Below are 72089 nucleotides of genomic sequence, written 5' to 3' on the forward strand. Positions count from 1 at the left end.
CTTCCCAACACCACTCTTCCATGTTACACTTGTCTTTCGATTTTCCTTCTCCTCTGGTGTTCCTTCTTGTCCCCTTCTTAGTTTCTTCTTTCTTAAACATCATTATTCCTTTGGGGTCTGTCCAGGACTATCTTCTCTGCTCACTGTACACACTCCACTCACATGGCTTCAAAAGTAGATCATATGTTAATGCATAAATGTAAAGCTTGGGTGCAAATCTTCCTCCTGGGTACAAGTCTTATACATCAACTACCAAATCGACCTCTCCACACAGAAGCACACGTTGTGCCTCACATGCTGTACATTCATCACAGAAATCAGCATCTGTTCCTCAAACCTGCTTTGATCTTGTCTTCACCACCTCAATGAATAGCAACGTCTTCTACTCTGTTATTCAAGAAAGAAATCTGGGAATAGTACATGATTCTTCTGCCCTTTTTTTACCAATCCTTCTCCCCACCTCAAGTCAGTCACCTTTTTCCTACCTGTTTCATGAATCTGGCTACTGTCTTGTTTTCCCACTAGTACGTCCTTAGTCCAGCCCACCATGATCCCTTGTCTGACTACAGCCATGGTCTTTTATTTAGCTCCCCAATTCCACTCTTTGACTCTACCATCTACTCTATTGGCCACAGCCAAAGCAAACTTCCTAAAACACAAGACTGATCATATCACATCTTTCAGAAGTTTCCCATTGTCTTTAAGATAAATTCCAAATCCCATAATATACCTAAGGAGGGCTGGACTCTTCTCAACCTTCTCCATCTCATGCCACTCCTCCAACCTAGAGTCATCATCACCCTGACCACACACACAGAGCATTCAATCATGCTAGACACATTTCAGGTCTACAAATAAATCAGGCCCTCTCTTATCCCTCAGCTTTTGCACATGCAATCATTTAGACTCAGGACACTCCTCCCCAACTCTTTACCCAACTTCCTGCTCATCGTTCAGACGTCTGTTGGTTGGCTATTTGCAATCCCTCATCAGCTCCTGTTCCTGAGGGTAAATCTCAGCTTCTTCCTTTTAAAGCTGCCTCACCACCTGGCAGAAGCCCTCTTGCATAGGATCCCTTTGGAAATGACCCCAGACAAATAGCTCTCCCTTGGATTCCACATTTAGCGGCTAGAACCCTACAACTCTGACCCAGACCAAACAGATCCCACTTCTTCCCAAATGCAGCCTTCTAGTCTGCTGCCACAGGTGTTCCATCCATCTCCCACCCCAAGGTTATTTTTGCTTTTTGTTTTCATGAGTCAGATACCAGTCCTTTGCATCCCCCAAACTCCAGGTGACTTATGTCAAGGTTTACCTAGTGGGTCCCTCATAGCCCCTCTCACTAAGCTTAAGATGGTTAGATTCCCAACACAATAATAACATTTTCTAAAGAAATTCTCTATCTTCTCAAAAAAATTCCTGTCAGTCTTCTCAACCATCTTTTTAGGCTGGAGGTGGGTGGTCAGCTAAGGGTACTTAAACCAGTTCTTGGCCAGCTCCTTTCAGATGCTGCAGAGGAGAAGGAGGAAAACTTTGGCAAGTTGAAAAAACAGAGAGAGGACCTCTCACTGAAAGGTAATGACAACAGAGGGGAGTGATATGAAATGTAATCAGTGGGATAGAAAGGATGCAAGACCATGGTATATATATATAGATAGATAGATAGATAGATAGATAGATAGATAGATAGATAGATAGATAGATATTTTTTCAAAGGGAAACCACTGAAGCGTTTTGAGCAGAGGAGAGACATGACCTGCTCATATGTCATAAAAGCCACTCTCTTTCCTTTGTGTAGAATGTAATTAATGTAAAGGAACAAGAGGGAAACTAGGAGACCAGTTAGAAGGCATCTCAGTGCTCAGTGGCTCAGTGGAGAGATGGGAATGGCTCAGGTGAGACTGTTGACATCAGGTAAGAAGACCACTCAATCAGATTAAAGCTACTTTTTGTCGGAGAACTAACAGGTATTGCTGGTGGATTGGATATGAGAAATGAAGTAAAAGGAGAAAAGAAGGATGGTTCTAAGGATTTTGCCTCCAGCAAATGGGATAATTTACTGAGGTGGAAATGACTGGAAGGGGAGCAGGATTCTGGTCATAAAAGAATATGTATTCAAAAGTCTACCTTGGTTATGTTAAGTTTGAGATGATGATTAGATATCCAAGTGGAGAGATCAGGAGGGCAGCTGGAGTCTAGAGTCCAGATGTTCTACCATTCCAGTAATCTATTGCTATGTAACCACCCTCAAACCTTCGTGGCATAACTATCATTTTTCTTTACGCGCATGGAATCTGTGAGTCATGGACCAAGATGGCTTGTCTCTATTCCTTGATATCTGAGACCTCAGCTGGGGAGACTCAGACAGCTGGACATGGCTTGAATGACTGGGGATTAGGATCATCTGGACGCTTCTTCACTCACATATCTGGCACCGAGCCTGGGATGACTTGAGGGCTGGGCTCAGCTGGTACTGTCAATGGACATGCCTACACAGGGCCTTTCTGTGTGACTTGGGCCTCCAAAAGCAAGTATCCTGGTAAAAAACAAACAAGCAAAAAACCAAAAACAAACAAACAAACAAACATCCACAAGGCCTTTTGAGAGCGAGGTTCAGAAATCTCAGAGAAAGAGTTCTATAGTGTTGTTCTATTGGTGATGAATGCAGTCACAAGTCCACCCAGATTCAAGAAGAGAGGACATAACATAGATCACACTTTTCAATGGAGGAGTGTCAAAGAATCCGTGGCCATCCCCAGGATACTCTCAGAGTCCCTGTTCGATGGTGGAGACCTTGAAGAACAGGGAAGAACAGATAATTGTAGAGTGAATCTGAGAAACCAGTTTCACGAGAGGGAGACGGAGAGAAAAGTCAGACCACAAGGGCTTCCCTGGTGGCGCAGTGGTTAAGAATCCGCCTGCCAATGCAAGGGACACGGGTTCAAGCCCTGGTCTGGGAAGATCCCACATGCCTCGGAGCAACCAAGCCCATGTGCCACAACTACTGATCCTGCACTCTAGAGCCCGCAAACCACAACTACTGAGCCCGTGTGCCACAACTACTGAAGCCCACGCGCCTAGAGTCCGTGCTCCGCAACAAGAGAAGCCACCACAATGAGAAGCCCTCACACCGCGAGAAAGAGTAGCCACCGCTCACCACAACTAGAGAAAGCCCGCGCGCAGCAAAGACCCAACACAGCCAAAAATAAATAAATTAAAAAAAAAAAAAGTCAGACCACAAGACTATAATTAGGGAAGAGAGAAAAAAATCTGCACATTTAACTAGCAAATGCCTCTGTGCAACAGTATATACTGGACCTTGAAATAGAAACTGAACCCTTCAGTTATATATTGTACATACCTACTGTATTAAATGGGCCAAATCCCATAATGGTTTGGTTTTTCTTCCATTGCTTCTGATATTCTCTGATGTCTCTTCCCTACCCTCTGGTGGTAGCTCAGGCAAATCTCAAAACTTTACCATTGTTTGTGACTAAAAGAATAGTTTTATTTTCAGGTGTTCAAAAACCCAGAACAGAATCTGTTCAAAATATGTACTGTATTTTGAAAATCGCATAGCTGCACACAAAAATCCAGCAGTCTGGCTTCTTTTGAAAACCTGAAGATCTGGTAACACCGGACCTGCACTGCAACAAATGGTAGAAGCTGAGTAGCACCTGTCCCTTTTTGGACAAGGTGAGTGCCTCTGGCCCACAGCCCTGCTCGTCCTGTTTGTGAATTGCATTAACCTCACCTGCTTGGCCTCATGGCTCTGGGACCCGCCCCAGGGACTGGTCATGTGGTCTGCTCTTTCACTCCCTGGCTCTGCTTCCTCCTCATTGGCCCCTAATTTAATTTTCTCTTTACTGTTGATCCCTTTCGAGGCAGACAACCAGATGTCAGCCTTCCCTTGGGAGGCATCTCTGTGGTCTCCTCAGAGATCTTCCACAGCGACATGCCTGAGGCACATTCCAACTGACATCTGACTCCACCCAGACACTTGCCTTCGCCATACAAACAAAGACTTTGTCCCTTGTTATGAAGGCAGGTCCTTACATGGCTTTAGCCTACCTACCCACTGTGACACATACTCGGCACCAAGGTGGGCTCCTCTGCTTGTGGTGGCCACAAGCAGCGGGGCAGGCTGTTCTGCTATCTCTCCCCAACCCATTCTCACAGGCAACTCAGCCAGCCTCCCCATGATTAGACCTCTCCACTGAGGGGCAGTTACCTCTGCGTTCACACAGAACCCCTCAAATTCTTAAGAACACAAACCAGGTTCACCCAAGAACCCTTTCCTACTTGCCTCTGAGAGCAGCCAAGGGGGGGTCACACAAGTTTCTGCAGTTCAGACACATCTAGCCGGGAGTGGATGTCAGACTCCCCTTCCACCAGACACCATATCTCTGTGTGAGGTTCTCCCGGCAGCCCTTCACTTGACTTGTAGGATCAGAAGCTCCCCTTCTACACTCCACAGCACTCTCTGATGAATTCACTGGAAAGAATCTAGTCTCTTAATGAACGCTGAGGCTTCTCTTATCCAGGCTGGAGACCAGAGATTGTCTGGCCAAAAGCCTCATTTGGCTTCCACTAGTAAGCCCTGCACAAATGTATCTATGTTAATATCTCTCTTTCATATGTGGGAGCACTTGTCTCCCACTGCCCTCAGCTATGAGGCTTGAGCTGAAATTCTAAGACAGCAGAGTCCCATGACACTCCTGTTATATATAAAACTGTATTTTCTTTGATTTATCAACGTTAGATAGTCTATTTAGCACTATGCCATAGAGCTTTCTACAATGATAGAAATGTTCCACGTCTGTACTGTGCAAAATGTCAGCCACCAGCCACATGTGGCTATTGAGAATTTGAAATGTGACTAGTGAGACTGAGAAATTGAATTTTTAATACTACTTAATTTGAATTAATGTAAGTTAAAATAGCCTCTTGTGGCTAGCAGGTACCGTATTGGAGGGCACCAGTCTATATAATAAGAAGACTAAAACTTATTACATGCTAGCTATGTACTAACTGGTCTTCTGAAAGGAATTATTCCATACATTGTTTCATTGGATTTTTACTATAGCCATACCAGATTGGTATTTTCTCTAATTTTTCTTTATAACTTAAGCCAAAAATAATCTTCAATGTATAACCAACTAAAACTCACTTAATACCCTTCAGTTCTTTTTTCAAATGTCATCTTCTCGGGTAGCTTTCCGTTGTCAGCCTGTGCAAATCTGCCACCCTGCTCTTCCTTCTGTGCTTATTTTTCTCATGGCCCTTTTCATCATCTAATACACTCTGTGCTTTATAATTCTGTTTATTGTCCATCTATCTGGACTAGAATGTAAACTCAGTGAGGACAGAGGTTTTCATCTCTTTCTCTAATGAATCCCTGGAGCCCAGAACAGTGTTTAGTCGTTCCTCCCGGAGCTTACTAGGTTTTTGTTGGGTGAATGAATGAGCTGCCTTCTAGACGAGACACATCCCGCTCCACGAAATGCCCTCTGTTCTGCTGAGCCCTTGTGTGGCTTTGTACGTGGAGATGGTCCAAAGCCATCCTCAGAGGCTGAGACTGGAGAGAGCTGAATGGGGGCTCCCCAGGGCAATCAGGAGGAGAAGGAAAGAGAGGGGAGCCAGGCGTGGCATGAGGCTGAGACCCAACATGAGGCTGGGCAGGCTGTGAAAATCCCCCAGTGGTGGGGAAGACCTCAAGACAGAGCTATCTCACAGCGTTCACACTGAAGCTGTCTGTATTGCTGTGAAATAAATGTATTTCCCTAATTTTCAATAAAGCCTACTCTACCCATACAAGTCTAGTGCTAGAGGTAATTTTTTTATTGAAGTATAGTTGGTGTGCAATACTATATGCTACAGGTGTACAACAGAGTGATTCACAATTTTTAAAGGTTATACTGCATTTACAGTTATTATAAAATATTGGCTATAGTCCCTGTATTGTACAATATATCCTTGTCGCTTATTTGATACATAATAGTTTGTACCTCTTAATCGCCTAGCCAAGAGGTATTTTCTTTGTTTGTTTGCTTACTTTACTTACCTGCTTCCTTATTCATTTGGGTGAAATTAAAGGAAGTTATTGAGTTTAACGGTTCCATCAACAACGTGTAAAATGCAGCACAAGAAAAGATAAGCTGAACTATTTGGATGGAAGCAGGTGCCTAAGACAGGGTGACCATGAGACTCTAAGCCAATTCAACCACAAATACCCATGCTCACTCTCCAGAAATCCACCCCTCCTTCCCAATTTAAGGAGAGCATTTAATAAATATGTGTTGAATAGCTGATTAGGACTTCCATAGGGTGTGAATGAGTTGGAGTCAATCTGACTTTGATCTCAAGGGCCAGAAGACGCACAGATAAGGAAACTATGGGGGAAATTAAGCGCAATTTCCTATGGCTGTTCAGTGATGAAGTGTCAAAACCAGGCTTCAAAACTATGTGTCTTAACTCCAGGTCCATAATCTTTCTATTTGTCCCCATTGTCATCTTTCTGAAAAGGCCTGGATCTGTGCCTGAGTCATTGCCTAAACTTGTGCAATTCCTTTAGTCCTTAAGTGCATACTTCATTTTTTAGCCTATTTAAAGTATGTTTGCAGCTGTCGGCTTTCCCAGACCCTAGTGAACACAAGGCCAGTCTATGAAGTGCTTGGAGTAGCCAAATTCTCTTGCTTATCTTAGCAGCTTGATCTCCTTAACTTATATGTGCTCCACTACTCATTCTTGTAAGTTTCAAACCCCATCCTTGATTCCACATCAAGCTTCCCTCCCAGAGGCTACTCATTTATCTGGTTGGCTGAAACAGGGATGTCTGAGCAGATACCCAGATTTCTAGGAATGGTATGGAAGACTTCTTGGCCGGTTAAATTTTTCACAATTTCCCACAACAGACACCTCAAATATCAGGTGTTGAGCACAGTAGGTGAGGTCTTCTAAAAACACAGATAAAAATTTCTGACAAGCCCAAAACATGGTGTTTAAAAAGTTATTTTTTTTAGAAAAATTTATTTTAAAGGCACTAGTAGTCGCCCTGTTCATTTAAGGTTATCATTTAAATCAAAGCAAGCAAAACAGAGTATACTTATTTCACAGAGGAAAATTCTTTGAAATTAATAGTCCAAAGCAAAAAGACTCTAAGTTTCTGAGATGGATCAAAGAGGTCATTACTTTAGGAAGATTAAATTATAGTGGATAGTTCCATATTTAATAGTGCTCTGGGTATTATTCACAGGATTTCCTTGCAAGAGATTAATACCACACCAGAAACCTGCTTAACAAGACAGTATCTAGAAAATTATTTAGGTCTAGTCCCCTGAAAGAAGGAAATTAACTGTTTAGAAAACAGCTGGCTTTCTGGACAGTGAGTAAATGTAAACTAAGCGGGGAGAAGGAAAACAGTGTCTGCTGGAAAGACAGTTATTTTTAAATGAAAAAGAAATAAGCGATCATCAATTTTTAAAATGTTTTCCATTCTCTTTTCTTTTAAACTTCTAGAATTGTGCAAATAACAGAGGTGAAGGAGAGGAAAAAGAAGTGTTTGGGCTTAAGGACAAGGTAATACTTTGTTTTTATTTTTTAATTTTTTAACATCTTTATTGGAGTATAATTGCTTTACAATGTTGTGTTAGTTTCTGCTGTATAACAAAGTGAATCAGCTATACATATACATATATCCCCATATAATACTTTGTTTTTAAACCTGAACCTATGTTCCCACTAGGGGTGGAGTGGGAGGCTGGGAGGCTGGGAGGGTGAGTTCATGACCTTCATCACAGCCTGCTTCTCTTTTGGATACCTTGCTGTTTCTCTCCTTGTAAGCTTTCCAAAGCCCAGACTCACTGCCTCCATGTAATTCCTCTCCACATTTTCCCCTTAACCTCCTACGCTCTGGCTTCTGGGATATCCTCCCTTAACCTCTTTACTCACTCTGTCCCTGGAGAGGTGGGAGCTGATTGATGAATTTGGGAAAAAATAACTGGCTGTTCTCCACTCGGCATGGCCCTTCACCCTCTTGGGGTACACCTGTAGCACCACTTGTACTCATCCCTGCCACCATGCTGATAAGAGTAGAGGCAGTATAGGTGATGTGGTGCTGCTTAGAGGAAAATCTCTCTTCATGGAAACCAGGAGTAGGGAAACGCTAATTCCCTCCAACAGGAAACAAACTGATAACATAAACGTGCCTCACTCTGGAGTTCACATCAGGCTCTCTAAGCTACTCCTTCGACTACTCTTTACTGAGGTTTTATATTAGTTTTCCACCCACCATTCCTTCATTTTATTGCTCATAACCCAGGAAGGGAATATGAAATGTTCCTCTGGAAACCCAGAGGAGCAGGGCAGGGGGTTGGAGGGGGGGAAGTGTTTAGAGATACTGAGAAATCAAAACCATAAGAACAGAATTTGGTAATGAAGCATACATGTGATCTGGAACTTCGTGGCCCCATGGTACACACTGGAAGCCAGGGAATTTTAACTTTGGTGTTGCCTGGAGGCTTGGACTAGGACCAGTGGGTTTTCACAGTAGCACAGGTGGCCTAGGTGAGAGGTATTAAACCAGCCCGTGAGCCTTTTGAACCTGGAGGGTCATTGTGGCTTACGGTATTTTACTCATAAAACGTGACTTTCTGTGGGGTCCCAACTGCCCTTCTCGGGCTTTTGAAAAGGCTGAGTGGGCATCTTTAAGCCACAGGCGCTAAGGCCTCAGCAGAGGTGTGGGTTGCCCCTCACAGGGTCAACGTCATTCCTTCAGGGACTCAGAAGTAATGGCTCCATGCCAAGAGCCTAAAGTGACTCAGTTAATAAGGACACACACATTATCACAGTACTTGTGCCACCTGGTTTGAAAACAAGCCAACATCCAACCATCAGAGCAGTTATCCCAGGAAAAGTCACATGCCCAGAACACAGAACCCAGTGTACCCAAAGGCCGTGGAAGATGCTCAGTGGCCCGCAGAGATTCCTTGCGTCAGTTTTCCCGATTCCAGTCAATGCCCACTTGCCAGAATCCCCTGCCTATGACCTTAAAGTCAGTTGGCAGAAACACCCTGGCACACACACTCCGGTGGACTGCAAGAGGCCTTGGAAAATGGGCGCAATGTGGCATAAATTAACTTGCAGGCAGCAGGCCTGTGGGTTCCTCTCCAAACAGCTGCAGCACTGCAGCCTTACAAGCAAAAGCCCAGCAGCAGCCAGCCTTCAGCCCAGGCAGGTAGCCTCAAGGCACCACTGCTGAGTTTCCAGGGAAAAGGACTCCACAGCGCTGTTAGGCATAACTGGGAAGAATATGTGTTGCTTTCCTGCTTTTTTCAAGGCATCTGGGTCCCAATGCCCTAGAGAGTACTGGTAAGGTTCTAGCTTTTAACTGGTAGTGCCAGGCCAGTGTCACCCACACTGCACTTACTGCCCCAAATTCCATTCTACATGCAGGCCCAAGGAGGGAATGCAGAGGGACCAGCTTTGGATCCACGTGGCTTGTCTTTAGTTGCCTCTGGATTGCTTAAGTCCACGTAAAGGAAAAAATATCCCTGGGAGGCAGCTTTCTTAGGTCTAAACATTGCTTTGCAAGGGGCAGCCTGCACATCACTGAGGCTCAGGCCTGAAAATGCTTGTTCACACAGGAGTACGGCCCCAGAGCCCCTAGAGGGAGCCCTCACTCAATCCGTCCTGGGTGCCAGAAGTACCACTGGAAGGGGAAATGTAAATGAAGGCATTATGCAATGGTGAAGTCTCTCCCCCAGAAACGATCAATGCATAAGGCCAAAATTAAGCCTCCACACAGGATGCAATATCACCCCCAGATGAGACTCACAATTATGGGATCAGAAGACCCTGATCTGGATGCAGATAGCTCTGGGCAGTTGCTCGAAGCTTGATTACAAGGGCCTGGATAGAAGTTGAATGTAACATGGTAGAACTGACTCCACAGATAAATTTTTTAAAACTGAGGACTGAAAAAGATACTACCCCTTACAAAAACCCTACAGCTCTAGCCAAAGACTAAAATTAAATCAGAAGCAAGGCTAAAATCTGTGCTTCCCTGAACACCCAACTGCTGAGAACTTTCTTTTCAGGCATGATTATCAACTAATGAAAGACTCTCTCATACAAATGCCAGAGTCATACTGTTTATTGATCAAAAGACCAAAATTAGTAAACTCATATGAGAGATGAAAAACTGGAAATGGAATGTACAACTCTAGTCAATCAGAAGCAATTTCAGAGAATTTTATTGAACTGTCATTTTATTACCAACATCTAACATTTCTAACTTTGCTACATTTGGATAAGCACATTAGGAAGAAAATGTAAATTAAATACTATGAAAGTTCACTTTTAATGAAACATGATCTTAACAGATATGGATATATTAACTTAGTGGTTTCATTGCATTGTTAGAAAATTATATTATGAAAGATACAAAAAAAATCAATAGCCGTTATTATTTCTGTTTATTTTACAATCAGTATGCCATCTTTGCCATTACGGCTTTAAAATTTCATTCTGCCCAACAAGTTTCAAAGAATAGTTTATTACATGCCTTAATAAAACAGTTAAAATATTTACAAATTCAAAATAGATGTTCCATAACTGAAAAAAGTTCACCTGAGAATTCATTATAACATTGCCATTTTTAAATTTTTTTTCCAAGTTATTAATGTGGCTGAGTGTCCACATGCAACCTGTATCGTCTACTGCACCAAATATATTTGATTCCTTATTTTAAATTAGTTAAGCATTAAGCTATAGTAAATTATGTTATAAAATGTACAGATGGAGAACTTAGATTTATATCCATATTTGTCTTGAATATAACAATTTAACGACAGATTATTTGCTATAGCTGCAGGATTCAAATAATGAAAAAAACTTTAAGGTATGGTTATTTTATCAAGTTAGACCTAACAGCTTTTGAAAAATCATCAAGCAGTGAGAAGGCTAACTCATAAAATAAGGAACAATGATCATGTAAATATACAAACTGAAAAACACTTCGCCAAAATTCTGCATGAAGGAAAAGATATACACTGTATACACATAATCCTGTCATTTGTCTTCGGCAGCCTCAAAAAAAAATGAACTTAAAACAAATTTTCTTAGAAAAAACTTCTTTAGAAGTTAATGTTAAAATAGGCATAAATGCGTAATGCTATGCAATATATAAAAACTTCCCCACTTTATGGCCAAAAGACAAAGATAAAAAATTTTTTTATCTATCTGTCCCTCTGGATTACAACTTGAAAATGATATAGGTATGAGGTAGTGTAGTTACTTGTATTACATGCTGGCTATTAAAAGTAATGCTATATTTTACAAAACATTACACTTGGCCAATAATCAGAATATCATTAAAATAAACCCTTAATGCTAAACTTTATATGTAGAGAGAAATTTAAACCAAGTGCCTTAAAGATCGTATTTAAACTCTGGAGACAACTAGGTTTATAAAATAGAAAGTAATCTTTCAAAGCAGTTATTTACAGTAGCAATTAAAGCAAAAGATTGACATTTGCACATACACAAACTGATGTGACAAACAGTTGAGTGTACACTGAGGTAGGAAATCAAGGAGTCCATTGGCTTGTATAAGATTTTGCATTTTGTAAACCAGAAAAGGTTTTATATTATATTTTGAAGTTAAAATTTAAAATTACAAGTATCAAAGAAATAGCTACATGGGGGTATATATATATATAGATACACACACAAACACGTACACATATCATTCTTTTGTAGTACGGGATGCATTACCATTGAATTATCATTCTCCCTGACAAATTCTTGAGTGTACTTATAAAAGCCTCTAGAAAATAAACAAGTCCAACCAGTTTTCTCTTACAACAACTAAGCTGATAACAGAGATAACATACAAACCACTGAAGATACTAGCAGTATCTTCCCAACGCCACCCGCCCCCATGAAAAAGGGTAACATTTGACAAATTGCTCTGAAATATGAAGTCTGGTCCCCACATCCCCTCACAGCAGAGGCCTACTGGTTTGAGACCCATTCCTACACAGCAGATGACGGTCTCCCACATCAGCTACACAAGCCCTTCACTAGACTCAGGATGCAATCTACAAAAGTCTCCTCTCAGGTGTCTCATCTTGGTGAAATGAAGTACTTTCTAATCCAAACACTAAAAATCACTCTCTGTACCCTTTCAGACTGGATTCTGCAAATGTTTCTGTGCATGTGAATATGAAATTTTGTTTTCGTCATTGAGAGGTCCATAGCTTTCGTTTGACTCCCAACCAAGCCTATAACAGCAGCAGAATGGCTAAGAACCACGGTAAAATGTTATGGGGTAGGGGCTCAGATTATCAAAACACTATTGTAAAACAGGATTGAATAAACACAAAGACTGATTTTAAAATGCCCAAGTCCAAAATGATTTGTGCGCCCTTATATACTAGATTTGGGGAAGAGAACAAGATTAAATCTGGCTTCCAAATTCAAACCCACAATGGAACAAGATCAAGTTTCATCCTATTTCACAAACCTGCATGGTTGCTGTAGATACATTTTTATCTATCATAATGCTTTTACAAAGAAACCACAGGACTTCAAAAAATAGGATGGAAAATGAACTGCCACTCCAGATCAATGTAGGCAATCTTCTTACCCCACGATATCTGGTTTCCTTGCATGGGTGACTTATGGTGGCAAGGCCGACAGCCTTGTATCTGAGGAGCTAGCTCTCCAAGATTCTAGGGAGGCTAAGACAATGCTCCCAACACATGAGCTCATGCCACTGTATCCTGAGTCTTATTTCTTCTTCCAAAGTGACAAGAATGTCAGGAAACAGAAAGATCATGATGGACTCAGATGTGAAAGAGACTGAAGAGAAAAGAGGGAAATGACACTTATCTACCGCTGACGCAGCCAGAACTCCTTGAGAGCCGACACTGAGGAGGAGCAGAAGCCTCTGCCTTAGCCCACCGTTTGCCCGTTTCCTAACCATTCCCAGCGTAGCTCAGGACTCACAGTGCAGGCCAACCAATCTCTGGTTTTAACAGGAGCTGAAGAGCAAAGTGCTGGGATTCAGGCAAGAAGATTACGTCATGTTTTCACACTGCAGTTCTACACCAATATTCCCAAGGAGCTGACACCCTACTTCTCAGTAGAACTGAACCCTATCAGCGTTACTTGGGGAGACATTTTCTTTTAAACCAGTATGTTGTAAGAAGGTCAGATTATTAAACTTTTGCAGGCTACTTCTTGATAGTAAGAACTATCTGCTGACGTTTCAAGGTGTTTAAATGTTGTCTGATACGCTACAGTTTTCATTTTCTTATTTATTTTTAATACTGGGAAGAGTCATTACTAATAGTTATTATTCTTTAAAACATGTGAGTTTTCAAAGCCTTACTACATTTCCACATATGGTTTTTCGGTATCCAGGAGGCAAGTCATTTCTGCATCTCCTGCGGAAATCAAGGAAAAGTCAAGGGTTGACTTCAGAGGAATTCCCTTAACGGCAAACCACAAGGGGAGAAAAACGATATTGTTAAGAGACAGATGGCTATGGCTATGTCAGGCTTTCAAGACAATGTCAAAATTTCAGTAGAAAATGAGACGGTCTGAAGGAAGTGGAAGCAAGTTTACTCATCAGTAGTACATTTGTCGGTCATCTGCTGACAGAAATCGGAGATGCCACCACTCTGGCGACACTGCTCCCCGGGCCCGGCCTGCTCCGAGGGGGCGCTGGCAGCTGCCCGGGACTCCGGGCCCCAGGCACCACCCGCCTCACCACCCTTGGCACTGGGATAGCGAGGGCTCTGCTCCCCAGCAGGCGGCCCAGCTGCAGGCCCTTCAGGCAAACTCAAAATCGACGGTAACGTGAGCTCACCATCAGGAGTACTCTTTCCTTTCTCAGAAATTAAAAAGGAAAGTGGGCAATCGGAGGCCGAATACTTGGCGAGTATCTGTATTTGTTCTTGACTTAGAGCTGCTTCTTTACAGACTTGCTGGCAAAGTCCAGTTAGGTTCTGCTTTGTCTCGCCCAGAGTGGACAAAATATGATCCCTTTCCTTCAACAAGCTCTCCTTTTCGTTTTGCTGTGAGGGTGAGAAAGAGAATACAGTGAATTGTGTTTATGAGCTCAATCAACATTCCTAAGGTGAGCAAACATTGATATCCACAGTGTCTTCTCATTATATAAGGTCATGTGGAATTTTTCCTGTCAATTCAATTCAAAAATATATTTAATACCTCAGGTCCATAAGCCCCCATCCAAAACTCTTAGGCCTACATGTATCTTGGGATTCAGAATTTTTCAGATTTTAGAAAGAAAATAGATGCACACATAATTCCTCTAGCAGGGTCTGAGGTAGCACCCCACTATCAAATGTCTTCACATTTCTAAATAAAACACATGAAAGTATCCATGCACAAAGTAGGTTAAATAAAGACTCTACATACCCTGTCAGCTTGTGTCAGTTCTTTGGCCAAAATAGTTTGTGACAAACTTACATGATTTTCAGAGCTTTCTGGATTTGTGGATTGCAAGTAAATGAGTGTGAACTTTTTGGATGGAATGCAACCAAAAGAAGTACAAACACAGTGATCATAACTCCTGCAAGATTCTAGTAATGACTGACATTAGTTGGGCATTTACTTTGTGCCAGATATTGTGCTGAATGTTTTGAAATACGTAACCTCAGCTACGTAATCCTCACAATGACTCTGTTGATTTCAGTAATACCAAACCTATTTTATAGATGGGATTCAGAGTTTAATATGCCCAGAGTCAGAAAGCTAGTGGGTGAGTTACTAAAGTGTGAAGAAGGGAGAAGGGGAGGGGACTTGTGTTTGTTAATTATTATTACTACTGGTGCTGTTACTATTTTCATTTAAATGTTTATCCCTACAGGAAAGTCAACCATGGAATTTTGTTCAAGTTTTCCTGGTTCCGGTCTTTCTGTCTGCCATCACTGGTTGCTGCTGATGGTGTGTCTTTTTTCTATCATTGCCCCACCTCATCCTTCCTACTCTACCACTGCATTGCTCCTAATCTAGTATGAGCTAGAAAACCAAATAATCAAGCTGTTTATAAGGTAAGAGTAAATAAATATTGATAGAGAGTCAAAGATTTCTCTTGTGAAATTTATGACAACTCTCTTGGCCTTCTGCTCATTGGCAGCTTCAAGAGAGCTGAGCTGTTAAATGTTGCCAGCTAACATTTAGACAGGTTATTTCATAGTAATCATCTACAGTGGTCAACCTTTAAATAGATGCTTTTATGGGACAAAAATAGCTAAAAGGTTAGAAAGAAATCTGCTTTGCACAAACGTACTGTTGCGGTTTTAGGTAAAAGTTTTTCTACAAAACTGTGACTCCAACTATTGGTAGTTAGTTTTTAAATATTTCAAGGCCATCTAATATTTTGAGAAAATCTGCAATGAATACAAAACACTAAATTTTTATACTGCAAGCTATTCTCCAATTTGTTGTGGTTTGAAAAAATAGGTATACGCCAAGAAAAGATATATATATATAAAATAAATAAAAGCAAGATCAATGTTCAGGAAGTACATTTTTTTCTTACAGAAGGTTTGTCAGTTGTAGCCTTGTGATAAAATGAGTCTGCTGGTACCTACAGGGAGAGAACAGTGCCTACCACCTGACCAGAGAAAGAACACATTTAAAGCAATCAGCACCCACTTCTCTTTATGGCCCTTCAGAAGCCAATCCAAATGAGTATGGAAACAAAGCTTCCAGAAGAAAATGAGAAACCTTTTTCTTAGTCATAATAATATCAGCCACCGACTCCTCTATCAAAGTTAAGATAAATCTCCGTTCTAAATAGCAGCAGACAAAATTTCAACTGTTGGCTGGTCTTTAAAATTAAATATGGTTAAGGAAAATAATGAATATTTGACCTTCCTCCCAGAAATCAGAACTACTACTTGACCTACAGATACTATGAAAATGACAAATATTTTATAACTTCCATATCTTTTGATAAATATCAATACAACCTTAAATATTCTCACTATTACCTCACTAAATAAAGGATGACAGGACTATAAGTATGTCCCATACAAGATGGCTTGCTTCTTTACAACAATTAAAACCAATAGGTACAACCCTGAAACTCTACCATGATTATTTCTAGAAATTAAATGTTCCCTTTCTGTTCCTCCATACTTTAAGCTAACTCCTACATGGGTAAGTTTCCAGGAAATTAGCTGATTTTTCCATTTCACTCTCATTTTAAAACACAAATTTACTTCAATAGCACTCAGTTTAACTAAAGCAATTCAACTTAAGAACTTCATGATATCATTATTAAAGATACCTCCTAAACATACTACCAGTATCCTGCTACCTATTTCTACAATATACTTTAATTTTCTTATAATGCAACTCTATAAATCCTAAGTGTGAAGTGCTATGGCTTTAATCACAGATCTAGTTTTAAAAAATGAATCCTGGTATTATTCTGAATTTTATGGGAAGAAAACAAATTTACATCCAAATCCACATTTTCAACAGCTAGTGTTCAATGTAAGAAGTTTAAAAAAAATCAAAATATAACTCACCCAGTAAAGATGAGGAGTGGAAGAATTTGGCACCAAAAGAGCCAGGTGACAGTGACAATTAACTTTATTTTATTTATTTATTTATTTATTTTGCGGTACACGGGCCTCTCACTGTTGTGGTCTCTCCCGTTGTGGAGCACAGGCTCCGGACACGCAGGCTCAGGGGCCATGGCTCACAGGCCCAGCTGCTCCACGGCATGTGGGATCTTCCCGGACCGGGGCATGAACCCGTGTCCCCTGCATCGGCAGGCGGACTCTCAACCACTGCACCACCAGGGAAGCCCGACAATTTACTTTAGATTAAAGGGTCCTCACTGCTAGAAAATGGTGACTAATGGTCCCTTATGATGCAAAACCTCTGAATAGACAGTTCCTAGAAATATAAAAATGAGCCTTAAAAATATGAATACAAGTGCTCAGTTTCACTCATAAGAGACAGAGAAATAAAAGCTACCGTGAGATATCAATTCTCACAATTAGATTGGGAAAAAAACAAAAGCTGACAACAAACTCTCTGCGGAGGTGGGAAAGCAAAATGCCATAAACCGCTACTGAAGGGAATTCAATAATATCTAACAAAATTACATATGTATTTACTCTTGATCCAACAATCCTACTTCTAAGAATCTATCCTGAAGACACATCTTCTCAAACATTAGAGAAAACAATGTTCAAAGTTCTTAACTATGGCATCCCAAATGTCCACTAATAAGAAACTGGTTTGGATTAACTGTGTATGCTACAGACAGCCACAACTGAGTACTATGGAGCTTTAAAGCAAAATGACAACCACTGTGAACTAAGGAAAATATTTCCTGGAAATCACTTCTTGAGCAAAAACAGTAGAATACAGAATGGTATATACAGAATACTGCTCTGTAGCAGAAAGGGTAATAAAAACACATACAAAACATGAACCTGTTTTTAGAAAAGAAACACAAGGGAAAAAATCTAGAGATTAATGGTAATAGTTACCCACAGGAAATAGCTATGAATAGGGTATAGGGAGAAAATGGGATCAAGACTTTGGAGTAGCTTTTTTAAAACATAGTTTTAACTTTCAAACCATACAGATGTTTTTACATATTCAAAAATTAAACTTAAAAAATTTGAAGAGTAAATCCCAGAAACAGAAATAAAAACAAATTAAATTAATTGTATATAAAATTGCTAACATAAAGAACTACTCTGAATAATTTTTAAATTTTAAACTTCAGTACTATGGTATATATTTAAGGGCAAAAAAAAGCAAAGAAATTTTAAATTTTACTTAATCTCTTTTATTATTGATAGTAATATTGACATTATAATTTTATGACATATATTTCATATGTATGTATTTATCAAATAGTAAATATAATTGGAAGCCACGATTTTCCCTATAATGAAAAAAGATAAAATATAAATACAGCGACTGCCCTGGTGGTGCGGTGGTTAAGAATCCACCTGCCAATGCAGGGGACACGGGTTCGAGCCCTGGTCCATGAGGGTCCCACATGGTGCGGAGCAATTAAGCCCGTGTGCCACAACTACTGAGCCTGCGCTCTAGAGCCCGCAAGCCACAACTACTGAGCTTGCGTGCCACAACTACTGAAGCCCGCATGCCTAGAGCCCGTGCTCCACAACAAGAGAAGCCACTGAAATAAGAAGCCCGTGCACTGCAGCTAGAGAAAGGCCGCGTGCGGCAATGAAGACCCAACGCAGCCAAAAATAAATAAATAAATAGGGCTTCCCTGGTGGCGCAGTGGTTGAGAATCTGCCTGCTAATGCAGGGGACACGGATTCGAGCCGTGGTCTGGGAGGATCCCACATGCCGCGGGAGCAACTAGGCCCGTGAGCCACAACTACTGAGCCTGCGCGTCTGGAGCCTGTGCTCCACAACAAGAGAGGCCACGATAGTGAGAGGCCCGCGCACCGTGATGAAGAGTGGCCCCCGCTTGCCACAACTAGAGAAAGCCCTCGCACAGAAACGAAGACCCAACACAGTAAAAATAAATTTAAAAAATAATAATAAATAAATTTATTTCTTTTAAAATATATATATATATAATCGAAGCAAAAAGACAAAAGTTCTGAACTACTAAATTTTGACTAGAAATATCTGCATGAACTCATGATTTCTAACATACCTTTATTTATTGAAGGATAATATACATCCTGAATGCACTCATGATTTTACACACACACACACACACATTTCCCAGAAGAAGCAACACTCCAGCAGCAAGCATGCTTTCTACAATCTAATACCTGCTATAAGAAACCAGGGATTTTTAGAGAAAGGGGTGATTCCCAAATCTTCGAACAAGAGAGGTATAAGGTGAGCCTATGACATACTGTTCTAAATGGCACAGAAGCACTAATGGGGTCATGTCAAAAGCACACAGCAGCAAAAAAAAAAAAAAAAAAAAAAAAAAGCACACAGCACCTGGCAGAGGAGGGTGGCTCTCCCCACGCAAGTCTGAAAAAATGTCAACATCAAGAAGACCAATGACTACTATGGGTTCTAAGAAATTAAATTAGAAAAAAAATAATCCATGAGTCTACAGTGATACTAAAGAGTTGTGGTGGGAGGGAGGGAAACAGGAGGGAAGGAAAGTTCTTTTTATGGAGGAATACCAATAAATGTAAGTGCAATGACAGAATTAGAAAAATCATGATTTTGCAACCCCATTGCAAAGGCCATCAAAGTATGCTTAAAACCAAAGGACATAGGAGTGTTGGGGAACTGGATATTCGTAAAGTGCCTAATAAACACTCCACAGATTACTAAACAATTACAAAGGCAAAAAAAAATTTTGGAAATGATCTGGCAATTCCCATGCACTCAGGTGGGACACGCTGACATTGTGCCTCCCCAACTGACGCAGAATGAAGGACACAAGGATGAACGTTTAATCTCAACCTAAGAACTCACACTTCCACAGTTTACGTGAAATACAAGGAGTGAAGGAAGGTGTTAAATAAAACCAAGGGGAAACAATCAGACTTTAAGAGTAGACATTTTATGAGAACACTGGCCTAGACTCTTCAAAAAGTTACTGTCATTAAAAAAATAAAGGAGGGGGCGAGAAGGAGTATTTGTTCTAGATGAAGAGACTAAAAAGACAGAACCAAACGCATCATGTGAGGATAGGATCCTAGTTTGAAAAGGAAAAAAAAGCATATAGATGAAATACGTTTGGGGAACAATTAGGGTAATCTGAATAGGAACTATATATATTGTTTAAGATTTATTAATTTTCTCAGGTGTGACAAAGATATTGGTAAATATATGTGATAAAGATATATAAAAATGTCTATTTCTAGAAGATTCATGTTTAAGCATTTACGGGTGAAATGTCATAATGTGGTAGGTTTCAAATGATTCCGAAAATAAAAGTAGAGCAATAGAGACAGAAAGGCACTGAGACCAAGATAACACAACTGCAGTTAGAAAGAGTCCAAAACTGACTAAGAGGGACAGAGAGAGAGAAAGACCTATAGACCAACCAAGTGGAGCAGGGGGACACACACCTGGCCAGAGAGACAGAGACTAAGACCCACAGAAACAAGGAGACAGCAAAGGTGGCAAAATGTCAATAACTGTTGAATCTACCCAGGGAGTACACGGTTGCTTACTGTACCATTCATTTAACTTTTCTGAAAGCTTGAAATTTTTAGAATGGGGAGGAGGAAAATGAATCTCAAGAAAAAAATGAAAACACATAAACCTGGCTCCCTATGACACTACAAGCATTTTACTGACAAGGACTATGTCTCATTGATCTTTGACTTCCTGGTACCCAGTACATTTAATATGGAGTGACCAGCAGATGCTTATAGAAAACACAACTACTAATATTTCTTGAGCCCTGAACACATGCTGGGCAGTACAAAGAGCTTTCCATCCTTGAAGGTATCAGATCCTCGCACCACACCTGAGGGAGGTACTATTCTTATCTCCATGTTATCAATGAGGGAATTGGGTATTGGAGGTGAAATTATTTCTCCAGGCCACAGAGCTACCAGTGGCCAGGCAGAGTTTCCAGCTGTTTGACTCCAAAGCCTCCAACTGACTTTTGTGTGCTAGTGCAGTAGGTTCTCAAAATTTAATGTGTATAATAAAGATTTACCCAGGAAACTTTTATAAAATGCATGCTCCTGGGCCCCTCCCACAGGTCTGGGATGGGGCTAAGGCAGGTGCATTTTGAGGGGGGCACCCCCGGGGAACTGATGCCAATGGTAAACAGACCACATTTCAAGACAGGCTGCTAAAGGGCCTTACAGAGTGGCAGAGGGCAGGTTCCAGAAACCCATGGGAGGGTTTGGAGACAACAGTGCACATGTGACTAGAGCAGCCAGTAAAATGTGACTAGAAAAGGTTTATTGTTAATAAAATACAATCTTCACAACAAAATTCAAAACACTAAAGACACATGAGGTCATTTTACTCCTACACCATCATAATGGACAAGGGCAATGAAACAAAATGGTGTGTGATCACCTCAATCCTGAGTTCCAGAGCTTTGTGAATATTGTGATTTCTGATCACTTATAAGTTGATATCAATCAATATTTGATATCTTCTAAGAGCAATTACATTTTGGTAATTTAATTTTTTTTCTTTAAAAAGGAAGTTTCATTTCAAGGTTATCTTTGTTTCAGGCCAAAATGGTATCAGAGACACACATTTTCTAACTTCTGAATTAATCTTACAGAAAAGAATAAACATGGCCCTTGTAAAGAATCCTACAGAGACAAGAGTCTTTTAATCAAACACATAACAGAAGTTGAATGATTCCTGAACTTTGTTCAAGATCTTATATTTATTGGTAAAAAGAAAAGTTATGTTTTTGGTTTATAGATTATGCATATTCAATCCTTATAGTCAAAGCAATACTGAATTAATGCCTAACCTCTAACATATTATCAAATTTCAAATAAACATTAAAAGTCAATGCCATCGATTTATCAACCAAATAAATACACACCTTTCCTTTTCTTCACAGGTTTTGTTTTTGATTCTGATAGAACTTCTTGTTGAGAAATACAACTCATTAATTTATTGAATTCGAACTAACATCTCCCTTTGGCTTTCCCAGCACATAAAGACTATAAAAGCACCCTTTACACATGATAACTATACTTTTTTTCATGTGCTGATCCATCCACAGTCTATTAGGCTATTACTTTTAGGACCAACTACAAAAAATTCAAAGTCAATAGGCCAAAGACCAAAGCTTACAAAAATAGGGGACCCTTCACCTGAATATAAATACCAAATGGACATACTGTGAATTTACTAATATTTAATTCAATCATTGGCTATATTAAAATGGATGTTTCATTATGAAACATGTAATTTCCCTTAAATAGGTCTGCTAATTCCACCCACACCATAAAGACTGGGAAACACTGCTTGTCTACTGCTTCCAAAAAGTGACATCCCGATAAAAAAATTTAAAAAACCTGTCCCACTCTACCATATTGTTAATTCTCCATACTACTAAACAGGAATGTGTGATGGAAGCACGGGGGTAACTTCTCTCTACAAAAGACAACAAGGTCCATAGTATCACCCAAAAGCCAGGGTCTAAGTTCTATGTAAACTTCTTAATGTAATAAGTATCTTAAGCATTAAACTCTTTTACTTCTGGAAAAGGGCCAGCCAGCTTGTAATTCTAATTAGCTAATAAGTAGCATATTTTCTGCTTATTTTCATCTGAGACAAACATCTGCGGCAGGACAGAAATTTATAGCATGCCTCTTATAATTTGCAACTGGAGTTTGCCTGTATAAATCACTAGAACCGAGAGCAGTATGAAGGACAGAGCAGAATTCAAGGAAGCCGAAACACAAAGTAAATCATTCTGATTTAAAAAAAAAAAAAAATTACTGTGTCTCCCCTGGGGATATTCTAGAAGAGGAAAGAGACCGAGTTCAGCCTGGCGCACATCTGGGTAATGAGACCCCTGTCGGGCTATCTGCTCTACCTGCCCAGATGTGAGCTCCTGGCAGCCACATTTTCTGTTTCTGCTGTTTGTCCCTGCCCTCTAGTCACAGAAGAGGACACCCAAACCCAAAATAGGCCAACAGGCTAACTCCTTGGGAATTTAGAACTAACTAGAACTGTAGTCTCTGCCTGGACTGGTCTCTGGAGGAGAGGGAAACTATTCTTGAGCTGTGCTGTGGCCACTCTTCTCATACACACTTGGTGGCACACACAGCCAGAGAGAAGGTTCTCTGGGTTCCTGGCAGTTTTCTACTTTCTTGTTCTGCACTATTTACAAGGCCTGGCTCCATTCTTTGGCTTCTAATTGAGACACACGTAAATTCTTACAACAAATTCAGTAATTCATGTTTCAGATGGTTTCTGTTTCTTGCAACCAAAGAGTCCAAATTAATACAATAGGTAAATAGGGTACTGGTTTCTCATTTCATAAGAACTGCAGGAAAACCAAATATTCCCTTCTCTTGGAAATTAACCAAGAGTTATTCCACTGACCATATGAAAGGAACCTTTCCATAATGAGAGAGGCAATATAAGGGTGAGGTCCAAACCCAGAATTTACAGTTTAGGCAGAGACATCAGGAAAGGAGCAATTAAGGGAGAGAAAACTGAAAATTGATAAATAACAGTATAGCAATAATAATAAGAAGAAAAAGGTAATATTTATTGAGTGCTTATTATGTCCAGGCACTCTTCCAAGTGCTTAGATGTATTAACTCATTTAATCTTCAAAAATGAATACCCACTCTATAAAGTAAGAATTAGTATTATCCCATCGTAAAGAGGAGAAACCTGAGGGACAGAGAAATTGAACGGCCTGCCCAGAGTTACAAAGTACCACAGACAGGCACAGAATCCCACACTTTTAACCACTGTATCTCCCACTGCTCTCTGTTGAAGCAAAGGCAGAGGAAGCAGAAAGTCCAAAGAAAATCGCAAGACCTCTTCATCCTAGATACCTGAAATTCAGTAAAAACATCAACTGTCCAGCAATCCAACATCTGACTGCAATCAAAAAATACAAATAAGACCTATGAGTCATGAAATAGACTAGTTCTAAAGGATAACAGCTACTCTCCAACATATTTGCATAGTACATGTCTAAAATAAAGTTACTGATGAAACAAACTCAATCGATACAAAGGGGTTTTTTGTTTTGTTTTCATTTTTGTTTGTTTTTAGGAGGAAGAAAACCATATAAATTCTACTGGCAGATAAAAATCATCACTAGCTGAGGGTGAAGACAAAACTAAAAGAAGCAGGTATAGTAGTACTCCAGTAGTGCAAGTTTATTCAATGTTGATTTCAAATAGCACTATACAAGCCAACAGTCTAGAAAGCATCTCTGTATTACAGTACAGAATAAAAACTAAAGCTAAAATGCTGTACTCTGTCTAAAGGCAGGTAAGTGTTTAATCCAAAGTTGGATAATAAGAAAGGACACTAGTGCTTACAGGTATGGACGGATATACACCCTAAGAGTACTGGGTAAATGTTACTGAATTTGTCACTTTTCTTCTTTGGTCTTAACAACTCTAATCATTCAGCAATATCATATAGGTTTTTTAATATCTCTCACGCCTCTATGTGTAAAACATATGGTTTCTTTTTCATCTCCTTATACAGTTTGCTTCATCTTTTTATATAGTTAAACATCTTCATCTTTTTGCCTAAAGTATATCACAATACTATACAAATAACAAATTTTTATTTTTCCACTTTTCTGAAGGCATATAAAGGCAGTGTCTTTTTTCTAAATTGTTGCTGTTTACTTAATATTCATAACTAGGAACATTCATGTTTAAAGATTTGCTACAATCGCAATTTTAAACTTTTACCAATAATTAACAAAGACCCAAAACCGAACATTCAATGAATGTTTTTACTACTTCTAGGCACTTTTTCCCTGATGTCTCTAACCTTATTTTTAGCTTTAGCTGGCCTGCACTATCAGTTATCTTTTTTCATACAATGTTTCCTTCTATCAACCACTAGGGTGCAGAAAAACATGGGTGGAAATTAATCTACTTTGGGGGTTAATTTGTGTTCTGATGCTGGAATAGAAGATAAGATTCAATAAAATAAGCATTCTTCTCACTTAGGATCTCATTAGATCTTAAAATTTTCAATTTATACCAGCACGTGAATTCTTTCCCTTAGATGAAAGATCCAAGTTGGCTGGTTTGTTTTGGTATCAACCAAAACAAGTTACTAGTTATTAAAACTAACAACTGGAACATCAGCTTTTATAGACACCAAACACAGCACAAAGAGATTAAAGTGCTTTATTAATATCTTTAACCGTTACTCAACCACCAAGAATTAGGTAGATGGTAAAATTATCCTTAATCTATAAATCATTTTTTTAAAAGCACACAGAAATAGTCCTCAACTTACATATGGTTGTATATCATGCTAAATATGTAGAACACTTACTCAAGTAAAATAGTCTATGAAAACCCTCATTGTTTTTTATTTCCTAAGCTTTCTGAAAATGTCATATAACTTTCTTAGAATGATAATTGGTAAATTTTAAAATTAATGCATAATTGAGCATTATATCTGACTTAGGAATTAAAATAGCTATTTTCTGTCTGAAAAAAAAAAGAAAGAATGAATTGTTGGAATTAGAAGAAGAAGAAACTTGCATACTTACCAGCTTCTCAATTTCTGACTCAAGATTCTGTATACAATCAAGTTTTCTCTTGCGACAGCGCTGTGCAGCAATTCTGTTTTTACTTCTTCTCCGAATATCATGGATGCAATCCAGTTGTTCTGGAGTCAACTTGTGCATTTTCAACAAGGATTGAAAATCATTTCGAGAGAGCGAAATTATGCGTTGTGCATTAAATGGTAGTTTTACCTAGAAGGTGAAATAAACGTTAGTAGTTGCTGTATTTTGTAGTTTCTACTTAAATCTAGTAAGAGAAAGATATGTACCTATGTTTTCCAAGGAACTTCATTTAGACGTTAAAAAGAAAAAAGATCCCTATTTCCAATTTCTATACAATCCTTTATAAAAAGACTGATAATTTAATTGATATTCTGATTCTATTTTAGAGGGTTCAGAAGACAAATTGAGAAGCAGAGTTTTTTCAGCAAATCAAACATTATCAACACAAATATTAATGTAGTTAAGATGAAAAAACAGAATTTAAATTATTTTACTAGGGCATGTTAATAACCCATAGATATCTTTATCTTTAAGGCTCTTTCTAAAGTATTTTTAATGTATTTTTATCCAAACCAAAAAAAGAAATCTATTTTATTCTTTGATTTACATTACTGTGTACCACTGATTTAATACTGGTATATTAACAGTAGTAATTTCTAAAGCATTTCAGAAAATTTATTTTTCTGTCAGGAAAATGGCAGTTTCACATAACTCATTTCACTTGCCAATGTAGAAATGGTTAGAAAAACCTTATGAATATATATATATATTTTTTTGCGTTACGCGGGCCTCTCACTGTTGCGGCCTCTCCCGTTGCGGAGCACAGGCTCTGGACGCGCAGGCTCAGCGGCCATGGCTCACAGGCCCAGCCGCTCCGCGGCATGTGGGATCTTCCCGGACCGGGGCACGAACCCGTGTCGCCTGCATCGGCAGGCGGACTCTCAACCACTGCGCCACCAGGGAAGCCCAAACCTTATGAATACTTTAAAGTCATTTTCAACATACTTAAATTTGAAAAAAATAAGAAGATAATTTAAAAACATAACAAAACTGTGGGACAGTTTAATTGTATTAATTATCAAAAACACAAATGAAACATTGGTCAGCTTCTGTGGTAACTTAGTTTTTCAAGCTAACAGAAATTAGTTACACAAAACACTCTAAAATTTCTTAAATGTTTTATTTTTAACATTCTTTTCACAGTTCCAAACACTGGATTTATAAATATCATATAAAAATCTATAGATGTAACTCATGCATACATACTACTTCTTAAATTAAACCACCAATCACCTCCTTCCACAGCCAAGGGAAAAAAAAACCTCTTTCACTGTTTCAAACTATGTCATCCAACAGCTATCAAACCAAAGAACATGATAAAGAATTAACATGCCCTTATTATTACTGGAACTATAGTAATGTTTTACAAAAAAGCATCTATCAAATACAAACATTTGTACACAAAGTACACAGATCAAGCTTAGTATGATTAATACCATACCATCTACACGTAATTCATGCTAAATTATTAAGACATTCTTTAAATTAATAGATGAAATAACTAAGGGAAAATAAGAAAAAAATTCATAGCTCTGAGAAAACAGTGTAAAGAAAACTCTGTGGGGAGAGGGATAAATTGGAAGACTGAGATTGACATATACATACTACTGTATAAAAAAATAGATAATAAGAACCTATTGTATAGCACAGGGAACTCTACTCAATACTCTTTAATGACCTATATGGGAAAAGAATATAAAAAAGAGTGGATAGGGCTTCCCTGGTTGAGAGTCCGCCTGCCGATACAGGGGACACGGGTTCGTGCCCCGGTCCGGGAAGATCCCACATGCCACGGAGCAGCTGGGCCCGTGAGCCATGGCCGCTGAGCCTGCGCGTCCGGAGCCTGTGCTCCACAACGGGAGAGGCCACAACAGTGAGAGGCCCACATACCGCAAAAAAGTAAAAAGAGTGGATATATGTATACGTATAACTGATTCACTTTGCTGTACAGAAACTAACACATCATTGTAAATCAACTATACTACAATAAAAATTAATTTAAAAATTGTTAACTAGTTCTGTACTCAAATAAAAAAGAGGGACGATAAAATAAAAAAAGAAAGGAAACTCTGGATCAGAAGCCACATTCTTACAACCAGCCACTGCTAAGTTATTGCCAAGTGACTAGTCCCACGTCTAGACATCCATGTGGCAGTGAATAAGACTGAATATATGCTGTATTTAACCAGAAGTTATCACATAATGTTACAGAATCATTTTTCTTTTTCCTCTCGGGACCTGGCATTTGATTTAAACAGTTAAACACCCAATGTGTGAATCCATAACCTGGTTAACAAAATAAATACACCTACTTGAAATAAATGAACACAGAAGTCCTTCAAACTTCATCACGCACTCCTGGTATTTATCACATGGTTGTATAATTAACTGTGTATGGGCTTCCTCCTCCCTCTCTGAGCCAGCTCACATCCCCAGTGATGCAACAGGAGCTGACACATTAATCCCAATTAACTGTGGTAAAATAAAACAATGACTTAACAACACACTCATTTTCCGCTCACCTCACATTCTTGTTCTCTGGCTGAACAGGGTTCACTGTCTCCTTCGGTATCCGTCTCAGAGTCGTCTCCCAAGCTAATCACACAAGCGTAGGGACAAGGTTCCTGTTGGGGCTCTGAAACATAGTCATCGTTTCCAATTTCCAAATTGCTAGAACAGCCTTCGGTACTCAGAGTACTTATGAAAGGGCAATTGACAGAACTCAACGTTGTGAAAGTCCTCTGACCCGGTTCTGGGCTCTCACTAATCCTGATACCTAACCAGGGACACTCAGACCGTTTCTGGGAGTAGATCTGTTCTGAGCCATCTTTGCCCACGGCAGGTGATAACTGCATTTGGCAAGGAGAGTCCGTGCTGCAAATGTCACTCCAGAAGCCTTTCGCTAGGTGTTCGGCCACTTCTCGTTCCACGCTACTCAGATCACTCGAGGCGAGGCTACTATCTTCCCTGGGGCCAGAGTCAGATTTCAAATCTTGACTCTCACCGAAAGTTTTCTCTTCTCGAACATCTGAACCTGACAAAGGCTTTTTTGTTAACACTGTCGTGTTTTGCATACCAGCAAAATTCAAGTCACCATACTGGTCATACGTGTGTAAAAGAGACAGAGAATAGAGCCCATGGGGATCTGTAGAAGTGGGGGGAAAAGGAGTCGCTTCTGTTTTTCCTGATGGGCACTGAGAAGCAGGATCTTTCTTCTTGGCTTCTTCATGTTCCATTGCTAATTTTCCTTCTTCACATTTTAAAATCACCTGCAAATCTGCACAGTCCTGGATTCCTCCCAGACACTCATTTTCAGATGTCTCATTTGGCTGAGCAGAAGAAGTGTGAATGTCTTTGACACTGGATTCCACAGTGCGGACTCTGTCAGTTCCAAACGCTTTTTGGAATTTTCGGTATTTGGGGCACAAAGATGGCAGAGCCAGAGCGGCATCCTTTGCTAAGCACATGGATTCACATGTTTGACTGGCACTGTCTTGTAGAGGAGGAGATACTTTTGCACTGCCTTGATACCTACGGAGTTTACAGTGAGGAGTCTGAACATTTTTATTTTCCAAAAATTCCTCCACCTCATCAATTTCTAAATCCCTCTGGTCCAAAAGTGAAAATCTAAAATCTGGTTTCTGACAGGGTGATGAGAAGCATTTTTTTCTTGGGCATTCTTGCTGGTCTGCAGTGGAGTCCAAAAACTTGTATTTGAGAAACTGAAAGCAGGATTCCTCAATATCAGGTACACCTAAAAATTCCACACACTTGTACACTTCATCCACATTGTCCTTACTTAGTATCAGTTTAGCAGTGTAGGCAAACTGAATTAAAGGTTCAAATCCTTTAACTGTCACCTGTTAATATACAAAATAAAGATAAATGCATCACATGAAAGCCATCTAGTAGATAAGTACAAGAGAAGTAGGAGGGTGGCAAGATGAGTAACCTCTTAACGATATTTACAAAACGGGTATTTTAATTTGGTAAGAAAAAATATTCTTCTAGGAAATGTAAAGCTAAGGGAATTTAGAAAGGCATGCTTCTCACATCTTGTTCATTGGGACCACACCCTTCACTTTATAGACTCCACTCTTAATGACCCATGGAGTATGATTTACTCATATGAGGTAAAGATATAAACATTACCACAATTTTCCACATTAGCTGAAAGAAATCATCTATGGAATAAAGCAACATGGATACGATCTGCAACACACAGTCAAGTGCCAGGTGTCTGTTGCCATCCCAGCCCCATGTGGTCACTATATTCCAAACAACTATAAACTACAACTGCTATAAACTACAAAAGTGAAATTTTTAAGGATGGAAAACAATATATCCAAGGCACTTAAAGTAGTCCTGGTCCATGGTGAATGCACAGTTAATGGTAATTATTATCTTTATTTCATGCCAAAAATTTCTAATAAAACTTTTAAAGATTCAGATTTAAAAAATGATCTAAGTGAAGTTCTAAAACTCATACCCAGTACTGTTTTAGCAAAGATCCATGGACTCTAGGTAATAAAACTTTTCAGCAGAAACTTGCACATTTACACTGAACCTGCCTCTGCAAAGTGAGGGGCAAATGAAACCAACTGTAGTGCAGGGAAAGCCTCATTCTGGGCACAAAATACAAAATTAATATTAAAACACTGAATTCCCATAAGAGTGATCAATATATAATTTTTTGTGATCTTCTTAAAATACTGCTAAACTGGGAGTACTTAATTAGCTTTTACATAGCTAAAATAAAAAATAGCAACACCAAATACTGATGAAGATGTGTAGAAATTGGATCACTCATGTATTGCTGGTGGGAATGTAAAATGGTGCAGCCACTTTGAAAACCAGTTTGGTAGTTTCTTTTAAAACTAAACATGCAACCACCCTATGTCCCAGCAACTGCACTCCTGTTCTTTTATGCCAGAAAAATGAAAACTCATGTTTGTACAAGTGCTCACAGCAACTTTATTTGTAACAGCCAAAAACTGGAATCAGCCTGATTTCCTTCAGTAGGCGTATAGCTAAATAAAAACTGGTACACCCACCCTATGGAATACAATAAAAAGGAACACACTACTGATGCATACAACTTTGATAAATCTCAAAGGAATTATGCTAAGCGGAAAAAGGCCAATCCCAAAAGGTCACATACTATTATGATTCCATTTATATAACATTTTTGAAATGAAAAGACTTTAGAAAAGGACAGATTAGTGGTTGCCAGGGATTAGGAGTGGAGCAAGGGGGTAAGGGAGAGCAGACAGAGGGCAGGAAGGAAATGGGTGTGATTATAAGAGGGCAACACAAGGGATCCTTGGGTGGGTGCTGAAACTGTTCAGACTGTGGTGGTGGATACATGGACCCACCCAGAAAATGAAACTGTATAGAACTTCATACACACACACAATTTAGTACAAGTAAAACCAGGGAAGTCTGAATAAGATGGGTGAACTGTATTACTGTCAGAATCCTGACAGTTGTGATATTGTACTGTAATGTTGCAAAATGTTACTATTAGAAGAAACTGGACAAAGTGCAACAAGGGATCTCTCTGCATTATGTCTTACAGCTACATGTGAATTTATAATTATCTCAATAAATATTTCAATTAAAAAATTTTTAAATAAGTTAAAATAATCAAATGAGGCTTTTAAGACAGTGAGTTACACAATGATCTTTTCAATTTGTCACTATGATGAAATACTTCAAATATCTGAAAATTTGATTTACATTCAAATTAGAATGAATGAATGCATATACACACACATGCATGCATATACCTTTCCTTCCATGCACATGAATCACATTTTTCTCTACTTGGAAAGTCATATTAAGTAATTTGAAACTACAGACCATAATAAGGATATCTCCATTATGATACGTGTTGCTACTTTTTAAAAAACAATGGCTAACCTATAGTTGGCCCTTCCTGTCGTTGTCTTGGTTATCATATTATTTGCTCTGACCTCTGCCACAGAACTGACAACCTTTTGCTTCCCCAAACTGTAGCTACAATTTCATGTATGTACGCACGGCCAGCGATAAGGTAAACTGTAGACTTAGTGTCATCACAGAGCAGCCCCCACACACCTGTCGTACACACAGAAGTTCTACATACTTTGTCCAAATTCCTTTTAACAGCTTCTAATGTGTCCCAATGCCACAAGGTTCAGCATTCTTCTAACTGTAGTTACTAATGAAATCAAGCAAGCTGTTATAAGAGTCAGTGTATACCCAGCACTCCTGCCCCAGAGAGGTCTCTTGCAGGCAGGATGGTAACAAGGACTTAAATATCTAGGTGCGTGAGCTCCACAACACGCTGGTGGGCGAAAGGTGTGTAAGGGCAAGGCTCTATAAGTATGACACAAAATCACCTTTCTTCTACCAACGCACAGCCACAATCTCAAGAAGAAAGGGAGAGAAAGAACACTTCTGGAGTACCTAACAGCCACATGTAGACAAAATGAGGAGGCTGGAATGCATAATCTTTTAGGTTTCCTCCAAATTCTAAAATCCTTAGCTAACAGCTGCTTGAAAAACTAACAGATCTGACAACTCTGACCCATAGTGAAAACAATAAAACTAAGCATCACAGGGAGGCTGTCACCTGCAACTCACTCCCAACCCATATCCATGAGGGCGGGTCCTAGAGAAATGGATGTTATAGAGAACCCTAATCCCTGTCAGTTTCCCATCACAGAAAAAGGTCCGAAGGGAGAGAAGAGCACATGGTATGGCCTCTCCCAGCATGGCCTCTCTGAATGTCTGTAATCCACTGGCTGGGTCGTTTCATTAAAAATAACAATGGGGTGGGAGTTCCCTGGCAGTCCAGTGGTTAGGGCTCTGTGCTCTGCCGAGGGCCTGGGTTCTTTCCCTGATAGAGGAACTAACATCCCACAAGCAGCACAGCACAGCCAAACAAACAAACAAATAAAATTACAGGGGGTCAAGTTATTCAACTGCTCAACAAATATTCACGCACATCCAAAGTTAATCATTTTACGTGTAAAACGTCATCATTTCTAAGAAGAAAGTTAAAGCAACGTGCTGTTGCACAAGCCGGGAACTGCTCCTCGGCCTGAGGACGGGGAGACTGGGTCTTCTTTTAACTTTATAAACCAGGAGAGATTTAATTAAGTTAAATTGAAATCAGGACGACCTCTCCTACCTCTTCCGGCAGAGTGATGCGCAGGTCGGCGTCGGCCTGGCCCGCGAGCCTGGAGTGGAAGTAGGCGCTGCAGGCAGCCAGCACGGCGCGGTGGGCGCGGAAGGGCTGGCCCTCCACCAGCACCGTGACGTCACACAGCACGTCCTTCCGGCGCTGCTCGTCCAGGCTGCGCAGCACGTGGCCGCTGTGCACCGACGACTCGTAGGCGAACACCGCGTTCTCACCCAGCGACATTCTGCGTCACAGGTGGCGTCGGGAGGGTCCGAGAGAGCATGCTTCTGACAGTCATTAATCCTGCCAAGACACAGGCCAAGTGTCACTCGCAGAAAACCTTGGTAAAGAGGTTTGTTAAAGTGACACTAGCAAATAACGATTAAAATACTCATCACTAAAACCCAACTGAAAACAACAGCCTCTCGAGAGCCTGGAAGCATTTCTTCACTTTACCTCATTTAAAATTGGTTCTTGATAAGGAGTTTTCCTAACTAATTTTAGGAAAAATGTTCTTAGGGTGAGAGGGTGAGGAAGGGAAGACCTTTCTGAAGCAAGGATTTCAGGGCTCTCTGAAAATGAGACATTTTGTACGGAGAAAATAGCTCCAAAGAGCAAACAGGGTGGCCGAGAAATTTCTGGGTGGCATCCCAATCCTGTTGCTTTAAGACATTAATGGGCGTGCGTACAGATCACCAGAGGTCATACTTTGGGCTTCAGAACAAGGGACATGTAATACAAAAGGTAAAGTCCCTCCAACATGAAGAAGAAAAGGACTTCCCTTGATTGAAAGCCTCAAATCTGTCAGGCCAGATCTTAGTAATGAGTCTTTTTCACATAACAAGTCTTACTTGACATGACAAAATGTAGGCAACAAATAGGACTACTCTACCGTTAAGAACATAGTTTACCATACACAGAAACTCTTGGTTTTCTCAAAATGCTAAAACATAAGAGAAAGTTATCAAAAATGTATATTTTTTAAAATACATACTAACATACAGTAGCCTCCAAACTTTTTTTTGATCCATACATACTACTGGCAAAAAAAAAAGGGCAGCCCCAATATATGTATGTGTCCATATATTTCAGACACGTACCATTCTTATATATTACATATGTTATAAAACACACAGAGGCTGAATGTAAGAGGTTGAAAGAGAAGCTCTAATATTTTCTTCCAGCCCCCAATGGCCAGCAGTGAGCACCCCAAGGTGTGTGTGCACACCCCACCATGGCATGGCAACCACAGTAGAGGCTGAAAAGCTCCTCACAGGGGTCATCCCTGTGTCGTTCACTTTTGCTCTTCTGACACCTTATTCACTGCCTGAAACGTGAAGGTCCACACATGTTCAGTGACTGAATAAATGTTACTGTTTTCAGTTGCTATACTCCAAACAAAAATGAAAGGAGAAGTAAGAACTACTAAAGTTCAGACAGACCAGGCCCAAATCAAGGGTGAATTCCACCTCAAAGACAGGGTGTCTTAGTAACAAACACATGAAGTGCATCCATGAATTCTATTTCACTTATGTGTTTATTTTTAAGGTGCTCATTATAGCTGAAATGTTGAGTTCCTCAGAAATAGTCAACTACAGTAAAATCTCTCACTATGTGGTTAAACTCTACCGAAGGTCAAGAATCACAACCTATCATTTACTGATTCAGCATACCACATGAAATCATAGCAACTCTAAAATCATGTCCTAGGACTACCTCGACTTTTGGGTTGTGCTCATAGGAGAGGGTAGTAAATTCCCTTTAGCAATGGGTCTTAATATTTCATCTATCAACACAAGGAATTAGTGTTAGGAGTAGTGGGGAGGAACCATCATTCAAAGAAATTATGTATCTTGTGTGTGTGGTACGACACAGACCACTGCCCTCCACTTTATCTGAAAGTGTATACCCTCCCCAGGCAAGCCAGATTCAACAGCTGACCACATGCCTTGCTATGTCCCTGCACAAGTCCCCAGCCTCCTTATTCTTTCCTATCCTCTGCCTTGCAAACCCTTAAAACTATACAAATCTTACCCTCCTACTCTGTTGGTGGTAATGTAAATTGGTGAAGCCACTATGGAAAACAGTGGGGAAATTCCTCAGCAAATTAAGAATAGAAGTACCATATAATCCGACCATTCCACTTCTGGGTATTTATCCAAAGAATACGAAAACGCTAACTGGAAAACATATACACACCCCCATGTTCAATGCAGCATTATTCACAATAACCAACATATGGAAACAACATAAATGTCCATCAATGGATGAATGGATAAAGATGTGGTATATATATACAATGGAATACTACTCGGCCATAAAAAAATGAAATCTTGCCATTTGCAACAATACAAATGGACCTTGAGGGTATAATGTTAAGTGTAAATAGTCAGATGGAGAAAGATAAATACTGTATGATCCCACTCATATATGGAGTCTAAAAGAAAACAAACAAAAACAAAATAAAATTTGTACATACAGAGAACAGACTGCTGGTTACCAGAAGGGAACAGGGTTAGGGATGAGCGAAATAGATGAAAGTGGTCAGCTGTATGGCTGGTGATGGATGGTAACTAGAGATTTAGCAGTAAGCACTTTGTAATGTACACAGATGTGGAATTATAATGGTAAACACCTAAAGGTTATATAATGTTTATATACCAATTTTACCTCAATTAAAAAAAAACTATATTGAAAGACACTGAGGAACACTTAAATAAATGGAGAGATATGTTCACATAAAACAAAGACCAATTCCTATACCTTCACTCTAGAGCTGCTGTTAGGCCACATGTGTTTGTGTGGTCCACTGCCACCAGTTTGCTCACTACTTGCCTCAAATTCAAGACAGAGAATTTACTCTCGGCTCAACCCTCCTGTTGAGCCGTTTTCTGTGACAGGTTCGCTCATAAGTTGGTCAGCTTGCAGATCTGGGCCATATGCCAACACCAAGTCCCATCAGCTGCAGCTGAGAATCGGGCAGTTAACAGCCACCCGGGACGTGGGACTCATCGCTGACACCTCCCACACTCGGCCCCAGTGTCCAATCTCTTACCGAGACCTGGTGCCTCGACCTCTTACAGCTGAGACCCATTTGTCTCCATCTACACCGCCACAACTCCAGTCCAAGCCATCACACTGGCTCTTGCCTAGACAAATGCTGTTTATCCTCTTGCAATGTCTTACAAGCTCACACATGTACAAATATATAAAATGAAAAGTGGCACAAAATTTCACATACTAATATTTTATCCTTACTAGTGCAAAGCAGTCTAATTTCTACTCTGTTCTATTAAAAAAATAATTCCAGTTGTGATCCACTCAAATTTCAAGAACCAATAATGGACCATGACCTCATACATTGAAAACACAAGCCCACTGGCTAACAGAACAGGGTCTAGAATCATACGCTGTCTGGGTTCAAATCCCAGCTCTGCCACTTACTCACTATACGGCCTTGGACAACCTGCTTAACCTTTGCTGGGTTGGGTCTTGTTTTCCTCACCTGTAAAACAAGGATAACAGCAACACTTCACTGGGTTGTTGTGAGGTTTACATGAAGAAAATGAGGGTAAAGGGTTGAACACAGTGGCCCAAAGCAAACAAATTATAAATATTAGCTATTAATTATGATGATAATACAAATAACAAAAGCCTCAGCCCCCTCAAGCCCCTCTTGATCCTCTCCAATTTATTCCCCTATATCAGTGTCTCCCTTGCTGAAAACCCCACGTCTTCCAAATTTCTTATGATCAATTCTAAATCCTTAGCATGCCCTCCAGACCTGCCTGGTTAGGTTTTCTATTAATCCAGCCTTGCCTCAAAAGCCTTTGTCTCTCTCTCTCACTATTCTCCAGCCTGACCTTCCTTCCTTCTCGCCCAAAGGCACCAAGCTCCTTCTGACCTCAGGACCTTTGCACATGCTCTCCCCACTCCCTGGACTTCTACTCTTCAGCTGACTAACTCCTCACCTTTAGATCTCAGAGTAAATGTCAGAACCTTGCCTGACTTGTTCTCTGCCATAACTCAAGCATGTAAGAGAGTACCTTGCCCAATGCAGGTACTTGCTTCTGAACAAATGACTTGGCCTTTTTAGTATAAACCCAGAACCCCAATCACCTACATCTTCCAAACACAGCGCAGTCAGCTATCCCAATACATAAGGGAATAATGCCGCTGAGCCACGTACTCAGAGAAGATTCCTTGGATAGGTTTTCCAGAGTCAGGAGGAGCAAAAGGGAGGCCCAGCTCTGGGAGCAACTGGCCAAAGAAGAGCAAAGGTTGGCAACTATAAACACAGCCAACACAACTACCCGCACTTGGCCTCATTAGCATGGAGCACTACAAAAAGTTGTTCTGAAATTCCATTTTCCTAATTCTGAAAGCCATCTAAGTGGTCAATAATCCAATTTTACCAAATAACAATAACTAAGTAATGACTAAACCAGGTAAGAATGGCACACATCCTTCTAACATCTGTCATCTTCTATCATTTTTCAAACCTAAACAGTAAGATATAATACCCCCCCAGAGCCTGCCAGACCTAAAATTCTGTCAATTTCTTAACACCAAATTCAGATTCCTATGTCACACATGAATTTTTCTATATTCTTGGAAATAGAAACTATTGTTACAGTTCAAAATAAAGTTCACTGACCTGAGCAAATTGCTGATTCATTCAGTAATGCTGATAAAGGATGAACAGGCATTTTAAAGCTTCCTGCATCTCAATTTGGAAATAACTTCTACTCTCTGCTCAATATACACAATATAAATTTAAGTTTTAATAGTTACTTCTTAATGTTTTTGCTTTAAAAATCATTTTTTTAAAGAAACAAGATGATGTTGCTTTATCACATTTCAATAACTTTAAAGATAATGTACTTAAAAAAAATTTTTTAAATCCTGAGGTGAATATTGGATCATGGAGCCAGACCTATAATGCTTCATAACAGAAATTCAGAATAAAGATGAAGTTCCACGTATACAGAAGAGCTGGACGTTTATTCATCTCAAGTCTCACAGGACTTCATTGTTTTTTAATTCTCAATGTAGCAGGGCACAGGGAGTAACCTAACACCAAGGATTCATATAAAAAAGACTATCACCTGAACATCCTTCATCTTCACTGAACGATGACAAATGTTCTTTTGACAAGTGCCTACCTGTGCCACATAATAAACTAGATGCCGTGAAAACACTAACAAAAGACAGTCCCTACGTTCAAGGAGAACACAACCTGGAGATGTTCAAAATGAAAATGGTACTTTGGGGTGAAAGAGACGACAATGATCACTATAAACAACTTCCACAGGAATGTGGGCATTCCTAAAGGTATTTGCAGTAAGACTTCAAATAAAACCTACTTTTTGGTCAATTCTCATTTAACCATAATATTCAATTAATGAGAACGACTATTTTCAAAATAGTTGTTAGCCAAGGGGGTGCGTGTGTATGGCTGGGCACGAGAGACTGGTGACCCTGGACAGCAGAAATGGCACAACAGGCAAATGTCTCGGCCTTTATATAAAGGCAGTGCCCTTCATCTGCAGCCTGGGCGAATTCCTCCCAACTCTCCTCCTTCTTTCTTGTGGCCATTTGGAATTTCTGCCTTTTTCTCCTTATTGCTTCTGCCTGCCACCACCCATTATCCTGTCAATTACTTTTGCCTCACTCAATTTCAGGGCAGGGTCTTTGGAAAACAGGCAAATTCTTCCTACCACGTCACCCTTCTTGGCTCCCTCTTTAGCTTCAAAATCTGCTAAGCCAGTACCTGTTACAATATACCCAAGATACCAAGAGTTTAAGTGTTCTTAAATTAGGTGAGCCTTATCTTCTGTTTTTCAAGAGGATGGCAAAGACCAAACAGTATCGTGTGTTTACACCTTCAGTCCTTTATCTTTTCTTTAAAGGCCTTTAAAAAACTTTTTTTAATTTAAGGTGGAGATGCTCATAGGAAAGAATCTTCTTAAAGATAAGGGCTCTTCTTGTTATTATCCCCAATTTTGAAAGAACCTTAGCATCAAAAATTCTATGGGAGCTGAAATCACAGACAATAACTTAAATCTGCATTCTTCCAATGTTCTAAGACCTGACTTACCAGCCAGAAAGAGCCAGTAGGAATAAATCAGAACCAAGATTTGCTATTTTCTTTAATCATCTGCAGATCCTAAATATCACGCTTGTTTAAACAGTATATCTGATAATCACATTTTCTAAATCCACTTCTCTCAGCCTTATGAAAAAAAATCTTAAGTATGACTGGATAAGGTACATGGATGCATATACCAAAAAAAGCTAAAGGAAAACAGAAAACGTAAGTTTGAATTAAGGTAAGTAGCACAAGTGCTTATAGCAGCACCAAAAACGATGACATTGTGTTTTAAGGACTTCTACAGTGACATATGGGAAAACAACCTGACAATCTATGTTAAAATTATGTAACAAAAGATGCTATAGCTTTTTTAAAAATGGAGGTGATGGGGTGAGGGAATCACTACAACTTCTGCAGCTCATGGTTATTACAACAAATGTGAAGTTCCATAGAGAGAAAGTTGGATTTTTTTCCATTTACTTTTCCTATTATTGAAAATTACATATTTAATCATGGATCTTGTTATACTTACTTGGTCTAATTCCATATGTGAAATTATGAAGCTAAAATTATACTTAGAAGGGAGAAGTTTGAATGGTTACAGAAGTTTACAGTTGTTTATGGACTCACCTGGTAACAGATCAGAAACAAAAGGTTTTTTTACTTCCCAAATCAACAAATTCAAATTTGTTAACTTCTGGGTAATAAGTTTAAAATAGCTTGGAAGGGAATAAAGGAAGAAAAAAGGAACACAGGAAATCCAAGTACCAGAACTAAAACAAGAGTAACAGATTCTTCTGTTATACCTTCTCACTACAAAAACTTTAAGAAACAATGAAGTCTTTTATTTGTTTAACAGATTTGGCAGCGATGTGATTCTTAGTAAGACTGTTACACCTCAATGGAATATGACTATGTTATGAAAACGTGAACTAGCAACTAGAATTGGCTTATACCGGTACAGCTTATTTACTGAATTATATATTTTCTAACATGCACTTGTCAGTCACTATTTTATTTATCAACTTAGAGGTATGATTTTCCTTGAATGAACTGCACTGTTTAAAGCAGAGCATTTAATGAGTTTTGACACTTGTATATGTGAATAAAACCACCACCACAATCAAGATAAATTTCCATCACTTCTCAAAATTCCACATGCCTCTTTGAGGTCTCTCCCTCCTTGTTCCCCTGGCTCCAGGTAACCAATGATTTGCTTTATGTCACTGTCGATCAGCATGCATTTTCTATGATTTTTATATAAATGGAATCACACATTATGTACTCTGGCTTCGGGTTTCTTTCACTCGGCTTAATGACGATCAGGTTGCGGACATTAGATGTCTGGGTTTTTTATTGCTGAATACTATTCCATTATATGTATGTACCACCATTTGTTTATCCATTTAATGGTAGATGGACTTTTTATTGTAATAAAGATGGAGGACAACTACATTGTTTCCAGTTTGGGATTATTGTAATAAAGCTTCAGTGAACATCTGCATGGACATTACTTCATTTCTCTTGGGTAACTAAATACCTAGAAGTGGAGAAGTGGAGTGATATGGTGGGTTTCTGTTTAACTTCTGAGAAACTGCTAAACACTTTCCAAAGTAATTGTATCATTTTCATTGCTACCAGCAGTGTATGGCAACTCCAGCTGCTCCACATTCTCACCAACCTTGGTATTGTCTGTCTTTTTAATCTTAACTAACCTAATAAATATACAGTGGTATAGAGCTGTGGTTTTAGTTTGCATTTCTTGATGGCTAATGATGTTCGGCATCCCTACATATGCTTATTGGCCATTTGTATATCTTCTTTTGTGAAATGTCTGTTCAGTTCTTCTGCCCATTTTTAACTGGGCTGTCTACTTCTTGAGTTGTAAGAGCCAGTAGAATTTTGATTAGAATTGCAATGAATCTACACAGCAATTTTAGGAGAACCAACATCTAACAAACTGAGTCTTCTGATGCATGAACATGGCATATCTCCCCATTTACTTAGGTCTTCTTTAATTTCTCTCAGCATTATTCTGATGTTTTTTAGTAAAGAGGGCTTGCATATCTTTTGTTAAATTTATTCCTAAGTATTTTACAGTATTTTGTAGATACTATAAACGGATTTGTTTGTTAAACTTCATTTTCTGGTTTTCTGCTGCTACTATGTAAACATAGTTTTTTTTTTAATATTAACCTTAAATTCTCTGCAACCTTACTTAATTCTTATTAGTTCTGACAGTTTCTTTGTAGATTCCTTAGGATTTCTATGTACACAATCATGTCATCTGCAAACAGAGACAGTTTTACTTCTTTCCCATCTTTACACTTACTTCTTTTTTCCCCTTATTGCAACGACTGAATAGTGAGAATGGTGAGAAAGGGCATCCTTGCCTTCCTGTAAGGACATTTTTCAATGTTTCACCATGAAATATGATGTTAACTGTAGGTTTTCTAAGCTGAGCAACTGATGGGCAGAAAGGGGGGTGTACTAGTTACTATCCCAGTTAACTTAGGACTCCTATAAGAAACTCAAAGCGGAAAAAAAAAGCAGAGTGAAAACTTCCAACAATTCCCCTGAAGAGTAAAATTCCCCAACTCACTCAGCACCCGCATTCCCACACCACTTTCAAAGTATTCACCCCAGACATCTATAAGATCCCACAATCAGGGGCGAGAGATAAGAAGGACAGAGATTAATCATCAGAGAGCACACCTAAGACTGACTCTCTCAGAACCTCACAAACATGGCAGCTGGCTGCTCTAGAGAGCTCCAGAGGTGGACAGCACATAATAGTATTTTACAGCTTGATGGCAACCCTGCCAGTTGGGCAAATTACTTTACATCTCTCTGACAATTCCCTTTTTTTTGGGGGGGGGGAGAAGTAAGGGACAAGAATAGTACTTTTTGTTGGGAGGATCAAATGAAATAATATACATAATGTCCTTAAGACTGTGCCTGACACACACAAGTGCTCTGTAACTGTTAACTATTATTTGAATTTGATGTTAGAAATGTTTCTGGAAACACAAAAGATCCCAAATAGCCAAAGCAATCTTGAGAAAGAAAAACAGAGGTGCAGGAATCAGGCTCCCTGACTTCAGACTATACTACAAAGCTACAGTAATCAATACAGTATGGTACTGGCACAAGAACAGAAATATAGATCAATGGAAGAGGATAGAAACCCAGAAACAAACCCAGGCACCTATGGTCAATTAATCTATGACAAAGGAGACAAAAAATATACAATGGAGAAAAGACAGCCTCTTCAATAAGTGGTGCTGGGAAAATTGGACAGCTATATGTAAAAGAATGAAATTAGAACATTCTCTTACACCACACACAAAAATAAACTCAAAATGGATTAAAGATCTAAGTGTAAGAACAGATACTATAAAACTAGAGGAAAACACAGGCAGAACACTCTTAGATATAAATTGCAGCAATATCTTTTTGGATCCATCTCCTAGAGTAATGGAAATAAAAACAAAAACAAACAAACAGGACCTAATGAAACTTAAAAGCCTTTGCACAGCAAAGGAAACCATAAATAAAACAAAACAAAATGACAACCTACAGAATGGGAGAAAATATTTGCAAATGATGCAACCAACAAGGGATTAATCTCCAAACATACAAATAGTTCATACAGGGCTTCCCTGGTGGCGCAGTGGTTGAGAGTCCGCCTGCCGATGCAGGGAACACAGGTTCGTGCCCCGGTCCGGGAAGATCCCACATGCCGCAGAGCGGCTGGGCCCATGAGCCATGGCCACTGAGCCTGCGCGTCCAGAGCCTGGGCTCCGCAACAGGAGAGGCCATAACAGTGAGAGGCCCATGTACCGCAAAAAAAAAAATAGTTCATACAGCGCAATACCAAAAAAAAAAAAAAAAAAAAAAAAAACCCAATCAAAAAATGGGCAGAAGATCTAAACAGACATTTCTCCAAAGACATACAGATGGCCAAAAGGCACATGAAAAGATGCTCAACATCGCTAATAAATAGGGAAATGCAAATCAGGATTATAATGAGGTATCACCTCACACCAGTCAGAATGGCCATCATCAAAAACTCTAGAAATAATAAATGCTGGAGAGAGTGTAGAGAAAAAGGAACCCTCTTTCACTGTTGGTGAGAATGTAAATTGGTACAGCCACTATGGAGAACAGTATGGAGGTTCCTTAAAAAACTAAAAATAGAGCTACCATATGATCCTGCAATCCCACTCCTGGGCATATATCCAGAGAAAACCACAATTTGAAAAGATAAATACACCCCAATGCTCACGGCAGCACTATTTACAATAGCCAAGACATGGAAGCAACCTAAATGTCCATCAACAGAGGAATGGATAAAGAAGATGTGATACACACACACACACACACACACACACACAACCATGGAGTATTATTCAGCCATAAAAAAGAAGGAAATAATGCCATTTGCAGCAACAAGGATGAACCTAGAGATTATCATACTAAGTGAAGTAAGCCAGAGAGAGAAAGACAAACATTATATGATATCACTTATATGTGGAATCTAAAAAAAAGAAAAGATACAAATGAATTTATATACAAAACAGAAATAGACCCACAGACATAGAAAACAAACTTGTGGTTACCAAAGGGGAAAGTTGGGGGGGGAGGGATAAATTAGGAGTTTGGGATTAAGAGTGTGTATCTACACACTATTACATATAAAACAGATAACCAACAAGGATCTACTGTACAGCACAGGGAACTATACTCAATATTCTCTAATAACCTATACGGAAAAAGAATCTGAAAAAGGATACATAGATATAGATGTATAACTGAATCACTGTGCTGTACACCTAAAACTAACACAACATTGTAAATCAACTATACTTCAATTTAAACAAAAAAAAAAAAAGTTTTTGAGTGGCACAGGGTGACAGGGAAACCGTAAAGAAAAAAGTGTAATAGCATGTTACTTAGCTTTCCAGTGCCCAATATGGACATAGATATAATAATATTAACACTGTTAACTGGTTTTCAACTTTCAGAACAAATAATGGAAGACTTAATTATGGTTATTAAATGAAATGTAATTATTAACCTTAGTAAAATAAAAGTGGCCAGTTGAGAGATGGAATCAGACAGAACTGAAAGGAAAGGTAGTATTTCTATATAACTTATAACGTACAGAGTCAAATGATACTGCCTTAGATTAATGAGACCAAATTTTAAAAAAGGTGGAGGGGGGACTGTAGAGGTGACCAAGAACAGAAATGGAATGATTATAAATACAGCTGATGGGACGGCAGAAGCAAACAAAATCAACATCTATGGTAACAGAAAGTAAACAGATAACATCTTAGGTTCATAAATAAAATGAGGTATAAAACATCTTAGAGACACAGAGGTCTGTGTCTCTAAAAAATTAAATAGCAGAAATGGGTAAAGATGAATATTATCTTTGAAGCAGAATTAGGTGTGCAACAGATGAAGGTGCTTTATGATAAATTTATTGTTTTTAAATCAAAAATATGTAATACTTCATAAAAACATAACCTTAAAAGATGTTTAAATAGACAGTAAACAAAAAATAGTGAAACTCAGTTAAGTCTAAACTGTTGATAACTTGGCTGTAAGTCTTAATGCAACTTTTCAAAGATTCTTCAAATAGAAAAGGAATTTGATAAAGAGAAAAATCAATCGTTAACCAAAATCTTAGATTATTTTAACAAAACTAGGCGAAAGGAAGGGTAGAAAAATATAGTAAGATTTCTTCTTGTTTGGGAACAATGTTATACATACTGTTTAACATATCATATTGACAAAGATATCAATTCAGATAGAATCTTTAAAAATGTAAGGGTATCTTTTAGGGAAACAAGCTGTTAAAATTTCCAAACTGGAGCGCTCGTTCTCCGACTTAAAGAATCTAATGAAATCTACTGTATTTCCACCAAGAAAACCACTCACATAATAAAATTTTGCAGCTATTTTCGATAGAACTGATGACTTAACCATGAGCTGATTTTTTTAAAATTAATTTTTATTGGAGTATAGTTGCTTTACAATGTTGTGTTACTTTCTGCTGACAGCAAAGTAAATCAGCTATATATATACATCTATCCCCTCTTTCTTGGATTTCCTTCCCATTTAGGTCACCGCAGAGCACTGAGTAGAGTTCCCTGTGCTATACAGTAGGTTCTCATTAGTTAGTTATTTTATACATAGTTTCTATAGTGTATATATGTCAATCTCAATCCCTTCCAATCCCCTTTTCCCCCCAGGAGCTGATTCTTTAAGGAAACCAATAAAATTGACAAACTTCTGCAAAGTCTCACCAAGCAAAATATGAGGAAAAAATGAATACATACATTCCCATTGGCATACAAAAATACTGTAATGGCTCTTTTCTTGAAATAAAATTTCTTGACCCTCCCCACATCCTTCTAACTACAGTAAAATTCACTGCTCTTCTTTATAGTAGAACTCCCCAAAAAAGCCGTTTATATTCACACCATCTCCATTTCCCTCTCTCCCAATTTCATTTGAGCCCACTGAAATCAGACCTTTTCCCCTCAACTCCATGGGAATTACTTTGTGAGGATCTGCGGCCTTCACATTGCCAAATGGCAAATTTTGGGTCTTCTTAGACAGCATCTCAGCAACATTCAACAGGGTGATCATTCCCTCCCTGAAATCGTTTCTTCACTTGGCCTCAGATTTACCACCTCACCAGCAGCCCCCTGTCAATTCCGTGGATCCTCCTTCTCCTCCAAACCTCTAAATCCTGGAGAGCCAGGGCTTGGTCCTCAGATCTCGCCTCCTCTTTGTAACACTCCCTACGAGAACTCATCCAGATTCACAGCGTGGACACGATCACTCATGGACTTACTGTACACTCTCATATTTATATTTGGTCTAATCTTGACTATTCTCTTGAACTTCGTACTCATGTATCCAACTGCATACTCAAATTACTACTTGTTTGTCTAACAGGCATTTCACATTTAACATGTCCAGAAACCTTGGTTCCTCCACCTCTAGTTAGGATATGTATCAAAATACTAACAATGGTTACATCTAGGTAATTTTTGTTTGCCTGTTTCTGCATTCAAATTATTAACCATAAACACATATTACTTTATAATCAGAAAAATGTTCAAAGAGACAACAAACCATAAACAAAAAAATATGCCTTTGGAAAAAATGCAATTCACATTTCTTTTGGCTGTCTTGAAGGCTCCCAAAGGATGTCAATTACTTTTTTCCCCCTTGATAATGGATACTTCCTCCACTAGTCAGGATATTGGTTTGTCACTATCTAGAAAATTCATGGGCAACTCTAAAACACAGCAGCCTCCACTGATATCTTCAAAGTAAACACAAAAGAACAAATTAAATTTTATAGAAATTTAAAATAAAAAGATGCTGTGATGTGGAAAAAGAGAACCCTGTTACAGGAAAATAAGGAGGAAAAACCCATCAAGTCAGGTCTAGCTCTGTGAACACGGGCAAATGTGTACCCTTGAGACTTAAGGAGGGAGCCCCTGCCCTACTTATGTCACAAAGCCCTTCGAAAAGGATAAAGTGCTAAACACCAAATATACATAATTATGAAATGCAAAAGAATATCAATTTTAGGTATTTTAAAACAACCAGCAGCATGATATTGGAAAGAACGGGAAGTACTGGGATATAATTAAGGTTCTACAGACATTACCAATGGTGTGATCTATAAGATACCTGACCTCACCCTTTAGGTTCCCCATAAGGAAAACAACATCAACACTTACTCTAAGGATTGAATGGCTGGGCGCATTTAATAGCACAGTGCCTGGCATGAGATCATTAACATTTTATTATTATTATTGCCATCTTTATCCAAAAGATGATGAAAAGAATACTGCATTTTCAAAGGTTCTACAAACCCAAGAGTTAAACTACAAAATACAGAGATTCCTGAACCTTTAAGAATGAAATGTCAGTAAGCCTAATAAAGATCTCAACAAGATAAAAAGAAAATATTACAATTAGACAAGTCTGCTCAAGAAAATTGATAATTTCACAGACCCAAAGAATTAGCAACTGAAAGAGCACACTCACCCAATACAACCCACTTCCACACTTTGGTTACAGATGAGGAAACTGAAGCCCTTAGAGGGTCAGTCACTTAGAGGCTAAAAAGTTCCTCTGCCCCAGGTCCAAATATTACACTTCAATTCATATGACATGGCCTGAATAGCAAGGTTGTTTTGAGGGTGGGGGTAAAAGTGAGGAGGATAAAAAAAACAAGACTAGAGGGAAATGTCTCAAGTATCCTGTGTGTGTGATGAGAACGTTAGACAAATTAAAAGGGGATTTATGGAATAGAAATTTTTCCTTATTACTCAATATTTAGTTTATTAATTTCTGATTAACACTTCTTGGATTACATAATCTCATATATCGTTAAAAAGAATCTGACACCAAACTATGCTGAACTTAAATCAAAGTTTGTAGTTATACCCAACTACATATGGAAAATTAAACGAAGGACACACAGCTGGAGATATTTCACCAAAAGTCACTTTCCATATAGAATAATAAGTGTTCATGTCCCATATTCATAATGAAATAGTCATATGTTATTTTGTTTTCAAACTGTAAAAATTATAACCGTGATTCACATTATTTACTTCTGTTTGCCGAGAGGAAGTGAAAGCCCTAAAACTAGATCTAGGTCAGAATGATCCTCTGTAGGTCTAAGACTTGACAAATATAGCATGCAAAGTAACTGAAAAAACAAGCAAACCACCAAAAAGGTGCCCTTCAAATTCCCAACCATTCCTTAAACACCTTCTCACCCCAACTCATAATAAATTTGAGTCAAAAAAAAGGATTAAGAGGAAAAAGTGTTAAGTAACAATGTTAATTAAATAAGGCAGCAGTTACAGTAGAGCAATTAGAATATGAATCACAGATATGAAACTTTTTAATTTTAGTAGAGGTACTAAATTGAAATGCTTTATTTAAAGATAACCTAATCCACTAATCCCTGGTAGGCACTATAGTACTAGGTATCTCAATATACATAGCTAAAACTAAAATTTTAAAATCTATTTCTTGTTATTGATGTTAACTTGGAAGTCAAAATTACCATCTCTAAAATGGAGATTAACGAGCTGTAGACTTTCCACCTGAGCCCTCAGATAGCTACTTTCCAATATACAGTCACAAGATTTAGTCGAATAAGTAATAATTTGAGGCCTGTAAAAAAAAAAAAAAAAGCTGAAATATTTCTCAGTTCAAATATTATTTGAGGAACAACTGAGTAGGTAAATACTATTGATTTTTTACCTGAGATGAAAATTATTTTGGCAGTATTGTCTTTCTAAATTCTATCCAAAAAAGTAACACCATTTCAGAAGCCTACCCTAACCATCTATCACAGCTATTCGTTATTCTCAAATAGAAAAAAAACTATTAGTAATTATTTTCTATTTTATGAATTTACAACACTAAGTATTTATGTATTTACATTATTTGTTTGCCTTTCTCATCCATACAAAGCACCAAAACTTCGGATTGAGAAGAAGCAACAAGAATGAAACACAAGTCCTTTGAACATATCAAAGTGCAGTAAACAGTTTAGGAGTTAAAATTAAAGTGGAATTATTCTTGAAGTCTGAAAGGAATGGCAAATAAACTAACCACAGGACAGCTTTCCCTCCTAGAAGAAGAATGAGTGTGTAAAGAGGGAGTGATGTTCCTGTTTGTATCCCAGATTCAAGAATGTGGGTTCCAAAGAATGCTGGCCTATCCAGGCAATGAATCAACCATTCCATTCAAACCAGACTAGCCTCACCACTCACTGAGAGCCACAGACATCACAGATGGGCATGCCCTACAGAGTAAGAGAGAGAGTGGTCCTCTTGGTATAGACACAATCAGAAGCTACAAGATATTATTATATATTCTTCTTTCCCTGAAAGTATTAGGAGAATAACAGAGAACCTTAGAACTATTTAGAGTAGCAGTCCCCAACCTTTTTGGCACCAGGGACTGGTCTCATGGAAGACAATTTTTCCACGGATGTCAGGGAGGATGGTTCAGGCGGTAATGTGCACGACGGGGTGCAGCAGATGAAGCTTCGCTCACTTGCCCACTGCTCACCTCCTGCTGTGCAGCCCAGCTCCTAACAGGGCCCAGTACCAGTATGTGGCCTGGGGGTTGGGGACCCCTGGTTTACAGTACTGAAAGAAATGTATTCCTACTACATGTAATTTTTTGGATAGAACAGGCAAATTTTCAATTTTAAAATCATTTTAAAATAAAACATTTATTTGATCTGACTGTAAAAATAATACTTGATCATAGTAGGATACATAAGAGGAAAAAAATCACCAAAAACTCCAAAGACAATCACATTTTCTTTTTCTACTCAGAAGTATGCGTCTGTGTGTAGTGTTGATATAAGTAGCAGGCAAGGATGACACTGTTGGCCATCCAGTTCCATTCGCCCCCTCATTTTCTAACCACATCCTGACTGTGCCCACAAATCTGCTCTCTACCTGAGGCCATGAGTTTCTGGGGTAGCAAACCCTAGTCCCAACCCAAGATGAATCGCAATCCATTTAAGCCAATCACAGTGGTCCCACTTCTCTTCACGTTGACTGATTTAGGCGTAAACTTATGCAATGCTGGCCCCACAAAGGAGAGGCTAGGGTGGTATTCACTATGAGGTCTTTGGGAAAGGCTTTTATCACTAATAAAGAGACATCACAGAAAAAAAAAAGTCTTCTTCCAAGAACCTCAGTTATATTTACTGGTACACTTGAACTTGTGCCAGTCATCTTGCAACCATAGGAGGAACTAGCCACAGACAAAAGAAAGACATATCCTACATTTTCAACCTTTTCCCACTGACCTTATTTTTAAATACATACAGATGCAGACACACAACCTTCTTGACCCAACCTCCCCCAACTAAAATCTCTCTCTTCCCTACTCTTCATTGCTATGCTTCTCGAAAGAGTGGTCAAAACAAGCTGCCTCCTCCACTAAATTATGCATTCATCACTGACATTCCTAAGGCTTTCTTAATTTCCCAAAACTTAGGCTTCTCATATCCTATGGTTTCAAGCCACATCTTACATGTTGCTATTTTAGCAATTAACACATGCTATAGTAATGGTCTGCCTGTCAGACTGTAACCTCTGAATAATTCTGTATTGCCAACATCTAGAAAAGTTCCTGGCATATCAAGGCACAAATATTTGTTTCATAAACCAAATGTACACCCAATACCTAACACGTAGGCATACCATGAATGTTGAAATAAGTTTAGCAACCCTACTATCTACTCACACCAGAATATGTGTTTGAGTGTAAACTGGGGAGAAGAACAACATGCACAGGAAGATAAGAGACCAAAGTGCCTTGAAACTTAAAAACACAATTATTCTTTACTCCCCAGGGATCAGAGAGCTGGTCAAAGTTAACTCAGTAGGAGAGAAGAGGATGTTTCCACACTGGTGTATGAGAAGCAATGGCAGGGAGGCGTGCTAGTATCTGAGCAGCTCTGCCACTGGTGAGCACTGTTGCCAACCTGCTCCAGAGAGGAAAAGGTGTCCCAGACCTCCTGGGGTCTGGAACAGGCAACAAACCAGGCCAGTGACAACAGACTTGTGCTCAAATGCAAAACACGTTTTTTTTAAAAACCCAGAGAAATATATCTAGAGCTTGAACAGTACTTGCAACAGTCCAAGAGACAATGAAGCAGGCAAAGTTGGTCGTAGCTAAGACTCATCCCTAAGCAGCATTTCCTTTGATATCTCTGGATGACAACTGGGAATGAAGGAATGAAGCAAAGATCCCTATTCAGCTGGGCAAAATTCTTTTCTACTTCAAAAGTCTCTTACTAATGTAGGAAAACTGATTAAAAGGGCAATGTCTTTTTTCTTACTTCCCCTTTTAATTTTAGTAGTAAATCCTATCTAGAGAAGCCCTGCTGGGAACACTCCTCAGAAAAACAGAGTAAATAGAGACATCAGGTACTCTGAAAATGTAAAGTGTCTTGGGCCAAGATTTGACAACCACTTTACATTTTATAAAATAACAGTTCAGTGCAAAATACTCAGTAATGAAATTACTGATCTTACCAAAACGCACTTACTCCAAATTGACAAACTAATAATTACAACCTAATAAGTTCACTGAAAGACTAATAAATCTTTTATAGCCACCTATTTTATAGCAAACTCTCTGATGGATAAGTACATCTCCTCACTGATTTAACTGACTTCCAAAAGACGCTGGCACATTTTAGAGAAGGAATAAGGCATTAAGGATATGAAGAAATCAGCAAGTAGGGTCTTCCCATTTTTTCAATAAGACCCTAAGAGTTCATCTCCTTAGGCCAAAAACATCTCCCCTGGGAATCCTAGAGGATGACCAGTCAGTAAAAAGAAGAGACTAATGACAGGGGAAAAAAAAAAAAGGCAGAAGAGGGAGGTAAGATATTCCCCATACCAGGTTTAGTCTATAACCTTAGAGGTGGGATATTGACAAGGTCCAGGCACAAAGGAACTGAAAAAATGACCCCACTATATAAAACACTTTTTAATGTAATTCCACTTTAATGGGGGATGGGGAAGTGGAGTAAAGCTAACCACTATGACTCTGATTCAATCTAAGAAATGACCAATTAAAAAAGTGAAAATGACTTTACCAGATAGAAGCTAAGAACAGTTATTTTCTTACAAAAATATCCTTTGAGGACTTCCCTGGTGGCGCAGTGGTTAAGAGTCCGCTTGCCAATGCGGGGAACATGGGTTCGGGCCCTGGTTGGGGGGATCCCACATGCCGCGGAGCGGCTGGGCCCGTGCGCCACGGCTGCTGAGCCTGCGCTCTGGGGCCCGCGAGCCACAGCTGCTGAGCCCATGTGCCGCAACTGCTGGGGCCCGCGCCCCTGGAGCTCCTGCTCCGCAACGAGGGAGGCCACTGCGGTGGGAGGCCCGCACTGCAGCGAAGAGTGGCCCCTGCTTGCAGCAGCTGGAGGGAGCCCGCGTGCAGCGGCGAAGACCCAACGCAGCCAAAAGTAAATAAATAAAATACATAAATTTATAAAATATATATATATCCTTTGATTACTAACTTTCCTAAGGCATTAAGAAAATGACTTAAATTTATTTTTAAAAGAATATGATTTGCACACAGCTTCACCTGCACCGATGTAACATTTTCTAAACGGTGCCAGTACTGAGAAAGGAGCCAGCAGCCCGCCAACTCCACTGCATGCCCACAGTGCTCCTAGGACAGTCATTAACAACCAAGATCCTGGCAACCACTATTTCTTTGTTCCTTATATTTGCTTGGGGACAATTTTTATGATCCTACTAATAGTCTCTAAATTGTCCCTGATCCTAAATAAAACAAAGGATCTGTTCCAGAGGAGTGATCATATTAAAGAAAAGTATTAGATGTATAAGAGGTTTAGCATCTAGACAACCCAAATTATATTTTGCTCAATCCAATTCTAAGTCAATTACAAGGAAAAAGAAGTCAGAAGACAAATTTTCTTTCTATCTCAGGAGATGAACTAAATGATTTAAATCCAGGTGCTTCCTCAATCCTCACACCAATGATGGAAACAGAAAGTAGAATTCTAAATGATCAAGGGTTTCAATTCGGTGCATATTTAAAATAACTTAAGAGGTACAACATACACCGTTTTCTCTTTCACTCTTTAAAAAACCCCAAGTTTCAAAACCACAGAACTAAAATGAATCCATATTATACTAGTGCAGCAACTGACAGTTTACTGAACAAACAGCCAAAGCACGTTCACTGTTCCATGGAGATAAACAGAAGACATGTATCTTCATTAAGAAACTTACACTCTAGTCAAAAGGATGGTCAAAATGTTTGACACAACCTTTATGAATTACTAACGGGTGCAAGAAGCCACATGATAAACATATTTACTGTTTATCATGGATAATTTTTCTATATTAGCACAAACATGTCATTTAAAGAAAATACAATACTTAGAAGTAACTGGCAGGTAAATTTACATTCTAAATGTTCACTGCAAGTCAGTTATGAGAATCAAAAAATGAGTTCTGTCCTGATGTTAATAAGCAGGAAGCGGGTAGACAGGTTACTAACCCTGCTGGACCACAGTGCCCTCAATTATAACATGAAGAATAGGTTAGATGCAGGATGGCAGATGTTATTTCTTCAAAAGCCAATTCCAAATAACTGGTGAAAACTGCCTCTAGAGCATTTTGCTGGGACTGTTAGATTCCTTTACTAAAAAGCCATGTCCTATGTTACTTGCCCTCAGAAGTTGGGTGTTTGAGATGCTGCTACTGATTTGTCAGAATGTTCACTTGAGTTGTTTTCCCAGTAGCAGCCACGTGCTGTACACCCACGCTTCTCCTCACTCTCTCCTCTGATCAGTCCGTGAAATGCAGCTCAGGGAGGCTGCAAAATGTGGCTGTGTAACCAAGCGCTTCCCTGATTCTGAAGAACAGACAATAACAACTAATGCGTACTGATGTTTAATATGGAGCCAGCACTGTTCTAACTGCTTAACACATATTAATGCACTTTACAACAACCCCTATGATATAGATTCTATTATCATCATCCCATTTTACAGATGAGAAAAAGAGGCACAACTAAGTGAAGTAACTTATCTAAGGCTTCACAGCAGGTAAGTAACAAAGCAAGAACTTGACCTTCGGCAGTCTGGCTCCAGATGGCCCACTTTTAACAACTTTGCTTACTGCTTCTCTGTCAACTGTACAGTGATCAAATCTACAACTTCACTTTTCTTAATGCTATGCACTAAGCCAGAAGCCCAGGTTTCATGGTGGTATAAGTCTATATTTTATCTGCAGTCTTGAAATGTTTACTTTCTCCAAGGGGCCTGGATTCTGGCAAATAATGCTCAAATTACCCATACCTTGAGCTTCGGCATATTACCTTGTTTGGCATATTTTAAAAAATTGTAATAGTTTCATAAGTCACCCATTCAGCCACACAAAATACACCCTCCATTTAGTAGAACCCTCAGAAAATGTGAGTTTAGGGTTAAAGAAATTCTCCCATTAACAGAACATTAGTCAGAAAATTGGGAGGACGAGATGATTCTTAAAACGTAAGTCTGGGAGAGGATCAGCACTGTGAAGAGAAGTAGCCGGGGGAATGCCACTTCCCAAGTGATTTGCTGGATGTGAAGTCTTATTAATCCTTGTTAAAGGGGGCCCTTGTAAACCTGGCCCCCAAAAATGCAGACTTCAAGGAGTAACAGTGATCTTTCAAAGAATTTGTTATATACAAACTATACTCCAATGTGCAGATTATCTTCTGGTGGTCCCATTATACCCTTTTTACCTATTACTACACTTCAAATCATACCCATGAAACAAACCAACCGTCTGGCTTGTCTCCAAATTCAAAATACACGGTATTATATGTAATAGGCAACAATGTATTTTTTGTTATTTCCATTCTCCACATCAACAATGCAATAAGAAATTTACACTTAAGCTTCTAATCTTTAAAATACAGCATAAAAAGAATAGAACTACATGTGAAATAAAAATTAAAATGAATTAAGAACATGTGAAAGAATGACAGCTTTCAAGAGGAAATCACAAATTTAAAAAAAAAAAGTACCCCAGTTGTTGAAAGAGTGTTACTGGCAGTGGTTAACAAACTCTTTATGTTCCCCAACAGAAAAGGGGTGGCATAAACCCAAGTTATATAACATGCAGGTACTACTGTTACCCTATATCTTGAAGATGAATGTCTTTCTTATTTTATATAAAAGTGAATTTTCAAAAAATCAAGGGTTTATTATTTTCTTCCAAATGAATCATCTTGCACTCACATTAGAATCCCTAATCCCTAAAAAATTCATGATTTTTAATCTCTTCTAGTCCCAAACGTAAAGCATCTTTTTCTACTACAGAATGTTTTAATGAGCTACCGTCAATAACAATCAGTCATTCTTCTGACCACAGATAAGGGTCAGATCCCCCCACTCCACATTTCCCTTCCCTAAACTCTGTTAGCAATAGGGACTGTATGCTTGGGTCCTGTGCTCACTTTTAAAGCAAGAAGTAATGATCCGAGATGGAAAGACACCAGCGCCATCACTAAGACAATGATCCATATGGTTTGCCTTTCACCCGCCAGTGCTTTCAGACAGTGCTTTCAAGACTCGACCCAAAGAGACTTGTTAATTCCACCCACATTCTCCCTCCCCTCCTCTCTGCCACCAGAAACAACTAGTGTATGTATGAAAAGCCAGGGGCCATGAAAACCACGAGGAAGGCTCCTTTTGTGTTCTCCTAAAGAAATCTTTATGAAGAACAAATTAAGTTCACTTTCTGAAATGTATAAACCACAAAACAACAAAACCACAAAAGGGAAACTAAGTACAATAAGAAGAGTAAATATTTTTCTTACACTACTATTAAGAGGTGACTCCTAGCTGCAAATTTCTTCCTCAGTTTTAGCTCTCTCCAGCACAAACTTCTCAGGCAGTAGGTCACGAGGCTGCTCTGTGTTTACCCACCACCTCAGCGCTCCTTGGCCACTTCCTAAGAGCGCTGGCACCTCACCCACTGATTACCTGTATCAACACAGACAACCCCAGCTTCAGGCCTCTGAAGCAACCCCTCTTCAGTGCTCCTTGGCCTTTTACAGTGGAGGCATGTGATGAGAGTATCTGCACCAGCTGTTCCTAATTACCTCTCAGGCTGGGGCGAATGACTCAGCAACCCAACTTTTTTTAAGGAGTCATCTACCTTGTTAGCCAACCAACATATTGAACAATGGTAAACCACTTGACAGAGCCACAGGTTAAACAACAATAATGCACGATGCCATGCCATCACTTAAACCAAGGCCATCCTACTCCCAGCTGACTCACCAAGTGTTCTTTTTCCCCAGGCTTCTTTAATCCAAAGGCTGAAGTGGCAAGCGCCTTCAAGCCCAGCCCAGCCCTTGCACCACGACCCAAGACCAGGAAGAAGCAGCCGGCCTCTTCCCACTTCTCTGCTTGACCATGTGAAGCGCTCAAGCGCTCTGACACTAACACCTCCGGTGTTTCCACCCTTTATCTTTCGGAACTGCTTGAAATGCAAACCCTCCTGGACATAAGCAGTGTTAAACTACATGAACGAAGACCTAGTCGTGGCACCCTCCAGACCCAATACTGATAGAATTCTCCCAAAAGATAGGCATCCCTACAAAACAGCCTTTGTTCCTTCAAGCGTGACATTGGAGCCTGTTTTTCCCACACACGTTCTTTCACAATCACTACTACGCTATACCTTGAATCAGCCCAAATTCAACGCAGAAGGCTCACTGCACAAAAACCTTCTGTACAATTCTACTCAGTGACATTAAACTACCGTGCAAGAAAGAGAAAGCCATGGCACTCGCGTTTCATTAGACGAGCACAAAGCTGGTGTCTCTACGATCAACACCCACTCTCACCCGACTGTGGGAGTCTTTAATTACAACGCGCGGGCAAAACTCCAACAAAGGGAGCCCTGGGATCTCCGGGCCCCCAAACCAATCTTCGCTAAACCCAGCCCCGCAGGGTGGTATTTTTTGCTCCAGCCACGAACTCGGCCTTTCTTACGTGATTACACGCGCGACCTACACCCAGGCTGGGCAGACGGGAGGCAAACAGCTCGCCGGACGCGGCGGCTAACGAGGGTGGTGGGAGAGGGCGGAGGGACGATACTGAGCCGGGCCGGCCGCGCGGGCGGTGCTGATGTGTCACAGCCCCGGCGGGCCGCGCGCCGGCTAGGGATTGGGGGGGGGGGGGGTGCCGGGCTCGGACCCGGGTGCCCGAGAGGCGGGGGAGGGGGAGCGGGCGCCCGGGCCCCAGTACATCCCGGCCCCCCGCCGGCCGGCCCGTGATAAAGTACAGCGCGGGCCCGTAAACAACGGCGCCGGCCGCGCGCGGGGCCACGGGGCGCCGACCCGTCGCCCCTTCCGGCGGACGAGGCCACTTCCAGGAAGGGGAGCTGCAGCCGCCCCCCGCGGGCCCCGCTTAATGCCCCCCGCCCAGAAAGCAGCAGCCCCGGTCTCCCTCACCGCCTCCCCAGGACCTGCCCGCGGACCGCCCCTCACAGGCCGGCGGCCCAGACCGCGCGCGAGACGCCGCCGCGCGGACCCTGCCGGGGAAGGGCGCCCGGGACAGGCGAGCCACTCACCAGAGCCGAGGCGCGACGCAGCCCGACTGACGGCAGCGAGCGAGCCTGGCGGGCCGCGCGGGCAGCTATCAGGTGACTCACTCCGTCTCCGCGGCCGGCCGCCCCTCCCCTCTCCTCCCTTTCCCTTTCCTCCCTCGCCTCCCCTCCCTTCCCCTCTCGTTCCCTCCCCTTCCCTCCGCAGCCGCGGCCTCCGCCCCCTCCCGGCGCCCAAGCCCCGCCCGCCTCGCGAGGTCCCGCCCCGTAGGCCTGCCTCGCGAGACCCCGCCCTTCCCGCTCTGTAGCGCCTAAACCCCGCCCTCACTAGAGGCCCCGCCCCGCCAGCCAGGAAGCCTCGGTACGCGCATCCCTGCGGCTTCCTGCGCGTAGCCAGAAGCCCACGCGAGGAGATGCAGGGAGGCATCGCGCGAGCCCTGGGCAGGGCAGGCCTCGAGGAGGCGGCGGCGGGGTCCCGCAACCTCCGTGGGCAGCGCCCCTTTGCGAGCGCAGCCCGCAGCCTGAACGAAAAAGCCACCCGAGGACCACCTCCTCCTTTCCTGCTGAAAGCAGAAAGGAAAAGCCTGACGGCCTGCTCGCTCTAAGTGTTGCCGGGATACCCGGAATCGAGTGCCAGCGGACACCAGCAGGGAGGACGAGAGCCGGCCACGTCTCTCCCCAGACCAGACCCCCTCAGGGGTAGCTTCTGGCAGCCCCCGCAGGAGAGCTTCTCCTCTGCCTCCTCCTGGGGGTGGCGGGGCGCCCAGGTTCGCAAGGTTCTTGAGCTTCTTGATAGGGATGCATCAAGTGCATCCAGGATTTTGTAGAAAGCATCTGGCAGCCCTACTTTTGTCTGACAGTGAAAACAGTGGCGTCAGCTAACAGGTGTTCCCTTTACGTGGTGGCCGCCAGGAAACTTGGAACCAGGTTGAGTGCCCAGTGGTGTCAGCCGTCTCATCTTAAGCCCAGGTCAGGCTTTCATCTTCTGCTGCTTATTCCGGTGTTCATCCAATTGTTGGTGTTAAAATTAAGTTCGCAAGCCATTTAGCATCTCTGGAGTTCAAAGCACTGACTGTGCGAAAAGATGTGCACCTGGCAAAGCCTACACTTATCAATCGAAAGGGAGACCCGAGCGCTCTGGCACTGTGCCAGCCGACCTGATTGGAGTTGGGATCTTGTGAAGGGATTTTGCCGTTGGCTTTTGAGTTCAGGTCGAAAGACAGAAAGAAGTCGATGGCTGGACAGCATCAGCACCAAGATGTGTGGGCTCATTCTTGCACACCGGAAGACAGCCCTGGACCTCTCAGGGCAAAAAAAGACTGCCACGTTAATGAAGTCAGGTATTATCACTAACATGACTGCGTTTGTATTCACAGGCGGTGAGACTTAGGGACATTTGAGTTACATCCAAAATACACGAGAAAATAATGAGTGAAATCGTGTGGGAGTCCAAGGGGTAAAGTGATTCACTGTGACCTAGAATTTGGGCAGTAGGTAACATTTGCATTGGGTCTTAACTGGGAAGAATGGGGCCCTGCAGTCCAGGGAAGGAAGAGCATATGCAATAGTCCAGACGTAGGAGGCAGATGGCATTTCAGGCTACCTGAGTTCATGGTGGGGTAAAAATATTTAGTTAGAAAGGAGGAAAGAACAATTGGAAATAGACATGGAAGGACTGGGGTTCTTACATGCACCAGAGCATTTTTGAGGCTTCACTCACCTTCCACCCAAAGCCAGTGGAATTCTTCCTTCATCCCACACCTTTGCAATTTCTTCAAGAGGAAGAACAGACCCTTCCTCTTTGCGAGGAACTCTTCCTTCTGTACTCTCGATAAATGGCAGTGAAAGTTTCTAGCATATGCTCTGATATGTTAAATTATTTGAAAAGTCTTACAAAGGTATACCAAGGTGTTGAGAATATCAAGGCTGTTAAGGCTGTTAGTGTTCATAAGAATCTGGATAGCCAGGACATGGAAGCAACCCAAATGTCCATCAACAAAGGAATGGATAAAGAAGTTGTGGTACATATACACAGTGGAATATTACTCAGCCATTAAAAGGAACAAAACAGTGCAATTTGCAGAGACATGGATAGACCTAGAGACTGTCATACAGAGTGAAGTAAGTCAGAAAGAAAACAAATATCGTATAATATCGCTTATATGTGGAATCTAGAAAAATGGTACAGACGAACTTACTTGCAAAGCAGAAATAGAGACATAGATGTAGAGAACAAACTTATGAATACCAAGGGGGGAAGGGGGGATGAATTGGGAGATTGGGATTGAGATATATACACTACTATGTATAAAATAAATAACTAATGAGAACCTACTGTATAACCCAGGGAACTCTACTCAATGCTCTGTGGTGACCTAAATGGGAAGGAAATCTAAAAAATGAGGTGATACATGTATATGTATAACTGATTCACTTTGCTGTACAATAGAAACTAACACAACATTGTAAAGCAACTATACTCCAGTAAAAATTAAAAAAAAAAAAAAGAATCTCTGGGGTACTTGTTAAAAATGTAGATTCCTGGGCTCTGCCCCCAAAGATTCTGGTTTCATAAGTCTGAATATGACCCAAGGATCTGCATTATTTTTAATAGTTATGCAAATGGTCTTCAAACATCACTTGAGAAGTACTGAGTTAAAGCTTATGGTATATATTAGGTACAGGGCAGAAAAACAAAATTAGAGAATGATATAAAACCAAGTCAGAATGGGAAGGGCCTCATGCACTGTGCCTACAGTTTGAACTTTATCCCATGGGCTGAAGGGAGTGTGTAGAGGTATTTAAGTCATGTGATTGTTTTTAGAAGCTAATTCTAGAGAATCTCATTCACTCCATTTCCATTGCCTTAGCTCCTTCTGTCTCTAAATATTCATTCACTAATTAAATCAACGATATTTGGAGGTTGAACAAATTGTTTTAAACTGTAAGCAATTACCAAGATAAAACAAGAATAGGTCGCCACAAGTTGAAAAACTGCCAGTTCACATTTCTTCCCTCAAAAATGATTATGAATTAAAGCCCTACCACCCCTAGCCCTAGGTTGAAAGATTTTTGTAAAAAATGAACATATTTCATTAGAAGACAGGCTTCCTTGAGCAGGATGGGCAAACACACCCCAGTGTTTACCTGCTATCTGAAATGAAAGATAAGGTGAAAGGAATGTAGCCTCTGACTTGGGATATTCACAGCTTCTAAGATTTGAAAAAGGCAGAAATTACAAAATAAGCTACAAGGATATATTGTACAACACAGGGAATATAGCCAATATTTTATAATAACAAATGGAGTATAACCTTTAAAAATTCTGAGTCACTATATTGTACACCTGTCACATATAATATTGTACATCAGCTATACTTCAATTTTTTTTGAAGGCAGTAAAAGAGAAAAAAAGAACACAATATTGGAGCAGTAGAACTTAACGTGACAGGGGCCAAATTGGTGAAAGAGGTGCTACTTGAATACCAGATTTAATGACAACCAAAGTGGCACAGTGTAGGGTCCAAGTAGGGAAAAATTCTTGTGCCTCCAAAAACCAACTGGAGTAACTCTTTTGTCACTCTCCCCATTGAGAAGGGGAATCTGTTGTCCATCCACTCGAATCGGGGTTGGCCCTGTAACTGCAGAGCCAAGAGAACACTGCAGAAGTGATGCTCTGTTAGTTCTGGGTCTAGTCTTTGGATTGGCATCTCCCACTTCCTCTTTCTTGGGACCCTCCCTCACAGACAAGTCACCATGCTGTGACAAGCCCAGCATGGGACATGTGAAGCCTCTCCAGGCAACAGCCCTAGCAGAACAACCAGCCAATAGTTGGCATTAAATGTGTCATGTGAGCGAGCCACCTTGGTTGTTCTCTTCTAGTCAAGTTCATACATGTACATCCAGCCCCAGCCAAATGGAAGAAAAAAATACTCCGAATGGAGCCCAGTCAACTCATAGACTTATAAGATAGTAAAATGATTGCTGTTTTAAACCACTAAGTCTTGGGGTGGTTTGGTTAAAGAAAATATCTGATAATGAAGTAGAGCCTGAAAATGTAGTTAAATTTTGTGAGAAGACCCACAAGCGCGATGGTCAAGGCTTAGAGGAAAGTTCAGATAAATAAAACAAAATATGTAGAAGAGACTGGTTAATTTTAAACTGTGTTAAGCTCCTTGATCTGAGGTGACACTTGAGATTTTCCTCAATTACAAATTAATTGTGCCCCCAATTTCTCTCACTCTGCTGTATATATTTATCTAATGAAGTAGAGAAATTGTTATTCTCTCAGAAGCTAATGCTAAAAGTCATACTCAAAAAAATATATATATGTATATGTATATATACATACACACATATAAATGCTTATGGGTAGAAGGTGAGACCCTCAGGATTCTGAGTGTAGCCTGACTTCTCTGCACAACTGGGGAGATGAGAGAAGAGAGTTGGAAGCAGCAGACTGCACAGAGTTTGATGTAACCAGTCCCTCAAGCCCAAAGTTAAAGTCACTAAATATTTGGTGCACGTGCCCTTCCTGTGGAGCCAGTGATGTTTGTACTTGGTACTGAGTCAGAAACAGCAAGTAGAGCCTTCAGGCACAGTCACATGTCTGCAAAGGGTAGAAAGATCCAGCCTGATAGCTTTGTTACCTGTATTTGTTGAGGCTTACACCCAGAATTTTACCTGCAGCTCTTGGTCTTTTATTTTCAAAATTCATGCAGGTGTTAAATTCTACTTCATAATATATTTGTCTTCACAAAATTGTTCTCAAAAAAATTGTTTTTGGGCTTCCCTGGTGGCGCAGTGATTGAGATTCTGCCTGCCGATGCGGGGGACATGGGTTCGTGCCCCGGTCCGAGAAGATCCCACATGCCGCGGAGTGGCTGGGCCCATGAGCCATGGCCGCTGAGCCTGTGCGTCCGGAGCCTGTGCTCCGCAACGGGAGAGGCCACAACAGTGAGAGGCCTGCGTACCGCAAAAAAAAAAAAAAAAATTTAAGTAAAACTGACAGCACTAGCAGAGGTGCCGTATTTTAACTCATAGTCTCTTTCACCTCTGACATGCACTGTTTCATTCACCTAGAGCAGCGGGTCTCCACAGCGGCCGGTTTTGCCCCCCAGGAGATATTGGTATTGATATGGGACAGGGGCGGCAGGGAGGAATACTACTGGTATCTAGTGGGTAGAGGCCAGAGATGCTGCTCAACAACCTACAATGCACCAGGGAGTCCCCATGGATAAACTGCACTGTGAATATAGACTCCTTATTCTCCATTCACAACAAAGAATCCTCAGGCCCAACACCTCAATAATGTCAAGGTCGAAAAACCCTCAATTAGATGTACTCATGCTCCAATATGAGAAATGTGTACATAAATTAAAAGAAGGAATAAAGGGAAATAAATAAGTAGAAAGAAAATACAATGAAACCAGGGAAGAAGCTAAACGTACATATCACAAAACAGATATCCTTGACAAAGATGACCTCCAGAATTCTCTGCCGTCTCCTAGCAGTCAGGTAAAAACGGAAACCTGTTAAGTCAATAATGAGCTACCTAGGGGTTGGATAGGAGTGATCACCGTGGGAGGAAGAAGTATTGAACTCTGAGAGAAGACGAAAAAATGGGCACGGGCTATGACCCCCATCACAACAACACATTTCCTGGACTGGGGTGCCAGATGTAGGAAGTGCTTTGGAAATAGAGTGGAATGAGTAACCTCTGAGGTTTAAAAGTTATCAAATAAGATAGACCTATGGGGTCAGAGGAGAGATACACATACTGCCATAAAGAGATAGAACCGTCACTCGGGGGTGCTGGATTTTCTCCACTGGACACTCCTGATTCCCTGTACAGTCTTCCCCACCCTGCTCTGTGCCCCAGGAAGCTGTTCTCTAGGTGCAGCATCCAGAGCGTCCCCTGCTTCCTCACTTCTGATCGTACTTGGATAACCAGAGGTGTCAGCAGGAAGGCAACTGTCTCCCATCCCAGGCGGTAGGTTGGCTCTAGCTATGTTCCTCTAACAAAGGCCCAACGGCTCTCAGGCAACCTCTACGTAGAGCTACAGCCGAAGCAACACCTTTCTAGGGGTGGTGATAACTCCCCACCTTGGTTAGCCCCAGGGTGCGTCGCTGTCCCTTGGCAGGTTACTTGCCCAGTCCTATCTGTTTTCTGCCACTTCTGGGACTTATTCACCAGGTCAAGACTTGGGGATAACCAGAGTGAATATATTAATACATACAAGGAAAGAATGTGACTGCCAAGAAGAGGAGTTCATCAAAATCTGAAGCCAACAAGAGGGGAGCCAGAGGTGCAGACACAGGCAACACATCCCTGGCACTGTGGTGTGAGAGTGAGGGTAGGTCAGCCAAGGACACGGTAGAGGTAGACCCTGCTTTTCAAAAGTTCATTTTACACCACTTTGATTTTACAGAATACCTACATTAGTACTTATTTTTGTTAACCAAAAGAAATCTAAAGAGGATTTTTATTTTTGCAAAAAAGGAGAAAAGTGAAAATAGCATTCAGCTTCTGTTTTGCAGTGAGCCTTTATAGAGGCAGTGCACATCCTGAATGTCAAGAGTGGCGCCACCCAGCCCCTTCCCCGGGAACTACACTCAGCCTCTCAACATTAAGCTACCATAGCTTGGAACTATGTCTGAGCATCTGTGTTTTATCTCAGTTTATTTTGTGCATTCATTAGCAAGATGTGTCCTAAAGTAATTACTTCTTCACTTTATGCCATTTCAGCTTATGAAAGGTTTCATAGAAACACTCAACTTTCTCAGAAAGTGAAGAAACCTGCATTTTATTCCCAGGCAGGACATGGGGAGGATGGAAGCTGAGGGCTACCCGTGTCTTGGTTCCATTAGATTAGGCACCTAGGTCACCACATTAACATCACTCTTTGATTTCTTTCTAATGATTTGCTTTGCATATACATCTGCCTACAGAGAGAGATCATCTGATTAGTGAGCATCAACATTTGGTACATTTGCTGGCAATACTCTCTTCATAAACTAATAAATCATCTTTCTGGTTATCTTCCTGCCTCTGTAGCTTTGGGTGAGTGTGTATCTGAAAGACAGATCACCACTGATATGTCCACAGTTCAGGTTTCTGATCTGCAAGTACAGAATCGTACTGAATGTGACAAGGTAAAGCCCCAGGTGACCTGGTCTAGGTGGTACCTCCTTCACAGGAATTCTCCTGGTATTCATCACTAGTAACCTTTAGATAAGGGGCACTTTATTCCCCCATTTATGTCCCTTTCTCTAAATCCCTTTTTGACAAACACTGCTAGTTGTCTACTCAATATCCATTCCCCCTTCTTCCTTTCTATTATAATTGAATGTGTGCTTAAAAACACTTGAAAACACCTCCCCAGACTCCCTTAGTCATGTGACCTAGTTCTGGCCAACCAGATATAGGTATATATGCACTCAATGGAACTTCCAAGAAAGCTCTTACTTTCCTGATAACAAAAGACCAAATCAGCCAGTATGCAATTTTGCCTTCTGCACTCTCTGCCTTGTATGATTGAGGTGGGGCTCTTTTCTCTCATCCTTGAGTATGAGAACCACACTCTAAGGATAGCAGGCCAGGAAGCTAGGAAACAGCTCAGGTCCTTGACAGCTTCCTTGAGCAGCTGACCAGCCCTGGTTGTGGGGTTCACATCTCTTATCATACAGGGGAAAGAAAACCCTAGTCAGTTAAGGCTTTCAGAGTTGGGTGTCTATTACATGAAGCCAAATGCAGCCTTGACTGATAAGTTTTCTTAATTTCAAGGCTTTGCCAAGTCCCCCATATCATTCTGTTTAAATGCATGAACTGAGAACCCTGAAGTCATGCATCCTAGGTTATGTGGGAATAAATGAGTTGTTATGATCATAGGCAAACTATGCATATGACCCCGGAAGCTAGAACAAATAGCAGTGAATAGCAGTATAATCATGTTGAGAGTATTAGAAGAACAAAGAATTGATATTATTATGAAATTACAAAGAATATTATATGTTATTGACTTCTGGATTGCCATATCCTGTTAGGTATAACTAGGTCACAAATAAGAAAACAGAGATGCAGTTAAGTCAGTAAAAATACTCTGATAAAATTCCAGGAAATCGCTCTTTTGAAACATGGGACAGCTGCCAAAGGGGGGAAAAAAAGGAAGTTAAAATCTTTCAAAACAATTTCATGGATTTTAGCTCTGCAGAAACATTGGAAAGCATAAGAAATTGTATGGAATTATTCTGATAATTTAAACTCTTCCTCTTTTATTATGCATTTTATAACTGGATGATCAAAGTCTGCATCATAATTAGATTACACAAATTGAAAGAGACATATCCACTTACAGCAGCCAAAATAAAGAAGTCCAAGCACTGCAAGCAGCATGAGGGGTAGAGACTCAGGCACTCCAGGATCATGACAACTTGCGGTGGGGATACAGGAGGATGGGGGCTATGGCTGCTGCTTCTAGACACTAGGGAATGCAACTGGACCTGGATCCAAAGCAGGCTCTCCATATTGACCAGGCCCGGAGGACAACGCCCAGCTGGAGGACAAAGCAGAGCACAGAAGGCTGACCAACCTGTGCCTTTGGATTGGAGAATTTAACCCATTTATATGTAAGCCATATAGCTGACAGGGTCTGTGCTCCAGCCAGGTATCAGGCCTGAGCCTCTGAGGTGGGAGAGCCGAGTTCAGGACATTGGACCAACAGAGACCTCCTGGCCCCACATAACATCAATCGGCGAGAGACCTCCCAGAGATCGTTGTTTCAATGCTAAGACCCAGCTCCACGCAACAACCAGCAAGCTCCAGTGCTGGACACCCCATGCCAAACAACCAGCAAGACAGGAACACAACCCCACCCATTAGCAGAGAGGCTGCCTAATATCATAATAAGTTCACAGACACCCCAAAACACACCACCAGATGCTGTCCTGCTCACCAGAAAGACAAGATCCAGCCTCATCCACCAGAACACAGGTACCAGTCCCCTCCACCAAGAACCCTACACAACACACTGAAAAAACCTTACCCACTGGGGGCAAACACCAAAAATAATGGGAACTATGAAATTGCAGCCTGTGTAAAGGAGACTCCAAACACAGTAAGTTAAGCAAAATGAGAAGACAGAGAAATACAGACCCAATGAAGGAGTAAGGTAAAAACCCACCAGACCAAACAAACGAAGAGGAAATAGGCAGTCTACCTGAAAAAGAATTCAGAATAATGATAGTAAAGATGATCCAAAATCTTGGAAATAGAATGGAGACAATGCAAGAAACATTTAACAAGGACCTATAAGAACTAAAGAACAAACAAACAATGATGAACAACACAATAAATGAAATTAAAAATTCTCTAGAAGGAATCAATAGCAGAATAACTGAGGCAGAAGAATGGGTAAGTGACCTGGAAGATAAAATAGTAGAAATAATTACCTCAAAGCCAAATAAAGAAAAAAGAATGAAAACAATTGAAGACAGTCTTAGAGACCTCTGGGACATTAAACACACCAACATTCGAATTACAGGGGTGCCAGAAGAAGAAGAGAAAAAGAAAGGGTCTGAGAAGATATTTGAAGAGATTATAATTGAAAACTGCCCTAATATGGGAAAGGAAATAGTCGATCAAGTCCAGGAAATGCAAAGAGTCCCATACAGGATAAATGCAAGGAGAAACATGCCAAGACACATATTAATCAAACTATCAAAAATTAAATACAAAGAAAACATATTAAAAGCAGCAAGGGAAAAACAACAAATAACATACAAGGGAATCCAACAGCTGATCTTTCAGCAGAAACTCGGCAAGCCAGAAGGGATTGGCAGGACATATTTAAAGTGATGAAAGGGAAAAACCTATAACCAAGATTACTCTACCCAGCAAGGATCTCATTCATATTCGACAGAGAAATTAAAAGCTTTACAGACAAGCAAAAGCTAAGAGAATTCAGCACCACCAGACCAGCTTTACAACAAATGCTAAAGGAACTTCTCTAGGCAACAAAAACACAAGAGAAGAAAAAGACCTACAATAACAAACCCAAAACAGTTAAGAAAATGGTAATAGAAACATACATATCAATAATTACCTTAAATGTAAATGGATTAAATGCTCCAAACAAAAAACATAGACTGGCTGAATGGATACAAAAACAAGACCCATATATATGCTGTCTACAAGAGACCACTTCAGACCTAGGGATGCCTACAGACTGAAAGTGAGGGGATGGCAAAAGATATTCCATGCAAATGGAAATCAAAAAAAGCTGGAGTAGCAATTCTCATAACAGAAAAAATAAACGTTAAAATAAAGACTATTAGAAGAGACAAAGAAGGACACTACATAATGATCAAGGGATCAATTCAAGAAGAAAATATAAAAATTGTAAATATTATGCACCCAACATAGGAGCACCTCAATACATAAGGCAAATGCTACAACCATGAAAGGGGAAATTGACAGTAACACAATAGTTGGGGACTTTAACACCCCACTTTCACCAATGGACAGATCATCCAAAATGAAAATAAATAACGAAACACAAGCTTTAAATGACACTTTAAACTAGATGGACTTAATCAATATTTATAGGACATTCCATCAAAAAACAACAGAATACACTTTCTTCTCAAGTGCTCATGGAATATTCTCCAGGATACATCATATCTTGGGTCACAAATCAAGCCTTGATAAATTTAAGAAAATTGAAATCCTATCAAGTATCTTTTACGACCACAATGCTATGAGACTAGATATCAATTACAGGAAAAAATCTGTAAAAAATACAAACACATGGAGGCTAAACAATATACTACTAAATAACAAAGAGATCACTGAAGAAATCAAGGAGGAAATCAAAAAATACCTAGAAACAAATGACAATGAAAACATGATGACCCAAAGCCTGTGGGATGAAGCAACAGCAGTTCTAAGAGGGAAGTTTATAGCCATACAATCCTACCTCAAGAAACAAGAAACATCTCAAATAAACAACCTAATCTTATACCGAAAGCAATTAGAGAAAGAAGAACAAAAAACCCCAAAGTTAGCAAAAGGAAAGAAATCATAAAGGTCAGATCAGAAAAAAATGAAGAAAAAAATTAAGGAAACAATAGCGAAGATCAATAAAACTAAAAACTGGTTCTTTGAGAAGATAAACAAAATTGATAAACCATTAGCCAGACTCATCTAGAAAAAAAGGGAGAAGACTCAAATCAACAGAATTAGAAATGAAAAAGAAGTAACAACTGGCACTGCAGAAATACAAAACATCATGAGAGATTACTACAAGGAACTATATGCCAATAAAATGGACAACCTGGAAGAAATGGACAAATTCTTAGAAAAGCACAACCTTCCGAGACTGAAGCACAACCTTCAGAGACTGAATCAGGAAGAAATACAAAATATAAATGGACCAATCACAAGCACTGAAATTGAAAATGTGATCAAAAATCTTCCAACAAACAAAAGCCCAGAACCAGATGGCTTCACAGGCAAATTCTATAAAACCTTTAGAGAAGAGCTAACACCTATCCTTCTCAAGCTCTTCCAAATTATATCAGAGGGAGGAACACTCCCAAACTCACGCTACAAGGCCACCATCACTCGGATACCAAAACCAGACAAAGATGTCACACAAAAAGGAAAACTACAGGCCAATATCACTGATGAACATAGATACAAATATCCTCAACAAAATGCCAGCAAACAGAATCCAACAGCACATTAAAGGATCATACACCATGCAAGGAATGCAAGGATTCTTCAATGTACGCAAATCAATCAAAGTGATACACCATATTAACAAACTGAAGGCGAAAAACCATATGATCATCTCAATAGATGCATAAAAAGCTTTCGACAAAATTCAACACCCATTTATGATAAAAACGCCACAGAAAGTATGCAGAGAGGGAACTCACCTCAACATAATAAAGGCCATATATGACAAACCCATTGTTCTCAATGGTAAAAAACTGAAACCATTTCCTCTAAGATCAGGAACAAGACAAGGTTGCCCACTCTCACCACTATTATTCAACATAGTTTTGGAAGTTTTAGCCACAGCAATCAGAGAAGAAAAAGAAATAAAAGGAATCAAAATCAGAAAAGAAGAAGTAAAACTGTTGCTGTTTGCCAATGACATGATACTATACATAGTGAATCCTAAAGATGCTACCAGAAAACTACTAGAGCTAATCACTGTATTTGGCAAAGTAGCAGGATACAAAATTAATGCACAGAAATCTCTTGCATTCCTATACACAAATGATGAAAAATCCGAAAGAGAAATTAAGGAAATACTCCCATTTACCACTGCAACAAAAAGACTGAAATACCTAGGAATAAACCTACCTAAGGAGACAAAAGTCCTGCAGAAAACTATAAGACAGTGATGAAAGGAATTTAAGGTGATTCAGACAGATGGAGAGATATACAATGTTCTTGTATTTAAGAATCAACTTTGTGAAAATGACTATACTACACAAAGCAATCTATAGATTCAATGCAATCCCTATCAAACTACCACTGGCATTTTTCACAGAACTAGAACAAAAAGTTTCACAATTTGTATGGAAACACAAAAGGCCCCAAATAGCCAAAGCAATCTTGCGAAAGAAAAATAGAGCTGGAGGAAACAGGCCCTCTCACTTCAGACTATACTACAAAGCTATAGTAATCAAAACAGTATGGTGTTGGCAGAAAAACAGAAATATGGATCAATGGAACAGGATAGAAAGCCCAGAGATAAACCCCCGCACATATGGTCACCTTATCTTTGATAAAGGAGGCAGGAATGTACAGTGGAGAAAGGACAGCCTCTTCAATAAGTGGTGCTGGGAAAACTGGACAGCTACATGTAAAAGAATGAAATTAGAACAGTTCCTAACACCATACACAAAAATAAACTGAAAGTAGATTAAAGGCCTAAACGTAAGGTCAGACACTATAAAACTCTTAGAGGAAAACATAGGCAGAACACTCTACGACATACATCACAGCAAGATCCTTTTTGACCCAACTCCTAGAGAAATGGAAATAAAAACAAAAATAAACAAATGGGACCTATGAAACTTAAAAGCTTTTGCAGAACAAAGGAAACCATCAGCAAGACGAAAACACAACCCTCAGAATGGGAGAAAATATTTGCAGACAAAGCAACTGACAAAGGATTAATCTCCAAAATATACAAGCAGCTCATGCAGCTCAATAACAAAAAAACAACCCAATCCAAAAATGGGCAGAAGACCTAAATAGACATTTCTCCAAAGAATATATACAGATTGCCAACAAACACATGAAAGGATGCTCAACATCACTAATCATTAGAGAAATCCAAATCAAAATTACAATGAGGTATCACCTCACACAAGTCAGAATGGCCATGATCAAAAAATCTGCAAACAATAAATGCTGGAGAGGGTGGGGAGGAAAGGGAACCCTCTTGAGCTGTTGGTGGGAATGTAAATTGATACAGCCACTATGGAGCACAGTATGGAGGTTCCATAAAAAATTAAAAATAGAACTACCATACGACCCAGCAATCCCACTACTGGGCATATATCCTGAGAAAACCATAATTCAAAAAGAGTCATGTACTACATTGTTCTTTGCAGCTCTATTTACAATAGCCAGGACATGGAAGCACCCTAAGTGTCCATCAACAGATGAATGGATAAAGAAGTTATGGCTCATATATACAATGGAGTATTAGTCAGCCATAAAAAGAAACGAAATTGAGTTATTTGTAATGAGGTGGATGGACCTAAAGTCTGTCATACAGAGTGAAGTAAGTCAGAAAGAGAAAAACAAATACCGTATGCTAACACATATATATGGAATCTAACAACAACAACAAAAAGGTTCTGAAGAACCTAGGGGCAGGACAGGAATAAAGATGCAGACGTAGAGAATGGACTTGAGGACACAGGGAGGGGGAAGGGTAAGCTGGGACGAAGTGAGAGAGTGGCATGGACTTATATACACTACCAAATGTAAAATAGATAGCTAGTGGGAAGCAGCTTCATAGCACAGGGAGATCAGCTCCATGCTTTGTGACCACCTAGAGTGGTGGGACAGGGAGGGTGGGAAGGAGACGCAAGAGGGAGGTGATATGGGGATATATGTATACGTATAGCCGATTCACTTTGTTATACAGCAGAAACTAACACAACGTTGTAAATCAATTATACTCCAATAAAGATGTTAAAAAAAGAAAAAACAATCCACATCTATGCAATGAAGCTGTAGAAATTAGGAGATGTTGAATTCCATCCAGTAAAGGGAAATATCATTTTATACTAATAATTTGAGAAATTTTTCCTAAGTAAAAGGAGGCTTTAGAATTAATGTTAAACTTAGAGTTCTAAAAGCATCAATTTAAATTGATGAGAACATTAAAAAAAATTGCCTCCTGAGTAAATAAGATTTCCAGAAGAAACTCTATTGGGATTTTTTTTTATAGCCCTTAGGATAAACAAGGAAAGGAAACCTAGGGCACATGTCTAATTAACTACATGTGCCCCTTTGGTTTCCAAAAATAAGCTCTAACATAATTTGATGCTTTATCCTTAGCAATGAGAAGTCAAGCATAGAACCATTTGCAAGTGCCACATGATGTGTCATAGAAAGGAACCAAAAATAATCATAGACATTTTTATCATTTTTAATAGACAAAAATCCATATTTCTGTTACCAGATCCAGAGAGATCAAGCTTTGCCTTTCGTACTTCTCTACTTGGTGCCTGAAATCCCTTGGAGATTAATTTTGGGGGATAAAGGTTTTGCATATTCAGAAGTTCTCTGTTAAAATAAAAATTGTTTCAAAGGCAAGTACATTAAGCCACCTTCAAGGACAGTCACAATTACTCTAGTGAGGATAAGCTTATAAAAATAGTCATAATGAATGAGGTTCAAATGCATATTTATAGGAAAGTGGAAGTAAGTAGAAGAAAGTTGGAAGCTATACTTGGGAGCCTTGCCACGTAAAGAAGTATGATGGGGCCCGGAAGGGTAGTAGAGGGCATTGAATGCTAAATAGTAGGATACGGACAGAGACTTTTTCAGAATTATTGCAAAGAGCTGGCACAGCTTTTGGAAACAAGTGTTACCTATTCAGTAAAATTTTTATTAAAAGTCCATATTTAAGTATGATGCTGAAAATAACATCCTAAGAAGTTATAAATTCATCATGATCAGTAGAAAAATAAAGGACAACAAATGTCATACAAGTATAAAAACAGGAAAGATTCAGCTCTATCTATCAGTCAATATACTAGTGTGTGTATTTAATACTAGATAATTTACAAAGCATTTTTATGGATTTTGTTCCATTT

The 72089-nt window shown here is 40.0% G+C and overlaps 1 protein-coding gene across 2 annotated transcripts; it reads right to left on the bottom strand.

Moving 5' to 3' along the window:
- Window positions 1-10138: 10138 nt before the first annotated feature.
- On the bottom strand, window positions 10139-56882 carry BACH1 (BTB domain and CNC homolog 1). Of its 2 annotated transcripts, none has more exons than XM_030880990.2 (5): window positions 56763-56882; window positions 32475-32768; window positions 27820-29157; window positions 25220-25426; window positions 10139-14084 (listed from the first exon to the last, which is right to left on the bottom strand). In XM_030880990.2, the coding sequence occupies exons 2-5, from the start codon at window positions 32706-32708 to the stop codon at window positions 13629-13631; spliced, it is 2235 nt and encodes a 744-aa protein (XP_030736850.2). In that variant the 5' UTR covers window positions 32709-32768; window positions 56763-56882; the 3' UTR covers window positions 10139-13628. The 2 variants fall into 2 exon arrangements, with proteins under 2 accessions (XP_030736850.2, XP_030736851.2); XM_030880991.2 differs by lacking the exon at window positions 56763-56882 and adding an exon at window positions 35910-35971.
- Between the last annotated feature and the right edge of the window lie 15207 nt (window positions 56883-72089).

Source organism: Globicephala melas, chromosome 4 (genome assembly GCF_963455315.2).
Source record: "Globicephala melas chromosome 4, mGloMel1.2, whole genome shotgun sequence".
NCBI lineage: Eukaryota > Metazoa > Chordata > Mammalia > Artiodactyla > Delphinidae > Globicephala > Globicephala melas.

What these genes read in the sequence shown, in the direction of transcription:
- BACH1 (XM_030880990.2), bottom strand. Translation starts at nt 32,708, where the DNA reads ATGTCGCTGGGTGAGAACGCGGTGTTCGCCTACGAGTCGTCGGTGCAC. An exon ending in GCATCACTCTGCCGGAAGAG is followed by an intron (nt 29,158 to 32,474) that starts GTAGGAGAGGTC and finishes GTATATTAACAG; the next exon opens with GTGACAGTTAAAGGATTTGA. An exon ending in AGTCAGAAATTGAGAAGCTG is followed by an intron (nt 14,085 to 25,219) that starts GTAAGTATGCAA and finishes TCACCCTCACAG; the next exon opens with CAAAACGAAAAGGAGAGCTT.